General features: G+C 27.4%; 1 protein-coding gene across 1 annotated transcript; it reads left to right on the top strand.

Moving 5' to 3' along the window:
• Window positions 1-745: 745 nt before the first annotated feature.
• Window positions 746-53,746, top strand: LOC113551696 (DNA-binding protein D-ETS-3). The gene is made up of 10 exons (XM_026954094.1): window positions 746-1,416; window positions 5,713-5,873; window positions 6,041-6,261; window positions 9,196-9,267; window positions 12,572-12,649; window positions 31,362-31,412; window positions 39,594-39,641; window positions 40,603-40,792; window positions 42,395-42,618; window positions 52,119-53,746. The coding sequence occupies exons 2-10, from the start codon at window positions 5,722-5,724 to the stop codon at window positions 52,307-52,309; spliced, it is 1,227 nt and encodes a 408-aa protein (XP_026809895.1). The 5' UTR covers window positions 746-1,416; window positions 5,713-5,721; the 3' UTR covers window positions 52,310-53,746.
• Window positions 53,747-56,785: the final 3,039 nt, after the last annotated feature.

A 56,785-nucleotide genomic window follows, 5' to 3' on the forward strand; every position in this document is an offset into this window, starting at 1 on the left:
CGACAGGGAAACAAATGATGGTGTAGCGGCCCCTTAAATAATCGTAATAATATACCAACTCAAAAATAAAAATAAAATACTTATAAAATACATTATTTACAATTTAAAAAATATATATTCATATATTCCTCCAACTAGTCCAACTCCGTATCTAATACAATATTAATATAATAAGATTATTATATCCACAAACGCATATACCGTTCTACGTATGAATATCGTTGTCGAAACGATATTTTCTCTTTGGTAACGCTGCGGAGCGACACAGATAATATATAATATATACATTTAATAATAATATTAATATTATAACGGTGGCCCTTTATCGAGCGCCATTTGTACGGATGATCCTATTTCGGCGGCGACCGCGGTGAGGTGCAACGGGTGGAAAGGGGGCGTAGGATAGACGTGATGATGGGCCGTGCTGTGTAGATGGGTAGATAGGTTGGGGGGAACTCCACGGTGAACGGAAAGGGGGGTAGCGCGCGTCACCGCCGCCGCCGACGCCTGGAGAATCCCTAGCTGCACCAGAAAAAGAAGGACAATGTCATCCGGCGGCGGCTGTGGGGGTCGGCGGATAACTCGGCGTACGACGCGACGCGCGTGCGCGCATCCGTTTCCGACCAATCGGAACCGCCGGGCGTATCGTCGTCGGATGGCACTCCCCACCCCCCGAGCGCGCCACCGGGACGCCAGTTAAATTTAATTATCGGATCATTATGTAGTCGTACAGGCCCGCGAGTTCGTCTGATATCGCGTGCAGACCACCGCCGCCAGTGTGGATGTTCGTCTATATAGTGGCCGCGCGCGCTTTACCTACGATATCCGAAAAATCGTAAACATAAACGATATAATATCATTATCCGCTCACAACATACACCTACGACGAGTGCGCCGCATTCCGGTCGTTGTCCGTATTTTACTACGGTATAATATTCGTTTACAATCGCCGTCAAAGGTCCGCGCCGCGGCGGCCTATTCGCCGCGCGATTTCCGACTGCTGCGCTGCAGGTAACGAGTGCGCGGTTTCGACGAGACGGGAGCCGCCGGAACATTGACTTCCGAACAGTGTGTCCGGTGCGAAAAACGGTGGTCCGGTGCCGGTTATCATAACAATAACAACTGCAATAACATTATACAGTCGTATCTATTTCGTATAACATAATATATACGTATAACTAAATTGTTGTCGTCTTCGTCGTTATCGTGTCTAATCGGAACCCCGGCGACCGTGCGGCAGTCCGCGGTGGTTCTTCAGCGATATTTTTAAACTTCCAATTTCATAAAAAATTGCTATGTTTTTTTGGCGATTTTTTGCTCGTGACTTTTTTTTAAAATCCATTTGTTGACGGTCGCACAGATCACGTGTGCCGCTGCTAATCGGAAAATCATATTTTTTCAGACGATTTTTTACAGGTAAACAACTATAATAATGCTTATTTATAATATACGCGTCATATGTAATATTTAGTATGTTGTAGCACGTCTAGGACTTATGAGTTGTGTAGTTTTTTTTTAAACTATGTTGGTTAAACATTAATTAATATACCTATATGTATATCTGCGTTTAAAGATATGAGTGTAAACATAGGCGTAAATTGTCTTTGTTAGAAGGGGGAAGGGCTAAAATTATAAACATAGAACAGGCCCGCAAAGGGCTTTGCCCCCCGCACCCCCTATATAAAAATTTTACAATTTTATTGTAACATTTATTATATATAAAATGTGTATAAAAACTACAAAATTATTTATTTAACGGCATATAATACGTACATTTTTATCGTTGTCGTTATAAAATATTAACGTATAGATCAATCATTTTAATTTTATTACAAATTTATAATACAAAATTCATACATGAAGCTTAAATGTTCACATAATACATACTTATCGTATATCCTAATTAGGAATTATATGTTTTACAATTTATAATTTTTTCTCATAAATAACCTTAAATTTCTTGAAAAACTTTTTAAAAATGTAGGGGGACTACTAGAGCTGACTATATATAAATCTAATACTACTATAGTAGTATGCCAGTACCTACTTATAAATATTAGCTGCAGCTCTATACTATCTGAAATAAACAATATACATGTATTTTTGCTTATAAATGTATACGTTTTATTCGTGAAAATTGTGTAATAATGTAAAATTAAGTAAAAATTAAGTGATATTAAATATAACAAAATAAAGTTAAACTGATAATATGTGAAAAAATTTAAAATTTACTATATAATTTTACTTAAAATTTTAATAATTGTATACTGATGAAACTTAGACTGATTATAAAATAATAGAGTTGTTATATTACTACCTATATGCGAATATGTGAAACATTTACATTTGAACAAATGAAAAATACAATTTTATAGTCTTTAAATATGAATACTTATTATTATATATCTATACTAACTCATAAGTGAAAATTAGCATCGATCAAAACTATATTAAAAACCATACTATAAACATAATATAAGAATAATATTTAAGTTAATACCTATCCAATATATAAGTACATCAATTTATAGTAAACATAAACCTATTCATATTATATACTATATTATGTTTCTAGAAATCATAAAAATCCAAAGCGATTCTGAGATATCTTTTATATTAAATTTATTATAGAAAGAAAAATTTTTGTTTAATATATATAAAATAATATTATACATTACTAAATATTATGTAAAATCAGTAAATAAATGCTAATAATATTAAAGAAAGGTATATAAATATAATATATAATTTATATATTAAAAGGTATCATTATTAACGTTGGTACTTAGTACCTATACATACCACTATACCAGCGTGTTATATATGCAATTAAAAAATAATATAACTTTATATGAAATGCTATTATTGGAATTTATTTAACTATATAAACATACACGTTGCTCATTTGATGATCGATTTAAGTATCTATTATACAAGTATCTATAATATTTATGAGATATTATTTATTTTGAAGATTTTTACTGTTATTTATACGTTCTTATTTTTTACGCACTATACGAGTTTTTTTTTTAAATTTAAGTTTTTATTTCGATAATTTAGAGTATTTAGCTTGTAAATTTGGATTTATACTTAAAAATATTTAAATAAATATCAAATATGTTCTGAAATCAATACTATAAGTTTTAACTTATTAATTAGGTACTCATTCGGAGTTCAATTTTTATTTATTAAAATACTATATACGAACAATATTCAGTTTTGGAAAATAAAATTGATAAAGAAGTGTTGTCATTCTATAAAAGTAAAAAATATGAACATTTATAATAATAATTATTAATTGTGTAAAGATGTCAATTTTTTCAAAAATATTGCTTACACATTTTTTTGTAACATTATTCAGTTATTTTTAAAAGATAGTTGCGAAATGTTTTCAAAATAATAATGGTTATAAACATTTTAATAGATCATTTTATACAATTTTAAATATAATTCGTCAATAAACATTCAAACATAAATACGTTAAATATATTAATAAAAAATAAAAGATCTTATTGTATAATGGTTGGATTTGTTTAAAAGTACGACTTACACATCAGCTAGCATCACTCACAAAATACTGCACGTGCGGAGGGTGTATCAATATTATGCACAGGTCCAGGCGTCAGTTTTAATGGGGGATTTAGGGGTTGTATACATTAACGAATAACAAAATAATTATCTCATAATAAGTTAGTTGAGTTAACACAGTACAGATAATTCAAAAGTGTGAAGTTGTGAAGTTATTAATTTTAATATTACCTTAAAAATGGGAACATTACACTTTATAACAGGTTTTAAAATAATTGTATAGTAAATCATAATTTATTGGTACACGATTTAAATATTTTATTAAATATATATTATACATTGTAACTTATACCTAATATATACTTATAATTTGTAAGTATATATAAAGTATATAAGTATATATTATGTACAAAAAGTTTAATATTACAGATATATTTATATAATATGGAGTCTTAAACCCATAAAATATGTTATACTTACTGCCAATTTAATTTTTTTTTTCATTAAAATTACTTAGGTAAACTAATATTATTCATGCTAAAATTTATTTTATAAAATGCTCTGTGATAATGCAAAGTATTTGTATTATTAATTAATAATTTGAAACTAAATAATTGTACCTACACTATATAACAAATAAGTTATACGTCTTACCCATATTTAATACTTTTACATGCAAAATGTAGATATTTTAATTTTGGACAAATTCCTATAATTATCAACATTCTACATAAGAAAATATCGATTCAACAATCGGATAAAAAAATATTGTTGGGTTTTCCTAATGGATGTCCTTAAGTTGTTGTGGTCGAAACAGGTTATATTCTGTCGGCGGCGACAAAAGGTCGGAAATAGGGTTAAAAAATATTTAGCGCTACTTTAGCTGCAATCACACGTTTATTATTTATAGTTGAATAATATTTATATATATGGTTATTTACCCGGCAATTCTAAAAAAAAAAAAAAAACAAAAAAACGGTATACTAAAATATACCACACAGGAAAATAAGTTATGGTGTGGAAAGTTATTCGAAAAACTCAAGCCAATAAATTATAACGGCATGTAAGGACAAAACAACCCTCTAAACATATGCATACACTGACCCTTTTTATCATGTAAAAACCACGTACGTGTTTTGATTCTTTAGTTGTATCATAAATAGTATTAAAACAGTTGTAATTACAAATAAGGCAGTTAGTGAAAAAGGGGAGTATAGCGAATGTCATTATTATTTATGGTTTACCATGTTTATTACTATACAGTCATCATAAATACTAATTAAAAACTATTTAAGATTCTTTATCGATGTTTAAAAAGCTATTATCTTACTCATTTTTGTTTTAAAAAATATTCATATTTTTATTATGTTTTTAACACTAACAGTTAGATTAGATTAGAGTTAGCAAGAATGATAAATTGATAAATGTTTGCTTAATTTTTTTCGCCTACATTTAAAATTTAAATAAACTATTATCATTTTTGTATTTTTATAGTTATTTATGCATTATTGTAGTATCATGTTTAATTCATACTTGTTGAGATTTCTGAATGTATATCGTTTTATATTATTTACTTTACAGGTTCATAAATAAGTTATTAAAAAAGTCAACTATAAATAATTTATGTCATTGATGTATAGAAACATATAATTATTTTTTTCTAATGATAATATAAAACGTACTTACATGACTTTTTTCTAGCTAAATATTTCAAAAATGAGATCCTTCGACATTTTACTATTTTCAAATAATCGATCCGGTGCAAAGAAAATTCTTACGTTTTACTGCTTTTCTTCTAAATATAACTTTCCATCCATATAACTACACGCTTATTAATCTGTTGTTTAAGCAAAATTTAATTATATTTTGATATTTTTCTTAGTTGGTAATTTATTTTCAGTAGATACTCATCTTATATTCTAGGTGATGTACTACATTCTATTATTGAAATTATTTTTCTATTAAAATTGTAATTTTAAATTAGTTGTGTATCTATTATTTTGTATTTCTTATAAATATAATCCTATATTGCTTTTAACACTATTTAATCAACTTATTTATCAAGTAATTGAGTTATTCAATCCTTTTAATTAAAATAAATGTAGAATTATTAATTTTAAATTAAATCTATGCTGTCTTTCGATATAATATAATTAATTATTAAAGTTCTTTTTTTATTTTCAGTTATACTCAATGATGTACGAAAGCGCATGTTCGTACCAAAGTGCATTAGACCTAAAAAGGGTGGCGATGTCATCACCACCTAGTATAAAAACAGAAAACGATTGTCTTCCAACTACTACTCCACAATGGCCATCAGTAGGAGTGGCTAGTTGTGCTTATAGGTAAACACCACAATTTATTTACTTAATTCGATTAATTAGAACAGCTCTTTGAGTGCACTAATGCGTTTATAATACACTATATACACGTTTTATACTCGTATACTAAATACACTTGCACTGTGAACAAGTAATAATTTATTATTATTACTTATTTTATATTTTTTAAGGTTTGCATGTAATTCCACGTTTGAGCAACTCAAACAGTCAGTAGAAAAGGCAAAAGCTGCATTACAGGATCGTGGAAGTTACTTATCATCGTGTGACTTAGGTACGTCTCCTTTTTGTCCAGCAACGCCATCATCTAGGACGCCAGTGTCCACTCATCCAACTACCAATTCACTCGATTTATTTCAGGATGAACAAAATAATACCGACAAACGAAACAATTGTAAGTTTACAAACAGCAGTTAAAAATTTAAAAATAACATTCAAATATACAAACACCTATAACATTCTATAATATAAGTGCAATAAAAATTAATTTTTAAAACAAACTAATGCAATTCAACTAATGGTAAAAATAACGCAATAATTATTTATAGGTAACATAATAGCTATTTATTTTTAATGAATCATATTATCTATTTATCTATACCCAATAATGTATATCGTTGAAAATCTCCAAACAGTATACCCCATATTAAAATGTATTGTTGTTTCTATAGAAAATAAAGTTAAGAAGGAAGAAAACAGTTTCCATGGAAACAACTTTTGGTCGTTATCCTTCAGTGGTTTTGTGCTTTTGGCCCTCTGAGAAAAAATGGCGCATTTTGGAACAATTGCACTGAGTTCAAACACAATACATTATATACATATATTTTCTCACGGGGCATTTGGAAACGAATAGGAATGAGATAGTAAAGGGGTTCCCGGGTGTGGAAGAGGAGTGAATGAAAATTGAGTACATCCGTTGTGGCTTTTTAGCAAAAAAAAAAAAAAATAATAATAAAATAAAATAAGTGAAAACGAATAAAACGAAAAAAAGAAAATGCTTTTTAATGATATGCCAGGGACATCGGTTTTTATTATTGCAGTCCACTTCCGACGACCATATCAGACCAGGCACATAATCCTTTTATGATTATCATTTCCTTCCTTGAAAATTCATGGTATAATATAATATCTTTTTTACATACTTCAAATATTTTTTTAATTTAAAAAAAATTTAAAATATAGGTAATTGCCTAAAATATTCAAGCTTTTATTACACTTACGAGGATGATTAATAAATTTAATAAAGTTTTTAACTTTAATTTAGTTAGGTAATATTTTATTTATTTTTTTGATTTAATAAAATCATAATATATACTTCATACTACATTTTAATTGACGAATCATTACAAGTTATATCAAAGTTTGAAGTACTTATATTGTTTGTATACAAAAAATGTTTAAACAACAATTTAAAAACATATCAAATTTTGATGAATATTATATGTAAACAAACAACTTTTTGTTTACAATAAATATAAATGAAACTTAGATAACATTTGAATAGATTATATTATAGTATGTTAAATTTGTAATATATTTTTATATGCATATACATAATGTATTCGATAAATTATACATAATTATAAACAAAAATTACCTAGTTTAACTGTTTAAGTAATTTTAGGGTCTTAAAAGTTTAAAATTTATTTGGTAAATACTTAATTAAATGAAAATAATGTCTTGAAGCAAATTTTATTTCTTGTTATAAATGCAAGGAACAGCGAGAATAGAATCCTTTTTCTTTCAAATGTTTTATTTTCCCTTCTTTTATTTTTGTAAACGCTTTTGTTGTTTTTTTTTTTTTCAACACCTTTTTAGATAATTATTTTGCTGACGTAAACGGAAAATAATGAATACCCTACATAAAAAGAGGGAAAATTATCATTATAAACAAATATAGAAAAAATAACATAGACATGATAAAAAGAAGACCTCCGGACATTAATACCGATTCCAGGCGACGAGCCGCAACGATAGTATCCTTTTCCGGTGTTCCGGTTAGCTTTCCTGGTGCATTTTATTTGACACAAAAGAAATGTTATTTAACAAAATAAAATTAAAATATCTATTTAAAAACATTTTCCAGACGCTCATGTTTTATTGTAAAATGTGATACTTTTGAATAATTAGTAGAAAATATGTTTTCTTTCTAAAATTATTAACTAATGCGCTGATAACATACTATTTCATTTTAATTAATAACCATACTTGATTTATTAGTTATTTGTATTTTATTTGATTCGACCCTCATCATATTATTTTCTCTCGGCATCTATGTTATTAATATTTTCAATAACGTGCAGTTTATTTATTTTGATTTAATATTTAATGATGAATAATAATTTTTAATCACAAAAACAAATATATTTTGAATATAATTATATTTATATTCATATTACAAATAATAATATACTATATAGATAATTGACATTTAGCAGTTGCATATTAATATAATATATTATAGAAATATAGTATATATTATATACTCGTACTTTAGTACTCGTATATCATTTTGTAATTTTCATGAAAAGGTAATAAAAACCAACATCAAGAAATTAACGTAAATTTCAATTTTCTTGTACATATATGACATACTATTACAATATTATATATTAATATTTAAATATATAATATTATTAAATTTCGTTACAAAAACAATTGTAAACCGCTGTAGTCACTGAAGGAAATGTACATACTTGCTAATCTAATGATATTTTTGTGATAGAAGATCATAGCTTTTCTACTATAACTAAAAACGCTTTTAATTTGTATGTATAAAATACAATAAAAAAAATTAGAAGCAACACACAGATCTCGAAATTAATACGAATAAAATATTCTATTTATATAAAACTATGTAATTTACATTATTACCTAATAAATATCTATGTATTTATTTACCATAACATAGTAAGGTAACTAAATTCAAGGACAAGCCTCGGAAATTCTTTCATAACTTCCAAGGATACTTTTGACTTAAAAAAATAACTATTTGATATATTTTAGAATATTGATGTGAGCATTTTCCTGATATCTATAAACATACATGTACTCATATAAGAACATGTACGGGAAAATTAAAATATGGTAGTAAAATACTTAGGTCCTATAGATTTAAAATACATTTTTTAGTTAGGTATTTTTTTTTTTTGCTACCACAAGATAATTACTTGTGACTTGTAATGAATATGAACGTTCATCACTCATAAATATTTAGATCACACATAGTACATATATTTTCGTATTGCTAAAAGTATTGGTCACCATATGCATTTTATTTTTCTATGTATTTAATAAATAGTTACAATTTATTCTTTATTTTTTTTAGACATTGATTCATCAAATAGCAGATATGATAAAAGCTCTGGATTGATGCATTTATCATCGTCTACTTCAAATGGTAAAGTACATTTATTTCATATAGTAATATTTCAAATTAATTTTAAAAAGGATAATTATTATTTTATAAACGCAATTATAAAATATTTTATAAGTACTTAAATTCTACCTTTGAATTGAAATATAATATACACATTGTAAAACTACATTATTAATTTAAAAAAACATAATTGTATTTCACTATAATATCTACTACGCCCTAAGGTAATTTGGTCTACGCTACATACTCATATAAATAACTAATACCTAAGTAATAACGTAATATACATTATAATTTACAAGAAAGAAAATTAACATATGGGATCATTGGGAGCCAAAGATTAGGTTACTTAACCCAGTGGTTTTCAACCTTTTTTGGATCGCGACCCCTATTTTTTATTTTTTTTGTAATGCGACTTCTTTCAAAAAAAAAAAAAAACCGTTGTTTTATTCATCAAAATTTGATTTATACATTTACACATGTACTACCCAAATGATAGGTATAAAGGAACTGATTATTATAAATATTTGTGACTGAAATTTTTCAATTATACTTACGTATACGATATGTGTTACAAAAAATGTAATGATCTATCGATAAGAGTACGCTCCTCGGCATGCTATTGTATGGATATAGAACAAAATAAAAAATTATAACTATATTTTATTTTTAAATAATATAGAAAAATAATTTCGCCTATTTTTTTGGCGATCCCCAGGTTGAAAACCACTGTTGCAATAAGTGTTGCATAACTTATTTATTATTCATCAATAATATATAATTATATCATTATAGCTAGAGTATCTTGTAAATATATACATCACAGTTTCATTATAATACTGTAATTGCTTAATATACATATAGAGTTTATCATAGATTAATTTCGTTGATATGTTATATTAATTTAATTTTAATTAGTACCATAATTAGTATGCAATCTGCGGTGATGTATCAATTAAGTATTTAGTATGTTGATTGTTGATACAATGTATTCACGTGGTGGTTGTGTTGCATATAAATGCACTGAAACCAGGAAATCGTGTTTTACAAAAAAAAAAAAAAACCTTAAGTCAAGAATGTTTTGTTTTTTTAATGTATTTATTTTGATGATATTTATTATATTTTATTCATAATGAATATTGGAATTTCTATTTCTATTGTTTTATGAATTTATTATATACCTAAAATAGCAATATTAAATTATCAGAAAGAATGTATAAAAACGCAATTGTTGTAACAAATATTGAAAAAATAATACGTTTTCCACCAATTTTAAATAAACGGATTACGTCGAGTATAAGTTGGGTTCTGGCATATTTACTTTGAGAAAATTCAAATTGGTTTATTCTAACCTACTAGCAGTATTACTGTTAACAAAATTCAACCAACGATTGAACAATATTATATTTTGATACCTAATTCTTTGATAAAATTAATGAAATATTAAAATAATTTTTTTTCATAAAATTTACATAAATACACAACTCAGTTATTTTTTTCTGTTTTTTTTTTTTTAATTTCATTATAATGAAACTTAAATAAATAATTAAATTCAAAAAAAAACTTCTTTCATAAAACTTAATCGGGTCAATCCTTCACTGGTAAATCAAAGCATCTTTTCCGGTTACGTCATTATCTATAACATTCAAATAAAACCCTATTCTCATGGATCTAACTCGTATTTAATCTAAGCAATCAAAATATAGTTTTTAGTATCCAATAATTCAAGTTTTATCAAATAAATAAAAAATAAATTATATTAATACAATCTCATAAGGCGTTTGCTATAAATAAACTAAAATAACTTTAACACAAATTTTAACACTATTTTCAATATTATTTACCTATACTTGCGTATTAATACGACATAAACACAAAACAATCTCGTTATTGTCAAATAATATTGTATAGGTATCCCGAAAAAATTACATTTCAAAAATAATAATCTGTGGGCGGAGACGAAAAATATAACCCCCACATGGCTACATACACACCTAATATGTATGATATTGAATTATTTATTATAAACTATAAATGTAGCTGTGATGTTGGGTGAAAAGGGGAGTCGCGTGATCCCCCTCACCCTCTCCTCTTTGACGATAGTGTGTTTATCTTCGACGAAGGTTCGCTTTTACAATTTTACGGGAAGGGGAAAAACTGTCAACCCATCGGTATGAGGGTCACATGTTGTTACCATGGAAACTGTCGTCAGTCAAATGGCCGCCATCCCATACCGCCTCGCCAATCATTCCTATTCGGGGTTTTCTTCTTAGCATCTAATAGATTTTTTTCTGTTTGGCATTAAATTATAGTACAAAGTCAAGGAACGTTTTTATAATATATTTTTTCGTTGATTCACACGTTTTTAACAAAAATACTATTCAAACTTCTATAAACATAAAAGTCAAAAGTTTAACAGTAGCTAATGAGGAGCTCAAAATCATTTTTATTTGCGGAAAATCAGATTATCATGAAAACATTAATAAATAAATAATAGCCAAACATGTAGTAAACAAATACACAGAGTTTACAATATACAGATATCTAATATAAATTGTTCAAACAATTATTTACATAAGTAATAAAGTAATAAGTATAACACTGTTATAATATTTACACTATACAATTATGGGGTTTTCACTAATAATTTATGTAGAGTAGGTACAACAAATTTAATAGTATACGACTTTAACATGTATATGTTGACTATTTTGTACTTAATTATTACGTCAACTCAATCTCTTAATGTAGAATAATAGCGTTTAAAAATGTTGAGCAAAAAACTTATAAATATATGTTGTTTAGGTTATTAATTTTATGTAATTTTAAATACTTATACGATTTGATTTATCTCCTACTACTGAGCTATATATTAAATAAAAATAAAAAAACCGGTCTAATTACCAGCTGAATTGCCGCTATTCTTTGAGCACTCTACTATTAATTTATTATTTTAAATTTTAATACATATATACGTTTATAAAGCTACCAAATAATAAATATATTTAGCCATTAAGTACTGATTTATATATAATGTAATGCGGACCAGCATAAAACTATTGAAATAAATTGGTATATAACAATTATTATTCTATTAGATTTAAATAATTTAAAAAATATCATAATACTCATTAATAGTCATTAAAATAAACATACATTTTAACAAGTAGCCTGACTTATATATCTTATTTAATCTTTAGACTATAATAATGATGTAAAATCTATGTCCATATATTTTTTAATATTTTGTAAATATACTTATATTCTGTAACTTTGTTGATTAAAAAATATATAACTGTAATATTTTTTTCAATAATTTCTACAGGTTTATCTTCTGTAGGAAAATCATCATCGTATTTGCCATCATCCATATCAGAATCATTTAGATCGTCATCTAAATCAGGTATGTCATCAATCTGTTTGCGTTTGTATTAAAGATAATTCCATCAATAACGGTTTTATTTTAAATAATTTCATATTTTTATTTTATGTATTTAAATAATTATAAATGAAGAAAAATTAAATAATAAAAAAAAAAAATTTAAATGTATCATAATTCACATTAAAAAATATGCAATTAATTTCCGTCTTACAATTAATGGGTAGGTATATTATTATTATTAGTAGTAAATCATTTATATTCATAACATTTGTATGGGTTTTGGTATATTAACTAGTATTATAAAGTTTGAAATCAGTTCATATATAAATACATAGTACAATATAATAGTCTAGTCTAGTGAAAGTGGAACATTTTCCCTGAAAATATGTCTCAAATTTATTCTAAATATTTATATAACATAGTTTTTACAAAAAATATTTTATAAATAAAAACTAAATAATTTAAATTGTTTGAAGCAGAGCTAATATTTTTCGATTATGTATTAAATTTCATCAGGATTTGAACTAGGTACAAATTTGACTAAAAAAAATTGTTCATATTATAAGGTATTAAAAAAATTTTAATTCCTGTGTGGATGACTTAAGTATTATGTTGTATTACATTTTTAAGCTAATAAAAGCTTATATTTGGTAGAAATTTGAATTATCTAGTTTTTATATATAATTATTATTTTTTAATTGCAAAAAATGAACAAAATCTGTTGTCGTAAACTAGAGGTTACTTAAATATTCTTATTTTTCGTCAATTTTTTAGTTTTTTACAATGATTTCTAAAATGAACTAGAACTCCAATTTTCAACCAAAAACCAACCTCAAAGCTGAAGATTAAAACTTTTTTACTTTTCCTATAAAGCTAAAGGTGACGTCTGCAGAGAAAAAGGAAAACATATCGTTATTCCATTCAGAATCCTAAAACATTATTATATGCATCTAATTATTAGTGTATTTGGAAATATATAGGTACTGTTTATAATAATGTATATCAGTGGCGTATTTACGGAGGAGCGGGGGGGGGTGATATGGGGAATAGATCCCCGTTTGGTCTTTTTTTTAATAATAGGTTTAATAATTTCATACGTGTATTACAGACACACAGAATAAAATTATCGATAACGCTACAATTTATTATGATATTGAATATTGATATATTAAGAATTTGGGAATTTTATGGTTGATGCCCGTAGTCCATACACGACATACTATAGTTACTGCTAAATATGTATATGATTGATAACAATTCGTATCGTAAGTCGTAAAATGCTGTCAATCATCATTATTGTCATTTGTCAAATTCAATAACCTAACCTAACCGGCTATTATCATGCTTTTAATAACAAAAATGCGTTTAGTCGCTATTTCAAAACATATTGCAGGGCGAAAGGCCGAAGGCATATACCTATTTATAAATAGGCGTTCTAAACAATAAATTCCAATACAAATAATAATTAAATTTAAACAGTAAAATACGAATTATTAATTATTTTTATAATTTATTATTGAAATAGTTTATTTTAAGTCCAGCATAGTAATTCACTACTCATCATAATCGGAACACTCGCGCTAGTGCCAGTACTAGGCTGGTCGCCTGGTACACTATTTTTTACTGTTTTCGTCCTACATATAAAAATTTATATTTATCAATAGGTACTACATATTGTATTCTCATTGTTTTCTTGGTTTTATAAAAAAATTAATTACCTATGAATAATAAATCTTCAAAACAAAATAATACAGATTTATATATTTATGTATATAGGTACTTATTGATAAAAAGTAAATAAATGTTTAACATTTTTGAGAAACAGTGGTAATAATTTTACCCCTCCCCCTCCATGTCGAAAAAATTATATATGTTTATCAACGTGTATCCCACCCCTTGACAAATTTCTAAATACGTTACTGATGTATAGTATGCATAGTTATAATAAAAACTAGAAAGGTAATTTAATTTAATAGAATAACATAATATGCGCGCTCTTAGACAATATTATTATAACACATAAAACACGTACATTGTAATACAAACTATGTACTTACGTAAATGGCATTGTTATGAAAATAAGTATAGAATTATCCCACATGTCATTCACTCAGTTTTTGTAGCTGTATTTAAAGTAAGATTTATGAGTGTTTATTCATTTGTATCCAAAATTTCAGAGTTATCGAAACACGCAAGAAAAAAATTTACCCCTATTCTACCGCCACAGCAGGCTGAATATACATTAATATAATCGAAATATAGGCAGGTATCCGTGTATAATATGCAGTTAGTAGTAGAAAAAATAAACATTGATTATCGTGTTTACTTCGGTACCTATACACACGGGTGATGGCGTGGTGGCGTTTGTCTGTAGCGTGAATATAGGTATATATATATATATATATAGCGTGACTGACATCCCTTTTTCGCAATAAACCGTATAAAAGCCAAGGTGTCTCTTCGTGACAGTCATCGAATCGAACAATGCAATATAAAATTTCACATAGGCAAGTCTGTACAGTGGGAGGAGGCCACAGTTAACTCGGTTATGATTAATGGCTCCGGCCCCCACGCCGAACGACTTTAGTCCATCCCTATTAGCAATAAATAAAAATATTATATACATTTTTATTTTATTTTTTTTTTTTGTTTACCCAGAATGCTTTGTCTCGAAGCTTTCATTCGTATCCACCCTTCACCCTTCACCAACCGTGCACACGTTAACCTCGGCATCATAAAACATTTGACTCAAGATGTAATCAAAGCTGAGAAAACCCACCAACCCGTAAATAATAGGGGTTTTATTTATTTTTCCAATTGCTAGTGCATCAACTAGGGCGATGTATCGGAAATTGAGCCCACACTGTAGTCAAATTTAATATTTATTCGTTTAATATATATTCAATATAAATTGCTCGTATACATGTATGTAGTAAATATATCTACATAATTAATCAATCACTTCACCTAATCTATGTACGAGTATATTATGTTATATTAATAAATTATCTATTAAAATGAAAACATTCCTGCAATCGATACAGAGTTTATTTACACAGTTAAACTAATTGAATTTGAAAATATTAAAAAAAAAAAAAATATTGTGTATATTATATACTATAACTAATACGATCCTAATTATATGGACAGTTATTTAAAAATTCATGATAGAATTACAATAATAATATGGTGTTTAAAATAAACATTTTTTACTACTGAGACTCGAACTTTGGAAAGTTATTATTTGAAACACGTGCAGTGTTCCATTGTTACAACGAATATATACGTTACCCCTCTAGTCGAACGTTATTTTACATAATAAAGAGAATTTATGACAATAATAATTATAATTGTTACCAGTGAATTAAATCGAAGTACGGTATGGTTACTTTTGTCTGTCGTCGATACCATATCACATGTCGTTTCTCTACCTCTTCCACCCCAACAACGCAATGTTATAGTCTTTGAATACGCTTGCTCTTGCCCACTATCACCCCGACTCCTTCGGCACCCTACACAGCCTACACCATATACTGCGCCTACTCGCCGACCGCCGCGACGACGAGTTTTCGAACATGACTAATCTCTATGGGTTTCCGTTTCGGAATGGAAAGTCGGTGGCGTACGGTTTCCTGCCGTACGCACGGCTCGAAATAATAGCCCCAGTCCACACGCGTCGCGGCCTTTGTCAATTAAAGGCCCTTTCGGTCCATTTCACCAGTGGACGACCGCCTTTAACGAGCGACCCTTTCACTCTGTCCTACAACTCGACCATTGTTTGTTTATGATTAAAACCAAACGGGCCAGAAAAAAATACGCGCATAATAATAATAAAAAAATAATAATGTACACAATAGCGTTTTTATACGGAACATCTCACATGACATTGCAATAATTTTTCATTTTTATGACAACCTTACGGCGATGTACCAACGTGACTATAATAATACCATTATGTCAAATTTTATACTTAATTTTATCAAATGAAATTCCTTTTATACGAACATTATATATTTATTTTCAATATTTTTTTCTTCAGGCAAAAACCTTAAAAGTTGTACTATAAAATATCAAAATTTTGATAAAAAAAATTGCATTATTTCAATACAAAAATAATTGGAATCGTAATGAAAATTATTAAACTAATATCTAACCTAACCTGTATCTATATTTTGAGCGCTATTATTTTATGTATCATGCAATTCTAAGACTGTAATTTATACAAGTATAAGAAATTTATTCTTGTATTTTAATCTGTATTTTTACAGCTAGGTATAGATTGTATCTCACGTATTATTAAAAACTGTCATTTATAAACTGAAAAAACAAATATTATAATGTATGAACAAAAAAAAATGTTTAACGTGCAATGTGAATAGTACATACAGATAGGTAAATTACTATGGAGTATAGTCAGTATAGACTATAGAGCATATTATTAAACTTTACTAGTTTATATTAGCACGAATAGCACGTAATACCTACAGTCTACAGACAACAAAATAAAGTGTAATAGTATTAAATAAATCAGTAAATGTATGTTTATACTTTATAGTCGCTAACAAATAATATATACCTATATATTTCACTCAACCTTAAAACATGTGTTTCTATTATAATTTAAAATTGTTTTCACCTGGCGTAGATTTCATTAAATCGTTTAATGATATTATACTTTGCTATAGCTTGGTTCCCCTACATCTAAATAGCATAGATGAATTTAATAATAAGCCAAAGTGTTCTCTGTGGGTACTAATCACCCCTAAAATCAATTCATTATTATAGTATACACCGCTGTGTGGTCATCACCTGTCTATGCATAAATATATCTGACGGCTAATAAGTCTAATTTCAATTTATACTGTGTTCATTGTTTAATCCCATTATGGCATTAATACTCATGGCGCATTGTATACATCGAATCATCATTTTAAGATGACTGCGATTAGTGAAATATTGAATGTAGTATAATATAGCAATGTAAGGTATTATGTAATTAAATTACAGGAATAGAATTGATTAAAAATGTTTAGGTTCATTCTACAACTATATTTATTAACTATTAATTTATCACGAAAGTGTACTTCTATAGAAATAAATATTATTATAATTTAAAATAATATTGAGCTATTTTTAAAATTCTAATTCGAAGCAATACTTTATTTAAAACAGTATATTAAAGGATATCGGCACACTATCTATTTGTTCTTTTTCTCTGACCCACCACCCACGCATAGCATAGTGAGCTATTATTTTAACTTTAGGTTAATGATTATACATCCTACTTCCTAACAAGGTTGGTTCAATAATTCTACTGAATTAAAATGTACGATATTGCGGATGGACCACAGAGATAAAAAACTTATAGTGTGTTGACACCATCATAATTAATAATAATGCAAATATTTAAACCATACGTGTATCTAATGTTCATTATATTTTATATTAATAACGATATTACTGTTCAATTTCGTTGTTAATTTTATGACGTTATAAAACAATATTATCGATCAATTATTAAGTAATAATTGAGGTGTATTAGATTCTTAAAACTGTGTTTATCAGTATTCTTTATTTACTTCCTTTTGAAAGACGGAAATTCAAGAATATTGAATGACAGAGTGCGCTAGGATATTGAGTTTCTCTCCGATCGATATGATCCGGAAGGGGTGCAAAAAAACGGAAAGGAAATATTGGTAACATAGAGCGCACTACTCTGTCTGAAAATTGATATCACTTTAGGTAAACTTTAATAAAGTAATATTGGAAATGCATCTATCTACAAAGATTAATATAATAATAATAATTAATAATTAGTATTGTATTTTAAAATATGATTCTATCTAGAGCTTGGTTTGCCTACTATATTATAATGTTTATATTTAATGGGACTTTTTTAATTTATATATTTAAAATATAAATTATTACAACAAATATACTTACCAGGTTGCCTATAAAATAGATTTACTTAAATAAAATGAATCTTAGTATTGATTTATTAAATATTTAATGATTGTTCTATGCAAATCAACAATAATATCACGATAATATAGTTCTATGTTTAAGTTTTTTTATATATAATTGCGATCGTTTATATTTAGTTTAGTATTTAATAAATACAGCAGCATCTATCCATTAGTTAAGTTGGACCTTAGGTTAATGGTTTTTATATAGCAAGTACACTAATTGGATCCAAGATTTTTCAGATGACTAGTTCAAGTCTTCAACTAATCATTAGTCACATCTTTTGAATCATCCAAAATATTGGTACTCCTGTCTTTATATGATATGCTACCTACCGTCAAATGCCATTTACCATTAACCGAAAACACTATTTTATGTTCTATCTACTAAGTAATTACGATTTATTAAACTAAAACTTATTTAATATAATATTGTTGATCGTCATCATGACATCATAGTCAATTATTTTAAAATTGTATATTTTGTAATACTATGTTGTTTTTACATAATTCGAGAGTGTAGTAAGTTATCATTATTTTGGTTATTTATCAGTTATCATAATGGGTATTATCGTATTATAGTATTGTATTACTGTTAAAGTTGTTTATCTAATAACTTGTGTCACAGATACTTTGCAGTAACAAAATGAAATAAAAATATAACACATATCATAATATTAATAAGACCTACAGGTATACGTATACCATATTTTCTAGTTCGTAGTATACTACACGTCTACATCAATATAGTAGCAAACAATAGTAGACAACATAGGTAGTACACGAATACCAAAATATTAATAATAACTATTTATAGTCGTACATTCAATACTTTGTTATTAAAATCATTTTACATCATTTTAACTAAGCTACGTGTATAATTTTACTTCAAAATTTAAAATGATTAAACATTAATGTATTAAAAAATAAAATTAAAATATTGGCAAAAAAAATTTAACTTGTGTGCCTGCTATTATTTTATAGATCGATCACAGATGTCCATTTGGTCTGTAAACATTTTAAAAAAAATGGTCATAATGAATAATAAATTCATTGTTCAGTATAGTTTTATTTTTAATAAAATGTATTAGATATAAATTAAATCAATACATGCATTGAAATTTGAAGTTGCTTTGCTTCAAACTTCAATAAGCTATGTAATATGTATGCTATATTATTTAAGATATTAGAATTGTATCTTTACATAGATATATCATACTATGCATGATTAACCTACTCAGAAAAAATAATGACTAATAGATATTATCAATTATTTGTCCATTAAAAAACTATAAGCCCAACATAGTGTCAATTCACATTTTAAAAGAAATAGTTGTAGCTAGCCTTATAAAATCATAATTATTTGCATAATTAGGAAATTCTGAAACATAGTATATGAAATAGTAAATAAATATATTATAATTTTGTGTTTATATTAATTTTCATTCATATATTAAATTCAGTGTACATATTTATATAAAATATTAAAATGTGTAAGTTTATAGCATAAGAGAGTAAGTTCCTAAGTGATAGTTATGTATATATATACAGTAGAACCTCTCTAATCCGTCACCTTCGGAACTGGTGGTGTGGTCGGAACGCAAAAAAGGTCGGATTATCTGAATACAAAGAACCCTAATAAGGGAAAAATTAAACTAGCAATAATTTTATATATCTACAATAAATTGGGAAATCCAAATGTATTTTTAAATTATTCATATCGATAATACTATGGTCGGATCAACCGGAATGGCGGACGAAAAGGGTTCCTCTGTAATTCAATTTTGTTAATTAATCATTTCTTTGTAAAAACATGTGAAACAATAGTTTTTATTTGCACAAAATCAATTTCTGATTTAAATAACTATTAGGTATTCTAGTTAAAAAATGAAACATATTTTATCGAAAATCCCATAATATCACATTGTTACTCTAATAAAAATACCTAGTCAACACAACATATATTATGTCAAAACTTTTTGAGACGACGGTCCCAGTAATACATTTTGATTTTCCTACGAACAAAAAAAAACACAGTCTATTATATTAGTACAGATGTTATTATATGCGGCGACGACCCTTTATAAAATTAATAATGCTCCTATGAGTGGCATGTTGAATGTTACAAAATCAGATAAAAATAAGCGTGCGGTTACAAGCGTGTTGGGCGCGTTTGCGATATATTATATTCTCTACGTTACCTTATCGTTTCCTGTTCTCGACACTGCACGTGGACGACAACCGTATCAATTCATGTTTTTTTGTATACCCTAGTTTTGGCCCTACCATATCTTTACTGACAATAATTGAGACATGACTCACAGATAATCCAAAAAATATGTATATTATTTGATACACAATCTCATATTTTAATATTGTATAGGATTTGATACAGTTTATGTAAATAAAAATGTAAATACTATAATTGTAGTATCTTATTTTCAAAATAAACTAATTCATAATTTTAAATGCTTTAAATATATTATTAAGTAATACTTATCATACAGCACTTACATGTATTGTAAATAATTATTTTATAAATTGTGTAATAAAAAAACTAAAGTTAAAAAAAAGTTTTATGGTATTGTATATTATTATTTATTATTTATACAAAGAATTAAAAAAAATTATTATGATTTTCAAAATTTTCATACGTATATAATAGGGATATTAACAGATATATGATTATTAATAATATTAATAGTGTATTTAAATATCTAATACACGCACGCCGTTATTTTTGCTTATTCTCCCACTTAATATTTAATATCTGTGGTATTAAAATTATTTTTTTAACAATCTAAATTAAAGTTGAAAATAATTAATTTATAATATTTTTTACTTTAATATTATTACTATTTTTTCCATTACATTATAGGAAAACGAAATTAAAATTCCCAAGATCAAATCCCAATCAAATACTAATATTAATATTCATTTATAACTATTATTTAATATTTATAACATTACAATTTTTAAAATAGAGTTTTTTACCTAAATAAAAAATATTTATTATTATTTTTTATTATAATAGACCAGGGATGGGCAACTGACGGCTCGTGTACCATTTTTAACTGGCCTGGTAGCCCTTACCTGTGTTACATTTCAAATTACTTTATAAAAATATAAAATGTTAAATTTTTTTTATATTTAATTTTGTTAGTATTAAACTATAAATGTAAGTTGTAAATTTTATTGACCTTTTTTTGTTTCTTTCTATGTTCTCTGACTTGCTAGATTTTTACTTTCAAAAAATAGGCTCTCTAGTAGTATTGAGTTGCCCATCCCTGTTATAGACTATAAAACTATAGTTTTCACTAAATAGTGATGCTCACATCTAAATACTAGAAAAGGATATCACCAAAGTTTAGCTCTTAATTTGAATTATGGATAATAAATAATAATAATAATAATAATAAAGTATAATTAGAAGCCAGAAGATTTACTCCAGTTATTACTAACAAAACACAATAAATAAATAAATATAATATTACAATTTCGATATTAAAAAATTTGGAACAAGAAAATTATGAATCATCGTAAAAAAAATATTAACATTTTTGCCTGTTAAATTATTCGCTAAATACACTATACACTACACATATCTATGTACATACTACATGTACATATTATGTCATGCATATAATACAGTTATACAAGGTATCGCGATGTACTTAAAATATTATGTATTGGATTATAAATGCGTTGTATGCCGAAAAAAATAGTGTGTAACTGGCGACAAAGGGTTGATACAATAGTGTGAAGTATTTATTGTTTGAATGAGTATATATGAGCTAAGTACTACATAGTTGAAAACAAAAGGCCTGCTTGTATACATGGGGATTTTTCTTTTATGACCACCACACTATTTCTGACCATTTTTAAAGCCTTCCCCGACCAAGGCACTCTAAACGTATTTTGAAAGTAATTACACTTAATTACAGCACTATTTGGTCCACTTTTAAAGGTTCTTTTGTGATCACCATTCTCCACCGCTGTTTCATGTATGAACGTTATAATATAACCAACACCCATTTTCCCACTGGGAGGTATATTTGTTGTACATCCGATCGGTTTATATAAATTATTTTTCAACATATATTTTGCTTAAATAAAAAAACATTAATTGTCATTATTTCTGTATAATATATATCACAACCTATGAGTACATACTATATATATAAAATATATTTAAAAGTACGATACGAGTTAATATATTTACTTTTAGGAACACTTTGGTTATGATTACGAATTAATTATTGTTAAAACTGTACTTTTCAAAAAAGGTCAAGCATGCATTGACAAGTAAGTTTAGGTTTAGATTAATATTAGGTTCAATAAATAGTGCAGGTCACTTTGAGAAAAAAATGTTAGATACTATCTTAATATATAGATAATTTGTGTATTTTGATAGTTCCTTAGTTAACTATATGAAAGGCTTATTCTAAATTTTCAAATAAAAATTACTCGACCGCTGTATATTATTAAGAGAGAAACGGTCGATCGCGGCTCCTCGGCGACCCTCGATCACCATGGCAACGCATCGATTGTGTCCGGGCGTTGGAACTATTCCAAATTACCTGTAGGGGACCTGAAATAATTATTTTTTATTATTGTTTTACTTGGTTTGCTGTCCACACAAAGTAGTTTAAAACTCATAAGATATCGATCAAGTTTGGTTACGTCGCATATTTGTACATGTACCTACAATCTACATATAATAATTTGTCTTTCAATACATGCAAGCATGTTGCGTAAAAAAAATTATGAAAAAATGACAACTATTCAAAATGCTGTGTCGATTCAACCAATTAAAATAATTCGTGTCTTTATTTCCGTCAGTTTTGTGATTTTCCCGTATTGAAAAGGGTTATTATATAATATGGATAAAAGTTCCTAACGGTATAGAATATCGATGATATGCATATTCAAATGTTAATCAGCCTATAAATTTACTATGATTTATGCAACATATTATGCTCACAATCAACATATGCAAACATACATGACAAATGAAAAACTGTCTACGCATTACTCAATAATAATAAAATATATAAAGTTCGAAAATCGAAGTACAATAAACTAAAAAAGATACATATTGTCATGGTTGACCACATACATTTTGACACGCATTTGTGATAATTTACATTATATCGTTCGACAAGCTTTCACAAATCATTATATTGTATTGAATGAAATGTGTTCGAAGACAGATGCGAGGAAAGGGAGACAGTTTTCCGCTACGTTTTCATTATAATTGTAAATGCATTTAAGTTGTTGCAGTTAAGTTAGTTACTTAGTAAGCATGCTTACTTCAACTTGAAATAGTATATTAAATTATTAAATATATGACAATAATATGTACTAATAAGTAAGTTTCCGATACAATTCTAAGTTTTTTTTTATAATCTCAACCAGCCCCCTCCACAACACCGGTGTATGGCGATGGGCTCATAACAAAATCGCCACCCTTCGATACCGTGCAGTTATGATTACGAGTATTATAATGTCATATTATGAAGATGTTCAGTGTTCACATTGACCGGCGCTGGCACAATATGCTCGATGTCAAATTTAATGACGGTGAAGCGGAGCGGTATTTTATGGGCGACCACCCGCGTGCGTCGCATGACCGTAGTGACAAAATCGGTTTTTACGAGAAGCACGCGCCCAACTCCACCACGGTCAATGTGGGTGGGGGAGTGGACGGGTGAAAACATATTGTGCAAATCGACAATGCACGCGCGCGCGTGTGTTTAAATATAATATACAATAATAATAATAATAACAATAATATATGTATATGTATAATAATAAACGATATATTTACTGGATCACGTGCTCAGCCACTTAACCGACCGAGTGTATCCGTTTCACCGATTTTCACACGATGTCGGTACGCCGTTCCCCTCTCACCGTGGCGTTACGACTACCCGCGGGGCGGTGGATTTTTTTCCCGTGTTTTTACCGTATGTGTATACGCTCTCCCTCACACGCCGGTGAACCTTGACGGCACGCTGCCCCCACTGCAGTTGACTCTCAATCGCCACCAACAATACGCAGATAATTGGACGGAATGATAATGTAAATTATATATTATAATAAAATATAAGAAGATATTTTTTTTCAATATATCGAAATCGTACACCCGATGAACGCATACACACGCACCACGCTCATACGATGGTATGCGTGTAAAATGGCAAAAACTACCATAAGATCGTGATATATGTTTTACAGAACGACACGTACTTAAGTTATTTTTAAATTAACTTACTAGAAAACAGGAAAAAAAATTAATTAACAGATTAGTGAAGAGTTTTTTTTTTTTTATCACACGGTAACACCTATTTTATCGATATGTATAAACCATTGATAAATTATAATGTTATACGTATTATTGTATTTACAGTAAAATCTCCTTATAACAGAATAGCTAGGTATCAACTATTGTTTTTTTATGAAGTTTTTGGTATAAGTAGACTAAAAAAACAAGATATGCAAAACTGTTGGTGTCTTCTATTTTAAGAAGACTCCTGCCTTTATAGAGAGTTCGCTTCAAGGAGGTTTTCCTGTACATAATATATACTATATATATTAAATTGTATATTACCTACTACCTACATCTGATGGTTACAATAGAGAACTATTTAATATAATTTCTAAAAAAATGTACTGTAAAGTCAACTTTAGTTTCACCTGGCTGCAGAAATATAAGTTTTACGATTTTGGGAAATTTCTACAGAATTTCATCTAAATCACACTCGTAAAAGAAAGCGGTGAAATACCTACAGAATCGGCGGAAGCTTTTAAGGATAGTTTTTATTCCAAGCCAAAAGACGAATATAAAATTAGCGTCGTGATGTCTGAAGGAACATATAGTGCTCCTTAAAGGATCAAATGGCTTGGAATGAAATCGCGAACCCCAATACACGAAAATAAAAGGCACTATAATTTTTTCCTCCCTCTCTACATCATGACAGTCACTATTGCCATGGGTCACCGCCATTGAACAACATAATTTTTGCATCAGTAGACTTTTTTTCACATCAAAATATTTTATTTCATCCTGTGCACATATTCTTTTTGATAAATGCATTTACTAGCCCGTGACAAATTTTATTATTAGTCAAATTTTTAATATATTATGGTTTTACGTTGTACAGTAACATATTTTTGCTAAAATATTCATCGTTATAATATTCAAAAATAATTCATTTTTATTATAAAAACCTTTTATTTACAAGCTATATATATATGTGTGTTTAAGTAGAAATAAATAATATTATAAATAATAAGATAATAATATTAATAAAATATGTAGTTTTATTTAAACCTTTACTAAAATGCTTATTGAACTTAAAAAATATCACAGTAAAATTATGAACATATTTCACTATTTCATAAAAGAGAAAGAATTTAATGTTTTTTCTCTAAAATCATTAAATAAACAGTATTATCCGAAAAAATATTCAACCTCGTTTTTCCTTAAATAATGAATTTATTTAAATTTTGATTTGGAATTTTCAAATATATACTTAACCACTTAAGGATCAGATTTTCAATTTAAGGAGTATCCTATGACAATACCAACATATTATTACAAATATTATAATTCTATTATCAGCCTTAATTTCAAAAAATGATGATTGGTTAGGAATTATTAATTACTTAACTATTTATTTGTATTTTTGATATTATATAAATTACTTTACATTCCTAAGATATTATTATGCAATTTAACTTGTTATAATATCATTTAATTTAAATGAAGTATAAACAATTTTAAAAAAAACATAGATTTTATTAATATATTTGTAATAAGATGTGAATATTACCTCATTTATTTATGTTTACCTTTCATACACCGTATAGTTGAAAACTAGCTTTAAATATTATGTTATTTTACCTACATCTAAAATAATTATAATTCATCTTATTATTTTTTCTTTTCCTTAAACCAGTAACTACAAATTTATTTTATAAATCTTGAGTTATAATTAATTTGATATATTTGTTTAAGTTACATGTAACTACTTTTAAATTGTTATCGATACAAAAGATAAATTTCTAGATCATACTTTAATATTATTATTGATATTGTGACGAGCATGGAAATATTATGTAATAAGAAATATAATGAAGGTAAATCGTTATTTATTGGCTTAGTTAAAAATGAATACTCCATTCAAAACTGTAAGGATTATGTACAACGAACGTGTATATAAGCGTGTTAACTTTAATAAAAAATATTAAAGTGATCGATATTTCAAAAAAACATTATTTACGCATATAACTACGAATAAATTTGGTTACTAATAAAAAAGCTGTTAGTAGGTAAAATGTTTAATTATTTAAATATTATGCAGTTCACAACTGACCGTGACCACGGCACGTCCTAGCGTAGAATGAGTGTAGTAAGAGTCGCCTAGAAACACCGATGATGCAAATTAGCGAACCGTGATATAGAAAACATTCAAATAAACAATAATGTTCATTGAACATGGTGCGGATACAAGACAAAATAAAAATATATTAGGTACATAAGTAATACAAAAACAGTATATAAAATAATAGTTAGAAAAAGCTGTTTGAGGCGGTGCTATACTGGAGCCAAGATGAGGAGGGTGAATAGCACACATATATTTTTTATTCTACCTCAAATATGTTCTACCTGTATATTGATAAATTAAAATATCTTAACATTCCATATTTTTGTTTTGTTGTGTCAGTAAATATGTTTATTAAAATTAAGCGAAAAGATAATAATAAATATTGAAGTCTCATAATATTTCCTCCCTACAACAATGATCATTGAAAAATAATACCACCTCTAGTAGAAAAAGTCTTTGTACCGTCACTGATGTACAGATAGCTATGATATTAAACATGTTGAATATAATACTAAAAGTGGAACTTATATACACAGATAAATTAAATATAACTGTTATATAAGAAAATGTAAAGACGATAGCGTATGTATACTTTCGCAATGTATGAATTAGTTTGATACCTATAAAGAATACTCAAACGTCTCAAACTTTTTAAGCAATTTAAAGTGTTCTGGTGTTTGAATATGCGTAAATTATTTTTAATTATTATACAGATTAAGTGAAATTACATAGAATATTCCAAATTTCGTGTGACAAAAATAGTGGGGATTATGTTGGTATTCTTAGGCGATTCCTTCCATTTTTGTCATACACTATTTGGAAGCCCATATAATATGCTATTACATTGTATACAGTATAACATATTAAATGTATAAGTATTCATGTTCAATAATAAAATAACAAAACTATATCTATAAAAAGTTTCATTATTAACTTCAGCTCACAGATAAATAATAATAAATAAATTAAATCAACATAACAATATTATTTCTATACATAATTTCCAAAATATACTGTGGTATAAGATGAATCCTATAGGTATTAAAAACATGTTCTATGTACAGAATTATTGTAAATCATCGGCATGCTAATATTATATAGGTAATATGAAGTATAAACATATTCAACTAGTTAATAAATCGGAAATTATGTATTGTAATTTAACGTGCACTATTGGTACAGCGTATTTATAAAAGTGACAGCGGTGAAAAAATATTTATATTAATGAAAGTTGATAGGTGTGACTAGAAAAAACCTACCAACAATGGAAAAAAATGTAATGTGGTTCTAATTAAAGTAGAAGGAAACGTTAATGGAAAAGACGATAAGAATAAACGTCGGAAGGAAGGAAGGAAGGAAGGAAGGAAGGAAGGAAGGAAGGAAGGAAAGAATGCCTGAACGTACTTAGTTATTAGCCGACACGGATGAGGACAGGGTGAAAAAAATTCAGAACAGGGGAGTGCATAGTGAAATGTTGGATGGATGGTCGGGAACGGCAGCAAACACGGCACGTATGTTTTCTCCGGTACCCTCCACACTCCCACGCTGACTTCTGCCCCTGTATTCGCTGCTTTCGGTTTCCACGTCGCAATATCCTATCCGACCAATCCGGAAGTACTCGAGGGGAGTGATTTGTCGTGGGCGCCGGTGCCCGATTGGTCGTCATCGATTTTTCCGACGCCGCGCCCCACGCGTCCACCGTCGTCGTGCGAGCGACTCCCTTACGCGGCGCTGGCAATACCTTAACGTCGTCAGCGGGTCAGTTGTACAATCGCGTCTGGTCTGATATCATTCTCCCGATTGTTTGTCACGCCACCGAGATATTTCATACACACAAAGTATTATAGATATATATAAAGTGACACGTGTACTATTCAATTATTTAACATTAATAGACCGTTTCGATTTAATCGAGAACGACTCTTGATTCATACTATACATATGGCACTATTGGAAATAATCGTGACGATCGGGTGAACGATCTATCGCGTGAATTATGTTGGACATCAAAACATCGGATTACCTAAGCAGAAATGGGACGTTTCCCAATTTATCAATGATTTTTGCCGGTATGTGTTTGTATTTTTTATTTTTAGTAACAAATAGCTGAAATAGCATACTATAAATTCACTAATTACGACATTAGCTACCGTTTTATTTGTTTGAAAACAATAATATTTCAACTGAAAATATAATCTAAAATTATTTCATACTAAATTATAAATTTTATAATATTATATTACATTATTTATTAATAATAGGTCTACCTATTACATATTTATATTTTGAAATTTTTTATTTAATTTTTTTTTAACTCATATTATTTATTTTTTTTTAAATATTTTAAACTCCTCCACTTACAACCGTATAAATTACCTACATGTTATTTTTGTTAATATTGATATTAATTTTCTCATATAGTTATTAATTGTCTAAACTCAATATAGCTTCTAGACTATTATGTATATTTGTTATAATAATAACTATGGATACGTTTTAATAATTGAAGATAAGTAAAATATGATAATGTGTAAATGAAAATAATAAGTAAAAAACCTTAGGAAAACTTTTTCTCTGCTTTATAGTAAGTTTTGTGTGTACCTGGTCATTGATTAAATCCCTATAATGAGTATATATTAAATTTAGATTTAATGATAGATCATTGATTATGTAAAACGATTCTTATCAGATACGACCTATCAGCTGCTATTTTTAAGAATATTATTTATTAATATTATTATTGGTAATTCTTGTTTTCTATTAGTAAATAATATAGTAAGTTAAACTAACTTCATCAAAAGCTATCGTATTATTATTATAATAACATTATAATAATATATTATGTACGATTTGTTTATAACTTATAAGTACGAGTAAATACTGACATATTGTAAAACGATGTGGAAAAGGGTACCTATAAATAGCCCAAATTAATCTAAATATTTTGAAAGTTTAGTTATGAATAGCAAATAATAATACGAGTATATACAGCAACAAAAATTTTAATTCCCTATACGAATAATTTTTTTTTTTAATTACAACAAAATAAGCAAAATAATTATTTCTTTGCTTAAATATCTTTACCAAACATTAACATTGCAAATGCCTGATAATATCCTCAAATACTTATAAATAGCTTAAAAGTAGTCTAAATATTTTTTAAATAATTTCCTGTAAAAATAGTTAATATTTAAAAAAAAAATTAAGTTACCACGGTTGTTTATTTTTTTAAATATAATAAAAATACAAAATTGATTTTATTAAAAACTTGTGCTGCTTAAATATTTCTGTATTTCTATTAATTTTTTTAGTTCTTCCCGACTTTTAAAAATTGTATTTTTACTTTCTAAAATACTACTAACTAGATAACATTTTTACCAAAGTTGATAATTGATGTTTTCTATTACAAAGCTATGAATAAATGTGTTTCTCTAATCTATAATAAATATATGAGTTCCATTATCATAGAATTAAATATATAATATTTATGTATTATGTATATATAAATAATAATGTATACTCGCGTATGATAATTAAGATTTAAAGAATATATTTTAAACATACCTATGCCTATTATGTCTATTATTCATACCTGAAACTTTAAACAAGTTTATAATTTAATAAAATAATGTAATGAATATTAATCAAGTAATTATTAAACAACAATATTATGCAGAGTAAATAATATTATATAGGGAATATTATAATCCTAAACTTATAAAAATACAGAAACATACAAATAATTATCTTTTCACATATAATGAAATAACTGCATACGTATCTTTTTCACTGACTAAATGCTTATTTTATTAATTAAAAAATAATAAAAAATAATAAAAACTTATTTTTTAATACAATATTATAAGTACTTTATCTAGGTAGTAATATAAAATATTATCTACAATAACTTATTGTTATAATTGTTATGTAGATATATATATTGTTATTTAACAATGGACATTGACATATTATTAAAAATTATATTATGTAAATGATAATAAAAAATAAGTATAAAAATAAGTAAAGGTAGTACATAGTACATATTATATAAAACATTTAATTGCTTATTTACTTTTAAAAAATTAAAGAGAAAGCATTAAAAAAAGTTGTAAAACTTAGATTTAAAAAAATATACAGTTCCTAAAAGTATTTCATTTCTTCACTTTTTCATCGTGAAAAATGTAATCATATTCCACAATTGCTTGTTTTTATCGGTTTTTATTTTTAACTTAAAAAAAATATATATATATAATTCTCAATAAAGCAAGTTAAATTTAAATTATTAATAATATAAATTAACTTAAGAATAATACATAATTTATAATGTTTCATTATAATCTATTACACTAAAATGTATATAATCAAATATTGTTTTAGATACTCATTATAAAGGATCATGGAGTACACATTCATCAGGGCAAACACAAGGTATGTATTTAAAGTTATTTTATACAATCATTATGTATACATAAAAAAGGTAACTGAATGACTTATACATTAATAATAAAGTGATTAAACTATTAACTACTTTTCTAACTATTTTTCTGGTACACAATTTATTTAAATTATTGTAATTTATTAATAAATATTTATTTTTTAACATGTACAAAAAATATTTAATTTATTTTTTACTCATTCAAATATAGGTACTTAAACAATTATTACAAGATAATAAATAATGACAACAAAACTATAAATATAACTTGAATCAATAGTTTTATTTATTGGTCTATATAATAACTGTTCTCGTAGTTAATTATGATGATATTAAAAATAAATTCAACATTAATGATTTTACATATAACAACGTTATATATTTTATTATTATTCACAGAATCGGAGTATTTTGTAAAATTAATTTTTCTAAATTATAAAATATAATAAATAAATCGAGAGAATTAGTTGTTTATATTATTACTTAATTATAATCAAAAATCAAAAATAATACCATCGTTCAAAATCAACGTATAATTCAAAAACAAAACTATAAACGATACAGATAATATGAACATGGTAGATTATTTGAATAGAACATTTTGTTAAAAACATTAAAAAGGGAAAATAGGTTATTCTAAATAAACACATGGCATGATTGTCACGTTGTCCGGCAAAATCAATAAAATCATAAAAAAGACCTTACCTTTTGATCGTCAACTAAACATATATTCTCTCTTTCCTTTTTTCCGTTCCAATCAAGACAACAATTTTAGGGGTGAAAAGGTCTAGTACAACAAATGCGCTTGATCACGCGCGAACACTATCAAAATGTTGTCGTCTGAGCCGTTTCGGACAGACAATCAAATAACATCCGTATGGATGAGCAATTCTTCTTTCATTTAAAGTAGATGTTATGCATTGATTTTTGTACCGTTACTCTATCTTGCTGAATAAAATTATCATGAAGCAAACACAACATAACAAACAGTATTAAAAAATAACCTTTTTTAACATATAAATCACACAAAATCGTTATAACTTAAATATAAAATCATGCAAGTTAATTCGTTCAATATTCTTAAATAACTTTGAGTGTTTTATAATACACATTATAATAAAAATGTATAACCTTTAAAAGCTTAATTCTTGTTAAATTTTGTTACATTTATATATTTTTTAACCATTTTAAAAATTATTAATATATTAGTATATGTTTTTATTATCAATAATAATTATAATAAACTTTAATGTTTACACAGTTATAGAGATCTATTCAATTTGGCTATAATAATTATATCTATTATTGTTTAACTATTTTAAAAAATATATAAAATATTATAATGTATACAATAGAAAATAAGTGCAAAAAGTAAATATGGACTAGAATATTGAAATAATCAGAACAAAAGAGAGAATGGCATACTGTTTCTGTATTCCTAAATTATGTTTTTTAAGTAGAGAGTATGTTCTCTATATCTGTTCGTTTTTATGCGTCTAGGTGAGTTACCTGAAATTTGATTTTGAGACTAGACAGGTTAGATCGTTAATTATTTTGTTTATTAGTATTGAGAGAAGATAAATCACGATTCACGGGGGTTACCAGTGACCTTTATTCTTCGAGGAAAGAAGTAATATTAAGATTTAAATAATTTATGAAATATATACAATTTATGATTTATCTAACTATATAATTTTTATCTCAAAACTTATCATTCTTGTTGACCAAAATGATACAGGGTGATAAAAAAAAATGTTGAAAATATTGAACATTTAGGTAAATATATATCGTATTATTTAAAAGTTGCATAAAAAATATTAATATACAGTAATTAGTAATTACTAATGTTTTTAAGGGAGTTGTCTTTATAATAATCATCTATAAATGTAATTAAATATCAAATGGTTCTTAAAATTGTTAATTATTTACTATTTTATTTTTTTTAACTAGATAAATTTCAATATTTTAATGATCCGGACATTAATTAAAATATTTCCTTTTTAAAAAATAGCACTATTAAGCTTATAAACTAAATAATGTATATCATTATTAGTCATTGTATAAGTTATATATGAAATTAATTTAAACTAACCAAACTTTTAAAAAGTTCAAAAAACATTACACAAGTTTAAAATTATATAATCATGACATCAATATACTAATATATCACCAGTACTAGTTATTTTTTACTAACAAAAATTTATACAAAAATAATATTGAATGAAATAATTTGTTATAATAATTAATTATTTTATATTTACAAATTATATAATGTATTACAATAATTAATACATTTTAATAAATTTACACGTGAAATAAAAATAAATTTCCTAAATAAGATATCCGTCAATCATAAATTATATTATAATCTTTAGACTATAATAAATTCTGCAGTGAATCATTCTATACGTAGGCATCGTTTCAACAAACTTCTTAACGCAGTTATTATTATAATTTTCTTGTCAGATAAAAAATATAAATGGAATCTCTATTAAATAAAAATACATCAGGGCGCTTTTTTGTGGGATATAAAACAAACTGAATACGGACATCTAATTCTATTATAATCTCTTGTTATTCGACCACCGTCAAAGGCCACAGGCACAACGGTTCAATGAGCTTTGATTAGACACATCAAAGGCATGTTTGTTATACACCACAGACCGTATTACGAGAACCGCCCTAGGCTGGCCGTCACCTTTGTAAAAGCGTCCAACTGTAAAAGCTGGTAAATAGCTGGGGTCTGTCGAGTTTCGTAATATTATGAAAATTCAATCAAAACATGTAGACACCCGTATATTTTTTTGACAATTTTAATAAGAATATTTTATTTTGATATTCATTTCTAAAATGTCAAGCAGGATACTCCAGCATAAAATAATGTATCATTCATATTGGACATAATATAATGATAATGATCAAATCAGATGTAATTTAACTTAAAAAAAATATTATTCAGGAACTTAAGACGAAAAAAATTTTTAGAATATAAACATAGTAACAAGTATGATAAAATAAATGGCAATTTTTAGGAAATTGTATATTATTAATTATTAATAAATACACAAAATTACAAAATTCAAATTTTAAACATAGCTACGCTGTTATTCAATATTTTCCTGATATTTTAGAAAAAACTAAAGTTTAAGTTTTGATAAAATTAACAAAGCTAGTATTCAAAAGCTTTGAATATATTGAAATCACAAACATTTAATTGTTATTAAACTATCGATATTTATAATTTATAAAAATTGATCATGTATAATACATACTAGATCCAATATTATAATTATTTCTGTAAAATCATTTTTAAGGACTGTTATTATTTGTATAAACATTTAAAAAACTGAAAAATTACTCGTTCAAAATTTGAATTAATTACATCAAAATCTTCAAAAAAGTTATTCACTAAATGATTTACACTAAAAATAAGAATCTCTCATTTTAAAAATAGAAATATCGCCATAGGTTACTTCGCACCTTATAAAATAAATTAAAAATATGATCATTAATTATATTTGAAAAATTCCAATAATCTGAATTTGAAAAAATGGGGGTGAACATTCTTTATGTAGGTAGACATAATAATATTATGTAAATGTATATAGTGTTATAATTAATAATAGTAAATTTAAAAAACAATGAAATAAAGTACTCTGTATGATGTGTATATACATAATTATAATATAATATACAAAACGGTTCGTCGGAAATGCGTTACGCACGTTATTCGATTCCATTAGTGCAGTACAATACATGCTCGTCCCGTAGCGGCGACGAGTGTGAGTCGACTAAAAGTGTCGTAGGCGATATTATTGTTATGATAAATCGAACAAGTGGAGTGTGTACAGGATTAACAATAATGGAGGGCGGCGGCGGTTATAATTAAAATTAAACTCCTCCGGCCGTACGTAATCGCAAACGCAGACACGGCGAAGCGGCAGCTTTTTCTCGTAGTTAATAATAATATATTGAGTGGGCGGATTTCGCTAGCGTACCGCCGCCGCTGCCGTTGCAGACGACTGTGGCTGCCAAACGCCCCAACAAGTGACCGTGAACAAGAGTGGCCGGTACTCGCGCGTACACAACAGGCGGCGTGGCGTTTAACTCGAAACCGAAATCCATCCCGTGGGATTACGTCGACGACGACGGTGACGACGGTGGCCATGTTCAACCGACCGTGTCGCCCTCTTCGCCGATCGTATTATTATTATATCGTTGTTATCATTATAATAATATGATACGAAGTGCGTGGTATATGTTTCTGTATAATATTTTTTTTTTATACCGTAACAGCATTGACTGCCAGATTTTTTATGCCGATTTAAAAATGGCTCGACAAGCGCGTACTCATCGGTCAGCTGTTGTCACGATATTGACTAACAGAATAAATCATATTTTTGTTTTACTCGTTTTGTTTTTCTATCCTATGCACACACATTATATTTTGATGTTTAAGTACAACCAAAAATACCAATCATAAATCGCAAAATTAACTAAAAAAAAACCTGTAAGAGATTGATATATATGTATTTTCTTGCCTCGGCGGGAAGCACAATGTACGCAATCGACGAAAAAACGAAGTGTAACGTTTGTCATGGTTAGTCAAGAGTTGACGAAGTCCACAAAAATGCACGTAAAAATTCTGTTATACTTAACATCACTGTTTTAAGTCAACATTTATATTATACCACACCTATCAGGAAATCAAAAAAAAAAAAAGAATTTAATCGAGTTGATAAAATGATGGTGCAATTATATAAATTGTCGCTTAAACTTCATTTCGAAATTATAGTCTTTTTAAGTTTATCATTTATCTAAACATTCCTTACCGTCGTTTTCAAAATTACATATAATAACAATGACCCTTAATAAGCCCTTACAAACAACTATATTTTTTAACTATATTTGAAGTTTTTATACATTTTTAGAATATCAAATTAGACTTCTTTATCTTTTAACTATATTAAAAATTCACTTTTAGATAATGAGTAAAGATTGTATAATATCTTCAAATATTTTGTGACATATTTTTTTAAAGAAGAAAATTGGTATATCCATTTTGTATAGGTAGTCATTAAACTAACTTAATTACTCGTTTATTGGAATTGGACAGTTTACAGCTTATGAATGCATTAGTAGAAGATATACATATTAACTAAGTTACCTTATCCATAAAATATATTATTATTTACCTACTTTATTATCTTGTAATTGAGATTACTGCTTATTTATTTCTGAATGTATAAAAATATTGAATTATGATAAGTACCTGCCTACTTATATCTTGTTTATCATTTTTTAATATAACATTTTATTTTAATAAATTAAAACTTACATTTATAGATTTTTCATTAGAAAATTCAATTTAAAATGTTTATTTTTTTTAGACGTCAAAATCTTATGTTTTACCAAGTTTAATTTTACCGCTTAGTGACTGAAGTTGCGTAGTTTAACTATTCGAAATAATTACTGAGTATCCGGATGATTTTTTTCTTGTAATAGACAATGGAAATGTACCTATATAATATGATATGAATTCACCCTCTTCTCTCCTTCAAAATTAGCTTATAGAATAGTCACCACTAAACTTAAATATAGTGGTATAATATATTTTTAAAAAATCTTTGTTAACATTTAGAGGGAAATAAGTGTTGAAAAGGGTTGGGCAGAATAATGAACTTTGGCTGTGGTTATAGAGAGATGGTACTTGACATACAAGTTATGGACCGAAAACGAAGAACGATCGTCTTTTTTCCCCTATACCTTATCCCTCGCGATCCCTTTAAGCTGTCAATCAGCTCAGACGGCCGTACACGAGTCCACGTGCCGATAATGGAACTGCTAAAGCGTTTTTGTAAGCACTCAGTTGTCAGACCCCGCCGAAAAGTATCACGTTTAAAATGCAACCTAAACGTCGCTTATCAAGTCAACCTGAAAGAATAACAAGTCACAGTTATTTACTCACTGACCCTTTTTTTATACTTCCCTCCATGATAAAGTTATTAGACGATCCCCGGGAAAAAACACAATTCCGGTCACTACGTCAACATTTTACAGAAGCAGCAGTTTCTAATTAACCCAGCGAAGTGAGAATCAAAATATATCAAATATATATTATGAAGTATTATAACTTTTACAAAGTTATTAATTCACTAAGAATCGCATGATTAAAGACAAAGTTAAATTTTTTTCTTACTTAATAGGAAAAAGTTTAATTAATTTTTGAAATTATATATCTTTTACAACTTATATTCTCATTTTCGTATTTAAACTTCATAGTACTAGTATTATGGGTGAATAGTTTAATTACAATTATTTGATAATTTATTAAAAAATGTAATTAAATAAAAAAAAGTATCTATCACTTTTTCTAAATAATATTTATATTAAGTTTCAAACTATAAAGAAATAGTATGCAAAGAAAAATTAAAAAAATTGACCAAAAAATAACATTCATTAAGTATTGAAACTTTAATAATTCTCTTCTCACTGAATGTCTAAAAATAATAATCTAAATAAATATGTATATATTTTAACATATTAATTATTATGAGTGTTAACATTGATCATATATTATTATTAATAGTATTAAGTACTATTAACTATACAATAACTATGTAATATACAATATATTATACAAAAAATGTACATAAATATTTAAATAAAAAAATAACAGTTTTAGTTATTTTTATTATTATTTGAAAAGTATTAATTATAGGTAATTGAAACTTTTATTATTTTTTATTCACAATGAAATTTCAAAATATTAAAATAAGATTTAAGCTATTTATACCTCTATAAAAAAGTCGGTATCGACTGATAAGTCAAGGCTGGTAATATTTTCAACGAATTAACGTTTTATATCCACTCATTTGCAATTTTATGTGATAAACTAGAAACTCAAAATATGACATTACACGAAAGCATTTCAATAATTGTTGATAAAATAAAAGAAAAAATTCATGATATTACTATTTAACTATATAATCGTATATAGTATGACTCAACTCTCAACCACTTCAGTTGACGTCGAAGGATCTCTGTATTTAAAAATATATTGACATAAAACGTCACAGATTCACTGAAAAAAATTAGTAGTGCATATGGTTATTCAATTTAATAATAAATAAAATATAAAAAATATATTAATTTAGAAATTTATAATACCTTTTTTACAATAATTAAAATTTAAATATAACTATATAAGTACCAATATTAATATTTCTATTAATATTGTAAAAATTTGTGATGTAAATAATTTAAATTGTCTTGCATGTTAATTGTATATTCTGATACTTTTTAGTACATAATAATATTATACACAGTTTGTTTTTGGCAAAAATATATTCAACTTAGAATATTACTTATGGTAACACTAAAAAAATATAAAAGTACTTAGAAGCTGGCAAACCATTTCCGCTCAGAATCGTTTTGTATATGTAATGTTTATTATTGAATTACAATTTAACACATTCATTATAGTGTTTACCTTAATGATGATTGACAAAGTACACTCGGAAAATATTATACAGTATAGCGACTTCCCTGTTTTTTTTTTTTTAAAACAATAAACTTTATACACATTAATATATTAATTTAAAATACGTATATAATATACATTTAAATATTTTGACAAGTTTCTATGTGCAAACGATTAGAAAATAAATCTTAATAAACATTTTTAATTTAAAGTATTACGATTCAGGTGTTTGAAATAGTATTGACATTTATAGGTAAATATAGTATACAATGTACATCATATGTCCATTACTTACGAAAAATCATTAAATAGCTTGTCTCCCATTATAGGCCCTAGGGTGATATTTTGGTAGTGGTTTTGTTTGTGCTGCCTGTACACAAACAATTCGACATACTCCCTATTTTATTGTTCCCTCGGGATATTTTTTTAGCCCCTTTGTTAAAATCAATTCATTGCAAATTATCGTTTAAACTTAATTTAAGAGAAAATAGATAACTGTATAATATAATTCAAGAAAATATCATCTATTATTTTTAATAGTAAAGCACATACCGTATACTTATTATTAATTCTTTGGTAGTTTGGTTAACATGTTCACAGACTTTAATATCATATGTTTAATGAACAATAAATTCATATAGATAAAATATTAATCATTAATTTAATTAATTTTATATGTATAATATTTCAGATCCATATCAAATGTTTGGGGCCACAAGCAGTCGATTAGCTAGTTCTGGTAAGTTGAACAATTATCATATGAACTATATGTTTTAAAATTTTCTTGTAGGAATTGGAAACGACTTTGTTTTTTATACATTTGATTTCATTATTACTTTTTTTTTTAAATTTTGATAAATTTTAAATTAATATCATAGATATTTTCGTTAATTATGTAAAAATACATTTTACAAATAATTTTTAAATTATTTAGGAAAAGTTATGTTTTGTTTGGATTAATTATAAAACTTTCATAGTGATAACAAAATAAATATGTTACTTTTCTTTAATTAATAAGCCTGAAATTAAAAATACATAATGATTGGATACTATTTTTAAAATGTTAATGACTAACATGATTCATGTTTATTATTATTATACTACTAAAGTTGTCTAATATAGCGTAAAAAATATTCCCACGCAATACTTGACACTTTTCCGGCTTTGGTTTGAATTATGTCCGGCTTGCGTGTATGCAATCGACTTTTGCCACACTATCGGCTACAACCTATTCGTCACGGTTTATGATGCCCCCTACTTATAATATACTATCTGACAACTAGATACGCGTTTTATTGGTCCCTATATTTTATGTCGATTTGTATCCATAATAATTAGACCATACATATCTATTTAATTTTTAAATTTCAATTTAGCATAATACACTAACAATAAATCTAAAATAAAAATAAATGCTCTAAATTTTTAATTGAATTAAGACTTTTAAGTTTTTACTTTACAGTCACACATACCTGACATACCTAATAATAATTTATGAATTTATTTATTTATTAAGAAAGCTAGGTTTACAGTACGATATAAAGATATAAGTTTGTTTTATCAGTTATTAGTAAAAAAAAAATAAAAAATATAAAATTTAATCCTGAGTGTTATTTAATCAAATAAGCAAATATAAATAACCAAGCACTACATACATATTAAAAAACTAAACAGTTTATGTTTTTTATGTACTTTTATAGGTTCTGGTCAAATACAATTGTGGCAATTTCTATTGGAATTATTGTCTGATAGTAGTAATGCAGCATGTATAACGTGGGAAGGTACGAACGGTGAATTTAAGTTAACCGACCCAGATGAAGTAGCACGTAGATGGGGTGAAAGGAAGTCTAAGCCAAACATGAACTACGACAAATTAAGCAGAGCATTAAGGTAAATTAACTTATATTAAAATGTGCGTTGTACTATATTCATTAAGATTAAAAAAAAAAATTATTTATTAAATCAATTGGCCAGTAAACTAAACATTACTTTTACCACGACTTGCAAACTTGAATAACGGCTACAAATAATTTAGAAAATTCTGAGATTAGTACACCAACATATCGAGCGATATGATGGAAGGAGATCTGAGGCGACTATAATAAATATAAATCCTCGCCCACGACTATACGTATTTTATATTATTGTTCCAAAAAAAAAAATTATGTATTTTTGATCTAATGTAAAAAAAATAATGTTGAGTTAGATAAATCATAATATGGACGTTAAGGAAGGTTTAAAAATTCAGTTTATTCACATAATATTATATTTTGAATATACCTATAATTCTTATTTAAAATGTTGTTCACTTTCGAATAAAATAACTATATGCTGATTTAACTTTTATGCATATTGATTTTTGTTCTTTTTATACCATTTCACCTCGAATATACCTCAGTAATTGGATTTATAGAATGCCCTGTTCTTCGGCAGACACGTATTCGCTCATCCACTGGGTATACCAAAGGGCGAACGTGTAATATATCCTAATTACATGGTTAGGGCGGCAGCAGTCACAGTGGTATGGAAGCGAAGGGGTGTGAAACTGGCTTTTGGCGCTCTAATTGTACGCGAGGGGTTGTTGGTCGGTGATTGCCACTGATTGTGCGTTAATCACCCACGCCCTTCTTCTACGGAGAAAACGCGATACAACAGAAAACGTTTATTAATTCTGTAAGCGCACCGAAGCCTCTGAATTCTCATTTAATCCAGACATTTCGTTTTTGATTTCACCGTTTTAATATGTTTTGATAAAAAAAGACACCGAATGTGCTGTCGAAGGCTATCCCATAAAATGACAACGTTGTTTTTAATATTCTAACCAATAATTGTCTTATTTTTACTATTTTTATTGTTTGATGAAAACTAAATGTTATTTGTTATTTACATTTATTTTTAGTAATTGATTTTTTAACTTTTTCTCTTTTTCTCTGTGGTGCAATAATGATTTGAAATTATTTTATATCGCACAGTAGCAAAAGTCATTCGATGTTTTTGATTTGGAAATTAAATTAAGTCTACGGAATTCAAAAAGGGTCCGGTTATAAATTGATAATCGTGGGTTTGGAAACCTTTTCGCCGTCGTCTACGAACTTATTACGACTCAAATCATTCCCATTGGCGTAATCCTAACGAATCATCATAACATATACTTGCACATACACCTGATATTTAATCGACCTACATAAAACTTTCAAATAATTATAATGCAAAATTGAGTTTTAATTTAAATCAAAATTTAAAAATAAATTGTGATGCACAAAATCTAAATTATTCATACGAAACGTATACAAATTAATGTAATTTATTTATTAAAATTACTTACACTAGATTTTAATTTTTTATTAGCTCTAATTTAAAATATATTATACATTAACATATTATATTTATTTATCATTTTACGCATTGTTTATGCTTGGAAGTAAACTTTATCCTTGAAATAAACTTTACCTTGCTAAAAAAATTTGTTTTAATCTTTTATCTAATCTATAGGTATTATTATGATAAAAATATCATGACCAAAGTTCACGGAAAAAGGTATGCATACAAGTTCGACTTTCAAGGGTTGGCAGCAGCAACTCAACCAGCTGCTGCAGATCCATCTGCGTACAAATATCAATCAGACTTATTCATGACAACCTATCACCACCATCATCATCATTCTCCGAAATTAAACTTCATTTCACCTCATGCCCCTGGAATAACGTCTACTGCAGGTAAATTTAATATTTTTTTACAATAAAATTAAACAGAATAAAAAATTTTATCATTAATTTCCCATACCAGTCAACTTTTACATGTCAGAAAGAAATAATATGTAATCATAAAGAATGAAAAGATATTAACCTAAATACAAAAAGTCATTAGCTTTTTTTTTTAACTACAATAAATAAAACTAAAAGGATGAATAAAATTAAAATAATAATAATAATATCAAATTGTCAGCGGTTAAAAACAGATTAAATTGTTGAAATAAATTTAAACATAAATTGTTTTAATTTATTACTTATTCAACGATTATTCTAAAGTTATTCATTTCTGTGTTGAATCTCACTATGAATTTAATAAAGCTGAATACATTCACTTAAGTAACGAATTTTTGAACATTTTTATCTAAATCGAAGTGATAAAAAATATGTTTCAAAAATGGTAAAAGGAATATATGTAACTTTTATTGTTTGAATTATGATTCTTAAGTTACCCTAACCATAATCATAACGCGTATTTTTAAGCTGACCGTTATGAAAATATATTATTTAGGTTATATTATATATTGTCATATTGAAATATTTGGCGTATCTTTGAGTTCAAGTACTAGGGATAACAATACATAGTACTATATAATTAGGTCTTGGATTATTATAGGTACCTACTATACATAACATAAAAATTGCCACTCCACGAAAAACATATTTAAAATATCAAAAATTCGGGACCCAACTACTAGTACCTAAAATAATTTAAAACCTAACTCTGATAAGTCTGGTGCAGCCGACATTCTTTATAGCTATATAGTATATATTATATATAATATATATATTTTTATTTATTTATTTACTTATTATGAATTAAACGGGTAAGCCCAATTAAAAAGTGTGGTATTAAATCAAAATGAATAATAAACAATACATGTATATGTGTATTTATTTATGACACAGTAATCAAAAAACAAAACTAACAAGCTTACAGTACATTATTTGTGATAAAAATGAACAAGACATTTACAATATAATATTATATTCCTCGCTCGAGAAGTACATACAGTACTGCTACTACTTCTATTAATAATAACAAAACAGCCAGTCCGGCGGCGTTGAAGGGGAACTATATTATAACGTCTTCGTCGCGTCGTTCGTGCATGCAAACAGTGTACGTGTTTTTGTGTGTGATAGGTTTGGGGAGAAGGGTAAACTATGTTATAGGCAAACAACCCGTGCGAAAATCATTCGTATGTAAACGAAGACGACGACGATTGTGCTTTTAAAGCGTGAAAGTCGCACGACCAGGGACCGATGATAGTATACACAATAATATTATATATACACCGCGCGCACAAAAAGCAAACAAAACTTGTCAACCGCACGCCTTTTACCGGCGGCGTCGCAATGGAAATTTACATCGAACTCGGAGGTGGCAGTAGCATAGTAGGTATAGGGTGCGCGCAACGTACACACAATACAAACAATATTATATATATATATATAAATCCAACTGCAAGCGGGTGTGTATTGACCCATTTGTGTGCGTGTGTGTGTTTGTACACCTACTTATACGAGGGAAGGAAAAACCCGAAGAAAGGAAAAAAATGAATAAAAGGACGAGTTTGTACAATAACGTTTACACCTTCATCACCTATATTATACGAGTATACTCGTGCGTGTACATATATTAACGTATATATACGTTTGCGTGTGTATACTAAATATGCAGTGGTATATGTACTCTGAACTCGACACTATTCTCAAAACGATTTGTTGAGATAAGTTAAATTATTAAAGAAATACGATAGATGACAACAGTAGTAATAATAATATTTATGCAAAACTTGATAAACCTACTATAAAATATTTTCTTAGTCGTAACAAGCCAGTGAGTATATATTATAATGTAATTATATTTATGAATTATGTGTTGTATTTATATTTTATACTGTATTACTGTACAGACATTTTTACAACACAATATTGCTTATCATTAAATTTTCATAAATTTAAATGAAAAAATCGTAATCACATATAGCGTTAAAGCGTTGAAAAAAAACATAAAATTTCGATCTATGCTTTGTTTTATACGCGTATATATAATAATATACTTTTCGCCCCTTTAAAAATTAATTTCCACTGTTTTTGATGAAAACGTTAGCTGTGAGACTTAATTTAACGATATGCAAATGAGAAAAACTTTGGTTTTATATTCAAATGAACATAATATATTAGTTTACATGTCCTGACTGCCGATTCTGAGGATTAACTTAATTGAATCGAGTAAATTATTGTTATCTCAGCCAAATTTACATTTTATATAAGATGCGTACTATACTATTATATCATAATATTGGTATTCTATTTAAATTACATGCACAATAAGGCGACTTAGTTAAAACGTTTTTTTGTTTTTTCAATCCATACCGTTTGATACGGTTTATTTTACTCCTTATCCATGCATAACTAAGAGCGTAATTTGGTTCATATTTTTGATATTAAAAATTAGTTTGTTTTATAACTTATAATAAATACTTAATCTCCCTCCTTTATTCATCAATGGTCTCAATCTTCTGAAACAAAAAATGGTCACTAATTTATAAAAAAAAATTCTCAACAAAATATTTTCTAACTAATTTAAAAATTAGATACTTAGATACTATTTTACGTATGTACCTTTATCTTAATGAAAATAAATCAATATAGATTAATACCATGATAAATAGCAAAATTCATACTTATAACAAACACAATCTTGAATATTTTAGTGTCTCAAAACATTACTTTTGCAACACCCAAAAATGTTTTATTGTTGCATATATGCTCTCTTAATTGTAAGTTCGAAGTATCCAATATTTCGAGTGATAATATCCTACATCAAACTGTCCAAAGTTCTCAAAGTTCGGAGTATTCTAAAGTTTGATATGCTCAAGAACTCTTCTTTACTTATAGTACATAAAAACGTAACCGATAATACGATATAATATTGTCAAGACGTGATTTATATGGATGTGTATTATAACCTACGCGATCATGAAATTCATTAGACCCTACTTGGCAACATTATGAGCTCGCGTACATTATATATGTATAATATGTATATACATAGTATATTATGGTATAATATTATATAAAGTCGTCGACAGCAGACCCCACGCGCGGATATTAAGAGCCGGAGATTTAGTACAAACCTAGCGACCATATTTATACACGCCGAAGCGAATCGTCTGTCTCATTAGCCGTCCACAATGGGCCCTTAATGACCCTGCCGTCGCCGTCATTCGGTCCTTGCCGCGTTTAATGACTGCTGTGTAGCGTTGCGGACCCTTCAATGTGTATATGACGCGCTATATACTTTTACGCATGCGACAGCCACCGATGACGCGCTCCGCTCCCGAAGACATTGTATCCAGTGATTTTTCGCTCCGTTGCGCACCGTTACTATATACTATATATAGTACGTATATAATATATTATTATTATACTCACGTCGTTCAGTCGTTGTCGACATCGTTAATCGTCCGATAAACGTAACAACATATAGTATCGTATAATATTACGAGTACAAAAACAATATAATATTATAATGTTTTCCATAATCGATATCATATGAATGATTATTATATAAATTCCCGGAGATGTCTCACGATGATTAGAATAATGCAACACAGCACGTGTAACAATGTCATCAGTCTGCTATGCTGCAGCAGGCGTAACGGCAACGATTCGTACCGAAAACGCCTATTCAACGAAATACAACGGATAAACTCAACTATAAATTTTGTTATTTCGAAATTCGAGATAAAATACCATTGCGTAATTAAATTGTGGTCAAGATATAAAAAAATTCAAAAACCTATCCAAAATTAAAATAAGGAATATTACAGACAAAAAAACAATAATTTAGAAAAGCTGTACGAGTCTAATGACAAATTGTTTCTAAAAGTAAAACGAATTAAATAGGATTAACCATATCTAGCTGGAAATAGTCTTATGAAGTTATAAGATACTTCTTTATCGGAAAACAACAAAAAAAACAACCAAAGAGTAGTATGAAATATATTTCAGAAATTGATAAGTCAATACAAATGGATAATGTAATGAACCGAAATAGATGGAAAAGTTTAGTATAAGACTTAAGGCCTGTAAAGAACTGAAAAAATCTAGTTTGATACATATGATTGAGAAATTTCAACTTATTTGTATTTTTTACTATTCATGTTCAGACCAATACGATTATATTTGGCTTTTTATACTCGTATATCATTATTCGTTATTCTTACCTTCCCGTGATGTGAATCGATCATTCTAGTAGAATCCTAGCTATTCGTATTTATAATCGTAAAATACACAAAAACGAGGCTCTATACCTATAATATACAACGAAAAAACATGTACATTGTACTAAACCACAGCCCTAAAATATCATTATGCATATTGCACACGATGTGTGTAGTGATAATAATTGAAAATCGTGTACGCTCGGAAGACACGCGGTTGATATAACGCAATATATTTCATTATACGCACGTTTATATGTCTGTATAATTTATCTCTAGCCATGTATATAAGAATTCACTGTAATTTTTAATTCTTAAAATTATTTTTATATCATATTTATTTATTAATTATTCTTTATTATTGTGTAGTACCTTTACATTTTTTTCTTTGTGTACGTAAACTAAACTTAATATTAGATAGAACTCCTGTCTCCTACTCAAGCTTACTTATGTAGACAAATCATTTTATTTATTTATTTATTTGGATACATAAGTTGTGTAATGATTTGAAATAATAATATCATATCATGCGTTCATTGCTAGAGAGCGGGTAAGAAAGATAAGAATTAACCGTCGAATGCGAACACAGTGCTTGCGGCAAAACGTCTCGTCCACGCGTATAATGAACATCGTCGTGAGAAACGCGGTGATTCATATATATATATGTGTGTGTGTGTGTGTGTGTGTGTGTGTGTGTGTGTGTGTGTGTGTGTGTGTGTGTGTGTGTGTGTGTGTGTGTGTGTGTAAGTATGTGTATGGAGAAGCGGAAAGTGACAAAAGCGATCGTGGACGAGCTTCGTCACTCCCGGAAATTGCTTGGCGCTACCGAACCGATAACGCGCACTACATCAACCGCCGCCGACGAGGCTACGTACGGCTATGTACGCACGGGTTCCCCGGGAGCAAAGCGTTTATTAAACTCCCCGGCGGCGACCGTAAGCAAACTCCTCAACGCCCGGACGACAAGCGCGCGGGTTACCCAAACAAAAGCGATCGTCGTCTTTACACGCGCGCGCGCGCGAGTCCGTTCGCTCGTTCAGTGACGAGTCTCTTCGACAGTTTCACTGACATTCATCCACTCACCCACCCACCTGCAGCATTCTTCTTCGCGACAATCTCTACATCACCCGCCAATGATGATCGACCCGAAGCGACATTCTCCCAATTGTCGTAACGTGCTGTCGATGTGAAAAAGGTTGTAGACGTCGTCACGTGGCTCTTGGAAACTTTCGACCGTTAGACTATAACCACAACCCACACTACGGCGTAAGTCCTCTCAAAATATAATATTATTCGAACATTGACGCCCAATCAAGTTTAGTGATTTGAACAAGTGGGTCACAACACATAAAAAAACTTTCTAGTCGTTGCACTTGTACACTACCCGCAAATCGTACGTACACCAGTCGCGTTTGATATATTTTTTTTTCCTCTTATTCATATAACATAAATATATGAAAACATTTTCGTTACGATATCGCTATAATTTATAAGTTCACACAAACGCACATAGCATATTAAGTACCTACAACTTACAATGTACGTGTAATACATATTATATAACATTATAACTTTATAATCTACATATAAATGTCGGATTACCTGCAACGAGTATATACTATAAAAAACAAAATTAAGTATGCCAAGTGCTACAGTTGAAAAAATGTATCTAATGTATCGATGATAATAATAAAATGTACAACTCATATGGTTTTCACAATAATGATCTATTTAATTATAAGTCTCTAAAAATTAACTCGGAACTCAAAATGATAAGTATATTTTCACAATTTCTAACGAAAAATCAGTCTGGGATATTTCGATGTGGCTACTTTAGTATAAGCCGTTTGTACGTAAAGCCGTTTTGAATTTATTAATGTAGGTATATAAATGTTTATTATTCATATATTTTTCAGATTTTTTAGTTCCAGTACATATGAGGAACATTTAATTAAATATTCAAACCTTAATTTTAAAAATTGAAGATTTTATAAATTTTTACAATACAATATTTATAGTTTATACCATATACTTTTGTAATTGTAGAAAAATCCGTAAAAATTTAAACTTCAATCGCATATAGAAAAAAGGTAGCAAATTAGTATCGCTCTGCTATACATTAAGTGTCGAGTAAATCAATTTTATAGGTCTCTTTAATTTAAATTCAATTAAATTTATACGATAAATAATTCTGAGGGGAGACGGTCTGTCAACCTATATCACTGAGTATACTTGGTGATATGTTTTTTTGATGTAACTATTAAAGTAATTTATTTTATTTTTAGTATTACATTAGATTAATAAATTTTTTCCGAAAATATTGCATGTATTGTACTCGTAATATTATTAGTATTTAGTTATTATAATTATATATATAATATATATTATATTATTACTTATATAGCTCAAATGTAATAACTTCTTACTGTAAATAACGTAAAATAGTAAAAATAGATAATTAGATAGTAAAAATTGATAAGAAAACAAAAATTTCATTACGTATAATAAAATTTACAAAAATATAATATACGTAAAAGTTTTAAGTTCCCCGTTTGATATTTTTATATTATAACAAAATAATTAACATATCATTGTTTATTGTTTAAATGAGTAATTTCGTCCAATATGAACATAAAATGTCTATGAAAAATATTTGCCTTAATATATTTTTTAGATTTTATGGTTTCAGTATGAACTATATATGAGGAATCTTGTATTAAATTTTCATAATTTTTGACACAGCGAATAATTATTTTATCAACAATAATTGAATAACAACTAAATACAAATTGAAAATGTGTCTTACCTATAAATACCACAACAATATTTTAAAAATTTTAAAAATTTTATCATAAATAAAAAACTATAACATAAACATATGGTGAAAAATTCAAGTATTTACGATTATTCATTTTTAAGTTACACCATAAAAATAAAATATTTTTTTTTCGAAAATGGGATTTGCGTAAGCCTTCGTTTTTCTTTTCTTTTTTTCAGTTTTTCCCAATTATTAAAAAAAGTAGACATTAAAAATTTCTTACTTTTCTAACCCCTTAAAAACCAAAGTACTAACTAAATCTCATTTAATATCAAAACCATCCGCAAAGTTAAAAATCGATTCATTTTCGAAGCCTCAAAGATGAAGACTGGTAAAAAATTACACACCCATCGACTCAACATTCTAAAAATCAAAACATTTATTACTCCACTTAGAATCTAAAATGTTTTTACTCATAAAGAACGAATGTGGAAGTTCTAAAATATAGTTTAGGTATTTATGAATGCAAACGAATGATAATTCTACATAAACAGTTACAGTCGATTAAAAACCAAATCAATTTAATATATTTAAAAAATAATGAATAAATAAATTAAAATATTCATAATTAAATATACTACCTATTTAATTCTTTAAAGAATTATAGAAAAACAATTTTTTTTTAAGTTTTTGTATCATAGTCAAAATTATTCATTAATAAGACAACCTCGTATATTATAATATAATGTAATATGTATATTATGTATATTTGTTTATTATTACAAAACTATAATTATTATTATTTTTAGTAAAATATCTAATCTTACTGATAGTTTGATTAAAATATAATTATTACAAAATGAGGAACAACAAAATCAATTTCAAGAAATCCATTAGTTTGTAATTTCATTTGTCAATATGTTCGTTTCGGTCGAACACCGAACAGGGGTTTTGTTCATTGCAATAACCCGTGAAATATTGGGAATAGAACCCTCGGTTAAACCGCTTGCCCGTCGGCAATGGAAACATTTTTTGCAATAACGAAGTTTTCCCTTTTGGTTTATATGTTTTTCCGGTGCCAATATTTTGAAACATTGATTCCCATTCTTTTTCCAGATAAATACAATTACGATAATAAAAAGGAAACGATTCATTTAACGTATTTATTATACTATAAAATGTGTGTTTGTTAACTTACCAACTTCAGAATTTATTTTAGATTTTTAGATTACCAAATATTATATAACCAAAAACCAAATCAATTAATTGTAATACAGAACATATATATTAATTTATTATAATAATAAAAATAATTTTTGAATCATTAAATTTAAAATTACTTTCAAAATATTTTTCGTAAAAATTCAAGTTAATATGGTAATGTAGTCTCTCTTTATATGTGGTCATATGGATATACTGAGATCTCAACTATAGCTAATAATATTATTGTTTTCAATATTAATAACAAACTACTCTAACTTTAAATGTGGCTCATTAAAAATGTAATACTAAATTCGTTTTTCGTAACTAGTTAAACTAACTAAAAAAAACTTAATCATTGGTAAAATATTGAAATAGACTATATTTAATAGAGTAGGGATAATTTAAAGTTTACATTGCTTACAATTATTACTAAATTTTTATTTCGTTCGAATTTGTTTAGCATTTTTGTACAATTAACATAATATGTGTATATTATATTTATACATTCTATGTGTCTAATACATAAATCTACACAAGCTGGCATAGCATTGGCGTATTAATTTGACTGAAATTTCACCTTTTTTTAAAAATAAATTTAAAATAGATATCTCAAATTGTTTTGAAATATACCTTATACAGACTTAATATAACATTGTCTTCTCTGAGTTTATATACCTATATTAAAAACAACTATTTGTGTAATATCTGGTAGGTATCTCCAGAGGTGTTCCCATAGGGTATACTACATATACGCCGTATATTCTCACGATTTTATTTCAATATTATGGACTGCGTATACCCATAATACATGCGTATTTGATGATATAGTATACTCTCAAAAAAATTAATGAGAACGCCACTGGGTATCTCACATGACATTGATAAATTATTTTTATACTTAACTAGTTATTTTAACATTTTATAGTCCCTTCTCGATAATTGTAACTAATTTTTCCTTTAAAGAGATCCCTTTTACCTCACACATTAATTGACTTCTTGAATTTTTAATAGTATATTGAATTATCATTAATTTTTATTTCATTTTTAAATATTTATGCAAAAAGAGACGTGAACAAATAAAAAAATTATTTTTAGGCTAAATAGATCTTGTCCCCTCCCCCTATCGATCCAAGAAAGTGAGCGTGATCCACCAATCACTCCAATATATACGCTACTGATATGATATTTACATAATATATTATTATATTTGTGTATTGTTTTAAGTCTTTTAACTTAAACGCGTCATACACGTATTATTTGTTTGAATTTTACAGGTAGCATATTTCCATCGGCGTCATCGTATTGGACCAACCCAGGTGCCAATCTTTACTCGAACATTGCCGCCGCGTCTGCGTCGCATTCTATGGGCCATCATCACCACCACCCAGGCGCAAGTACCGGTGTCAGTCACCACACGGGAGTCTCACCGCACCTGGCAAACTACTCACACTACGCGTCACCATGACCGACGGATGTACACTGGGCCGCCAGGTCGCTGCCAGGCACCACAGCCCGGGCTCCACATCCATACAAGCACACCGAATGAATAATTCCTAGTGGCCCTAGTCATCATTTACGTTCTTAATTTATTACAACATTGTTTTTCATTCGTTGTAATAATCCAGCGAAAACATAAGTCCACTTTCAAACCGTTATACTATATCATATTTTATGTAGGTATAACGATAATAATAATAATAATAATAATAATACGATATAATTATATATCTGACACACAATTAGAATCTCACCAGAGTGGAAAGAAGGGCCTACGAAAATGCATATTAATTTCATGGTACGCAAATAAATTTTAATTATAAAAATACCTTTCGTCTGTGCAGCCGCTAAGTGTTGATTAGTTTTAGTGTATTAAAAAGTTCTTACAAGACGAAAAAACTGACACGCACACCCACACACACACACTACACAGGTTATGAGCTCATGACAATCAACTCGTATCAACAATGTACAGAATACAACACATAAAAGTATTAACTAAAAGTTCTCATGCTAATCAACATCATAACTGTAATTTGTACTTTGATTTAGAACTACGTACATACCTGTACATATACTACAGGTAAGCGTTTAAACGTACTACTGATACATTTTATCGGTCAATTTTGTGTTTAAAAAACGATAATTTTTATTTAGCTGATTCTGTGAACTTATCAAAAAATTATTAATTTTTACTATTTATTATGGTTGTAACTTTTAGGTTTTTAACCTTTTTTTATTAACAACTCATTACTTTAATTTGAGTATTTTACCAGCCTATGCTTATCTAACTTAACCAAGATTGTCTGAGAAAATGAGTGTAGTGGTACTAATGTATTAAATGCTTTAAACTGTATGTGATGTGTTAAACAACTCGTGATAATTCTATACAAGTACAAACTTAAAATCATATATTCTTATTTTTGCCTTGAGCAATATTAATTATATAATAATATAGCCTACCACTTATGTACGTACTTTTATTGAAAAATAAATATAATATACTAAAATAATAATCATAAATTAAATAATTAAAAGCAACTAGTACAAACAGAGTTTTAACAAAAGTATTATTATTTTATTTTATAAAAACAAATTTAATTTAAATGCTTATAACTATAATAAACTGAACACTCAGATATTAATGATATATATTAAAGATAAATGCATTCCTTGAATCAGTGAAAAACCAAAATTATTATTCCAATAGAATTTACAAGTACAAATGTTAATATACTAATAATTGTTATTTCCTATTTACTGCAAATACTATATTGGAATATCAATATTATTTAACATAATATAACACTTATTCTAGTCATTTTGTGATTAAAACTGGCAATTCAGATCTCGTTTCTTGATAAACAAATCCCTTATTTGTATTAAACAACAGTATTTATTATTATTAAAAAATATTTATATAACCCACAATGATTGTACAAGTATAGTACAACATTTTCCATTTGTTTTGTTAGATACTTTATGTATGAGTTATGACAATCTATCATAGCTATAGATTATTTATAAAAAAAGTTTTAAATTTCAATGTATTATAAAATAATTTATATTAAGGAAATAAAAATACTTAGCTTTGTGCTAAAGTAAAAGTAAAGTGCAATATACATAATTATACATTTTTGTTTTTATAGATATAAGAAATTTAGTTAGAAGTTTAATTTGTATGAATGTAATATTAATCTTTGTACAGGCCTTATACTAATAGAAGGCATCAAAACTAGTCTTATACGCTATTATATACATATGGTCATTACATTTATTATAATAGTGTCATCAAATAATAGAATGACGTTACACATTGTAAATACAATTCCGTGTTGGAGAACGAAATAAAACCATTATTATACTGTGTTTTTAATTTGTTATCTTAATTATTTCTATCCTTTTTATTTACATAGGTATTTCTTAATATTCTTTGCAAATTACTACTGTTAATGAAAAATAAGTTTGAATTTATCTGACAATTTCAAATTTTAAATACAATAAGCATAATATTATATTAATAAATATGTTTGAAAATGCTCATTCATTCAATGAGAAGCATGATAAAATGTCACATAAATATATACAAATATGTACATCTATGTAATATATATGTATATAAAATACATATATACATAATAGATATTATGTTATTGTGTACAAACATAAGAGGGTTATTCTCAAGAATAATTTCAAACGCCACGTGGAACAATGACTGAAAAGTGAGGGGGCCGGAAACGAAGGAAAAACTAAAGACATGAGCCACCACCACACGACGTATATATAATATTATAATATATATATTATATATATTGTTCAGATTTTCTCCGTTTGTTGAACATGAACATTAAAATGGGTAGTTTAGAACCGAGTAACAATGAATATGCATGAGCTCGACTACTTGATAATTTTACCCTCGGAAGCTATAAAAAAAAGTCCCACCAAACTTTTCATTGTATTAATCATAAGTGTGATAGGAGGAGGAAGTAATTCACTCATAATGTGAATTTCTTATCGACATTTATGAAATTATAATTTTACAATACTGATATGAACTAGACCAAATTCTCCTACAACTTTCTTTATCATATTCTTAATAGTTAGGCGAATATTTTATTATTATATTTTGTATTTTTGTCAATAGAATTATTTTATAAGACCGTTCGCCATATGAATAATTTGTTATTTAAATATAAATTAAAACAATTCAAATGTATTCATTCATGTAGTTATTTTCTAGAATTTTTATGAATATTTGATAATATACATAATATTATGCATGCAATAAAAAAATGCATGTTTATCTATGACAGATTATCACGTATTATTTAATAAATTTATTTCTAACAACTATAGTTTTTATTTATTATATACTATATAGTATACATTTTATATTTATACTATGTTACTATAATAGTATAATACCAATAGGTTAATTAAATAATAGTTAAATATAGTTGTTCCACGCTGATTTTTGGTTATAAGTAAGTACATGAAATTAATACCATCAAATTGAATAAAAAATAATGAATAGGTATATACAAGTTTAATTTAGTTAAAATTGTTATTGTTTCGATTTTATTGAAACTCTATAGTATAAACTCAAACAAACCTGAAATTTATATAGCTACAATAAAATACATATGTACATCTATATTTTAAATTTTAAACTTATTTTAATAATTCCAAGTTCTATTACATTTTTACTACTTATAGTTGATAAGATTTATTTAAAATTTTGTTGAAAACGTTCTTAAAGTACAGGAAAATGTGAATACAACGATTGTCCCTCTGTAGAGTTCCAGGTGAGGTGGAAATCGACTTATAATTCACGCGTGTAAGATTAACAACAGCCACTATTATATCCATCGCGTGCGTATAATTCTATGTATATACAGAAAGAAAAAGAGATAGGGCGTGCAGTACAGTAGAGTAAGAAGACGGTGGTAAAGCACGTGTGTAGCCCGGGTGAAGGAAGGGGTGGAGCGGGAAGCTTTTGTTATGGAAATGGTGGTAGGGCCAACCGGAAGTTGGTATCGACCACCTGCGCAACCAACCGACGTTTCCGGAACTTTCCTGGCACAAGATGGAGACAACGGTAGGACCACACCTACCCGTGCCAAAAGCATCACTACCCCGCCACCTCCTGCAAGCTTTTTCTATCCTCCTTCCCACCAGCAGCGGCCCGACCGTTACGCTCTCTCTCACTCCTGAATTTATACTTACCAGCCCACTAATCTACCCACCCGTCGTATCGCCACCCACACGCACAGCACACCGTGAAATAACTGCGTAGGTATCGATTATATATAATATAACGAGCACCGGCACCGTTTGTGGTGGATGCCGGAGACGGCTACTTGCCGGCAACGGATTTCCTCATCCATAGATATATTGTATCAAGTAGTGCCTACTACTTACCCCGCCAGCACAGCGATACGAGTAGGATCACGAGATTATTACATTATTATTATTCATTATTTAAGTAATGTTAGAATGTTTCGAATTTTGATGGATTACGATAAGTATTTTTTGAATAACAACATAATAATAAAAATGGTTTAAGAAAAATCATTAGTGTGTGTGTCAATATTTATTGTTATATAGATTTGAACTTCAATAACCTAACCTATATTAAGTATTGAACAATTTAATAACTATAAGAGCATATTATGTTAAATAATGATAATATAAATCAAAAATAATTCAGTGTATAATAATCATTATTCACTGTGATCTTTAATTAAAAAAAAAAAAATTATCCATTTAATTTAATGTTTTTTCTTACTCTTAATTGCTTATAGATAATACATACAATTTACATTGCCTCCAATAAAAAAAAAATTAAAATACTTGTATGCAGATTTATTTAAATTATTAAACTTTTAATTTATTTAAAAATTGTTCAAGGAAAATTTCATTCAACAAAAATCTATCTCGATAG

The sequence above is a fragment of the Rhopalosiphum maidis genome, chromosome 2 (assembly GCF_003676215.2).
Source record: "Rhopalosiphum maidis isolate BTI-1 chromosome 2, ASM367621v3, whole genome shotgun sequence".
Taxonomy (NCBI): domain Eukaryota; kingdom Metazoa; phylum Arthropoda; class Insecta; order Hemiptera; family Aphididae; genus Rhopalosiphum; species Rhopalosiphum maidis.

Excerpts from the sequence above, each read along its gene's own strand:
- LOC113551696 (XM_026954094.1), top strand. The coding sequence starts at position 5,722 with ATGATGTACGAAAGCGCATGTTCGTACCAAAGTGCATTAGACCTAAAA. Across the intron at positions 31,413-39,593 it reads TTCATCAGGGCAAACACAAG|ATCCATATCAAATGTTTGGG; the intron begins GTATGTATTTAA and ends ATAATATTTCAG. Across the intron at positions 39,642-40,602 it reads CAGTCGATTAGCTAGTTCTG|GTTCTGGTCAAATACAATTG; the intron begins GTAAGTTGAACA and ends GTACTTTTATAG.